The sequence below is a fragment of the Pelecanus crispus genome, chromosome 3 (genome assembly GCF_030463565.1).
Source record: "Pelecanus crispus isolate bPelCri1 chromosome 3, bPelCri1.pri, whole genome shotgun sequence".
NCBI lineage: Eukaryota > Metazoa > Chordata > Aves > Pelecaniformes > Pelecanidae > Pelecanus > Pelecanus crispus.
Genome location: NC_134645.1, coordinates 17152303 through 17211378, shown reverse-complemented (window position 1 = coordinate 17211378; position 59076 = coordinate 17152303). Strand labels below are relative to the sequence as shown.

General features: G+C 44.7%; 2 protein-coding genes across 2 annotated transcripts; one reads left to right on the top strand and one right to left on the bottom strand.

Moving 5' to 3' along the window:
- Positions 1-3882: 3882 nt before the first annotated feature.
- AGT (angiotensinogen) lies at positions 3883-12793 on the bottom strand. Its single transcript, XM_009492088.2, has 5 exons — positions 12707-12793; positions 9607-10426; positions 5453-5717; positions 4836-4980; positions 3883-4074 (listed from the first exon to the last, which is right to left on the bottom strand). Exons 1-5 carry the CDS (start codon positions 12716-12718, stop codon positions 3883-3885), a joined length of 1434 nt encoding a protein of 477 aa, XP_009490363.2. The 5' UTR covers positions 12719-12793.
- Positions 12794-26052: 13259 nt separating this feature from the next.
- Positions 26053-54693, top strand: CAPN9 (calpain 9). Its single transcript, XM_075706629.1, is given in 22 exon segments — positions 26053-26098; positions 26928-27153; positions 32221-32290; positions 32754-32870; positions 33487-33622; positions 34221-34378; positions 35673-35706; positions 35969-36029; positions 36279-36364; positions 37171-37248; positions 42825-42985; positions 43675-43832; positions 44353-44561; positions 45201-45237; positions 46751-46831; positions 47337-47391; positions 47969-48033; positions 50408-50476; positions 51880-51958; positions 52632-52745; positions 53781-53839; positions 54667-54693. Coding segments are annotated over 21 exon segments (2067 nt in total). The 5' UTR covers positions 26053-26098; positions 26928-26940.
- Positions 54694-59076: the final 4383 nt, after the last annotated feature.

Here is a 59076-nt window from a genome sequence, read left to right as displayed (position 1 = left end):
AGTGACGTGGAGATCCTTAGCCAGCCAAGGGCTTAGGTACACACTACTGAATGAACGTAACTCTTACTACTTGTGAACAAGAAGTTTGTTGTCTGCATTATATTTTTCCAGGCTTCTAATTGATGAACACAGAAAGCTTGGTCTCCCTGCACTTCTTCATTTGCTTTTAATAAGACTCAGGAGTAGAGACGTCTTGCTACCACTAGCTACTGTTGTTTTCAACGATGTTTTCTTATTAAAAAATTAATGTGCAAGTTGTATTCTGAGACTGTAATTGTAGTATTGCAAATGCATTGTGTAACTTCTTATTTTGGAAGGTGTGTAGCTCTATAAATTTAAATTTCTATAACAGCTGTCACAAGAGTAGCAGATTCTGAGATCTGTGCATACTAGTGATTGAAGATAGAACAGCTTTGTTTGTATCCTCCAAAATGAGGGAAAAGGATGCAATCTGTGTACCAAACCAAAAAGGCATGAAAAGGTTACTTGCCCTCTTGTTGCACCTGATTTGCTACATCTTCCTGCAAGAACAACACCTCCTACTTGTCATCATCAGCTTGCTGAGTATACAGGCTGAATTCTGTTCTATTCCATTGAAGACCAGCTTTAATTTCAGGGCAGGAAATAACATTGTATAGCAAATCAAAATTATTGAATGGTCCTATGATTGCTGTAAATGTCTACATCACTGGTTTTATGTCAGTTTCCCATCTTTTATGTTTGTTCACTTGAATAGCATTTAATTTTCTTTCAGTGGAAGATGATGTTAGTTTAAAAATTTCTGTGATACCCCTGTTGAAAGAAGGAAGACGTGTGAATTGGCTTTGTCTTCGGTAAAATGAATTTTAGCATTTTCAAATACTGTGGATCAGTCAGGAGGAGCCGATCTACCATGTAAGTGTGTTCTGATAGAGATGTCTTCCAATCCTCTTTCTTACATTCCTCAGATTTTTTTTTTTTTTAAGTGCAGTTCACTTCATGACAGTAATGCAGATTTTGTGCCTTTTTGTTCTTCCCTTCTAGGACTTCTAGAAAACTTGCTATGCCTTTCTAAATCTGGAAAGAATTTAGCTGGAAGAGGTTTTGTATAATAGCATTGAGGAGGGAAAGAGTGGTGGCATGTTTTCTTCTAAAATGGTAATTGGATTCTCAAGTTTGTGGGTTATACCAGAAGTGGACCAGAGTGTTTTAAGCTCATCACCTAAAGATAACTAGCAATATGTATATTTGGCTGGACCACTCAATATTGGGGAATATTTACTCTCTTTCCATCAGCAGTTGTATTTTCATGCTTGAACTGAAGGGATGAGGAAGCAAACTGCCTAGATTTTTTTTTAACTTACGGGCGTAATTGTCAGCTATGCTCAGGGATCAACTATGCTGTTTTGATGAAACTTAAAAAGCCTGTCCTTGTCTTTATTTTCTTTCTCCAAATCTCCCATCTGTTAGAGCATGATTTTAGGTGCTTCATTCACTAGACTGTTGAGCTGTTATTTATAGACTGCAGCTGAGAGCGCAGTGTGTGAATGATGCTTAGGATGCTTGGAATGCGCATCATTGTGTGCCTGGCAGAAGAATTTGGTGGAACTGGAGGAGACCACTGGAGAAGAGTGAAAAATATAAAATGCCATAAAAATTTTAGATGTAAAATTGGTGTTAGAAACAAGTCTCAGGAGAGTATATATTGTTGGGGAAGTGGAGATACTTAGTTGGGGTTTTTTTGGGTGGTATTTTTTTGGTTGGTTGCTTGGGCTTTTTTACCATTTGCGTATCTAGGAGAATGGGTACGTGTGCAGATCTTTTTGGTACTGTAGCGCTTGCTTCAGCACCTCTCTCTTCCCAGTCCTTGCTCTGGCCAGTATACTTTTAGTTCCCTGTTTCAGCCCTTTCTTCCTTGTTTTCTTCTCCAGGGTGTCAGTGGAGAGGTGCTCTCCACCACAGAGTTTCTTTTCAGAAAAGTGTCCTCCAACAGCACACAGCCCACACCTATGAATAATGGCATTTTGTCTCAGAACTGACTGGCAGAGTGGCCAGGGGCTCCCTTTCATTATCCACCATCTTCATCGTAGAAATGGAACATTTTGTGGTGTGAAATTTTATTTGTGGCTGATACTACTTTCTGACATTACTGAGTAAATGGGGTAGCTTTTAAAGTAGTATGAACACTTGGAAGCTGCCTCTTTCATGCTTACAGCTGTATCGTTGGCTGTATTGCATGATAATTTGCAACATACTGTCTTGAAAAACATTGACTTGGAGCAAATTTCAGAAGCCAGAACAAGGGATGCAGTTATGGACATAAACCCAACTGAAATGTGGCAAAGAAACTTGGAAGTGGTTTTATTTGCATCTTTCTGTCTCTGCATGTTTATAGTTAATTGCTTCTGTATTTAATATAAGTACAGTACTTAGATGTTACAGCATCTGGAATATATACAGTATAATCGGATAAATACATGGATGCTATATTATAGCACTTGAAATCCTAGTACTCTTGAGAGTGAGTTATGTTATTTCTCAGTCTTTTGCATTAAGCTAGATGGATCTGTCATGTATCTACATCACCAATAGCAAGCCACTGGCGTTAGTGGGTTTGGATTAGATAGACATTTGGGGCGACTGTGGATGGCAATGAGCTACTGTGCTCTGTAGGATACATGTGGCATCATGTACCAAAGGCGTTTGCAGTTATTTTCTAAATGCCATCAGTGCTAAAGACAAATCTAGAGATGAGAGGTGGAAATCCTTGTCCCACTGAGAGCTTTCCTTAGTACCAAGATTTCACTCCCAATTCCTCACTTCCTAATTCAAGAGTCATCTCATAATCTGTTGTTCCAGTTGAATGTTCCAAACCTTTATGACTCTGTTAAGAGCTGGACTGGACCACTGAAACCTGTGTAGCAGCACATCCACCATTTATACTAGTATAGATTATTGCCATTAATGCTATTTTTTAGGAACATATAGTTTGGACATGGTAAAGTTGACAGATCTGGGCTCTAACCAGTAATGTTCTTTTTTCACTGTAAGGCTGTAATAAATGCCTCTCAGGTTAGAAAGTAATCCAAGGAATGGAATTGTATTGGAATAGTAGGCCTTATTTTTTTTTTCTAAAAAAATTGGAGATAATTCTGTCAGGCTATGAGAATTTATGCATCACAGTTCATTAACGCTACCAAACCCTATTTTTAGCTTTTCCGTAGAGTTAAGAAATGAACATTTCTGTCTGGGCTGCAGAAAGAAGAAAGTTCCTCTAAATGTGTTTTTGCTTCCAAGGCAAAAAAATCTTGTCTCAGTGGGACAAGCAAAGCCTGCCCATGCTGTTGGCAGCATTTTAAAGGAAATTGTTGCTGATGAAGCTAGAATCTCTGTGGATAACTGTAAAACTTCCACTGTAATGCAAAAGGGGGTCTTTCTTGCAAAACTGACCAAACTAAAAATTAAAAAGTGACCTCCTAAGGAATGAAGAGGTCCTTTTCTATACCATTCTATTGTAAATGCTGCTTGTTCTTATAAAACTTTTTTTTTTTTTTTTTAAGTCAATGCCCTGCTGGCTACTACTTTGTCCCCACTGCATCGAAAAAGGGAGCTGAGGGCAGAAGGGAGACAAAGTGGGAATAAGGAAAGAAGAGAAGCTGGAGGAAGAGTTTGAGTCACCTCACGTGAAAGAGATGAACAAGGATGAAATGTTGCAATGTTTTAGCTTTTAAAAAAGCTATATTTCAAACACTACCTGCTTTATCTCTTATCTCTATCCCAGCCAAAACCAGGACACAAAGCTAAGTAGAGCACTCAACAAGATCATAAAAATAGCTGATGAATAAGAAAAGGTGATGGGAAATGTGCATCATGTCCTTCCCTCGCCATCCCCCGTGCTTGCATTTAAAGCCCATGCAGTGGGTTTGTTACTCTGCCAAGGAAAAGCATTGCCCTTGACTTCTCTTCAAAAACAGCTAAAAGGAATGGCTTGTTCAGTGTTACTTCCAGGAACACCAAATCTTCCTTCTGTGCTGCAGGGTCTTCTGGCTGATCTGTTTCATTACTGGTCAATTTGAAAAAGGCTTTATTTATTACCTGTAAAGCAAAACATATGAGTAAATCCAGAGTCATCAGAACATGATAGTGAGGAGACAAATTGGGGTTGAAGTGATTTCTAGCACATGAAGTAATCAGTAACTTAGATAAGCTGTAAGCAGCACAGGATACATGCCATGGATGTTTGAAGACCTTGGAGTACTTGTTCCATAACATGCGAAAAAGCTCTACAACTGCTTGTACACTTGGGCTGTATGAAATCCTGGTACCCTTGAAGCCCCTGACAGAACTTCCAAGGTAGGACACCTTCTAAAAATAAAATTAAATAAAAGTAAAGGCCGAAATCAGGACAAGGCACTTGTGTTATACCTCTGGAACATAATTTGCCTTCTTTTTATGAAAGACAGCCCTCTCCTTCAAGCTCTGCCTTTTTCCCCTTGGGACTTGAATCCTGGCGCCTGTCTTCAGGAGAGATCGTGTGCTGCACGTACCTCTGGGTTTGTGATTTCTGGGAGTAGTCCCAAGGTGATGGAGGATTATTCCTGAACAGCCCAGTAGCTGCAGCCTCTACTACTTGCTCCAGCTGCGGTGCCTGGAGGTGTTTGAGCTGGAGGTGGTAACAACTGCAGTCTAATTTGTACTGGGAGTACCTCGCACGCTCAGACCTTGAACTTATTTCTCTGTTGCATGTTATGTTTGCTGCAGTAACAACATCTGAATAGCTTTATTCATTTATACAGTTAAAGAGGCTGAAACTGAGCAGGAGGCTATTTTTTAAATGCCAGGGATGTGTACTGTACCTTTCCAACTGTTAGATTGGCGTTGCTTATTTTACTGAGATCTGCCCCCTTCCCCAGCAGTGCAGGCAGTTCCATATCCACAAGAAGCTCCCGTAGATCACAGCTGCCTTCTATTGTTAACTCTGGCAGTGTTAATTTAATTTCTCTGCAGAAAAGAGAGACACAAGTGAGTGCGTGCTCTCCACTATGAAGGCATGGCGTTTGGGCAGTCCTGGGGAACTGGCATGTGAAAACAGCCACCAGTAGCGCTCAGTATGTGTGGACAGACAGCTACCACGGGCTGATGGGCATTATGTTACTGTTTCCAAGTGGGAAGTCACCCTAAATCTGCCCCAGGTACGCTATTAAACCCCAGATCATCCCACTTGATGGGTCCTGTGTTGTCAGCTATGGAAAGGCACTTGCTTGTTTCCTTGAAATACCCCCCAATAAACAGCTGATCCTACTGAAGTCAAACTCCTGTGGAGTGAGGCCCCTGGGTTTGCAGCTGTTTCTCCTTGCGCTCGGTGTTAAACCCTCCCTGGCAGGACCTGCCCCTGCTCAGCAAGCAGGCACGTCTCCGCGGTGCACCCGGTCCCGTTCATCCCTATGGGAGGGCGTGCGTCCCCAAGCCTTACCTTGGGGACAGCTGCTGAAGCCAGGCCGAGGACTGCAAGGGCAGCTTGGACTCCACATGCTCCAGGTCGCTGCCATTGATCGGCTGCAGCAGCACCAGCAGCGCAGTCTTGCTGATGGGGACTTCCACCATAGAAAAAGTCCCGCTGGCATCAGTTTCGTATTTGAATGTCCCAGTGACTGACAACATAGGGACCAAGACCTTCGTGTTTGAATCCACCCAGAACTCCTGAGGCTCTCTGAGCCGGGAGGCTTGCTTCATGTTGACTGAAAAACAGATTGAGAAAGAAGAAATTGATTCTTCTCTTTCTTCATTCCTCCCCTCTGCCCCTTAGCTGGTATATATGTTTGTTTAAAAACAACACACCGTGCATTAGACAAGGACTGTGTGTATAAAATAATTAGCTACTGTAAACATATGTATCCTGCCTTTAATGTGCCTTCTGGTAGCATCAGGCAGAGGCTGGTGCAGGCTCACAGCACAGGGACCGCGACCATCAGGACTGCGGCCAAAGCTGCTGTATTTCTACTGGCTTCGTGGCCTTTCCTGGGCACAGTATTTCTCCTTGCTTTGTTGCCTGTTTCCTCACAGGCTGCCAGGTGGCTCCCGGTTGGCTCGTAAGCCTGTGTGGAGGGTCTGCTTGGATTTCCTCTCCATCCCTTGAGAGGCGGTGACGGCACATTTGGGAGCAGATCCATCAGAGACAGCCCTTGCTGCAGGAGCACTCGCGGGCAGCTGGGTGGGCTCACAAGAGGGAAGGCAGTGCAAGCTCGGGCTAAGGTCTCAGCGATCTTATGAACCAAAGCAATGGGGAAGGTAATAAGCATAAGACCAAAGTGTTGATCGAGCCAAGTAGGTTAAAAAGGACATACCTGAACGCTTGCTAAACCTTAATATAAATTTCTTACCCAGTTCACAAGTTTGGGAAGCCTTGCTCTCACCTCCCGCTGCTTCTGTGCAGCTTTGCATTTCAACATGTTATCTGCTCGCTGCCATAGATCAGTGCTGCTGCCCAGTTAGGCAGATAATCCTGTTGGCATTAAAGAAACTACTGCCATCAGCGAGAAGGGCAAAGATCAGAAATCTCGAAATTGCTGTTTGGTGGAATTAGGAAAACGATGTATATGTTGTGGTAAAGAAAGGACCTCCTTGCATTATAGTAATTAATATTGGTATAAAATAGGAGCTGGTCTAGCTGTACTGTTAACTAGTCTATTTTCCAGTACATCCAGATGAATGCTGGACCCTGACATATTTAATGTGTAGTAAGTGGGTTAGCAGAAGAACACTTGCCTCCTAAATGACCTTGCATAAAAAGAGCATTTATGCACTTTCACCTACTGTAACTTCAACAAAAAGCAGCAGCAGGTAGGATATGTGAAAGGTGTAAGCAGAACAAAGAATAAGGAAGTAGAGTTGTTCACCTTTTTTCTTATTTCATTAGAACAAGGGATGCAAGCAGAAGGGAGCCACTTTCACAGGATCTGTATAACCTGCAGAATTTATTCTCACAGGATAGCAAAAGTCAAGACTGTAACAGAGTGAAGGGGAAAAAAAAGAACTCAGGATTCAGATATCTAAATATATCAAGGTGGGCTAGTAATTGGTTTTAAATAGTCTTGGGAAAGATACTGCAAAATTTCAAAGCTCTGCTATTGACTTTGGGACTGAGTCTGTTAATATTGTGCCAGTCATGAACAATGACAAATCAGCACCCCTGTGTTTGGAATGGCTTCCCGTGGGCTACTGCTGGGTGAGGGTCTGGACATCTGTGCCCTCAAACACTAGATGTGCATTCCCCTGAAAGTGCTCTAAAAGATGTTAGCAATCCTAGTATGACTGTTTGTTTCTTACAAGCATTTTTCTAGGATACGGGAGAGAGGTATTTACTAAAGAAACCCTGCTTTTTGCCTCAGACACCTGGAATGTAAAATGAGGAAAACTAAAGAAGATGAACATCCCTTCTGTAGAAGGTGATAGCTGACACATTGGAAGAAATGTTTTTTTACAGTGAGATTCCGCGTATCAGGACACAGAAGCTGTGGGACTGGGCAACCTTTTGGCAACCACATCAGAGCAGGGAAGAAACCTGTGTCTACAATATAGGGAAGGTAACTGAAGTTAAAGAAGCTGTCAGCCACAGAGCAAAGATGTAGCCTGGGAGACTAAAACAGTACTCTGCAGTACTGACTTGGAGGTACAGGAAAGAAACAGTGGACCTCTCTGCTTCAAGTGATGATCTCCATGTTCTGTAATACAGGCTTTATGCCAGCCTGACAAGCATAATGAGAGGACAACTTTCTCTGGAAAGCTATGACTTTTACTCAAAAAAAAAAAAAAACCCAAACAAAAAACCAACCAAACAAAAAAAAAAACCCAAACAGCAAAAAGCATCCTACCAAATTTCTAGTTAAGACTGAATTGTTGAGGGTAGTCTGTTCAAAAGAGAGTTTAAATGGGAGAAAGTAAGGGCGCTTAAGATTGCGCAGTCCCATGGTGCTATTTTCATTCACTGGTTTATAATTATTTTGCAACTTAAAAAAAAAAAGTAGTCTATCAGTAAAATTTGCACCTGATGTTCTGCATTGGATTCTAAATGGCAGTCCCTTGCTCAGCAGCAAGTCTACAAATATGAAAACAACTGTGTGCAAGCAAACAACAGATGAGACCATTGGACCATTTAGCTGTTGTTTTGCATGGATTTCTGTAGTTTTATCAATCCTGTGGCTGTTGATAGCATCTCAGGAGCACATATAATGTGTTTCAGACAAAGAAAATGTACTTTTTCCTTTCTGCAGCTATAGGGACAGACATGGAACACAACAGCATTGGCTGTCATGGTTGCCCCTCCACAACCAAATGGCAAAGCAAATGCTGAAGTCATCTCCTGTGTTTATTAGAAAAGAGTTGCTTATCTAATTCATTTGTTCTTGAGCCAATTTTCTCCATCCCACATATGGAGACTACAACATCTCAAGTGCACCCTTCTGAGAGAGAGGTGGTAGTAGAGCTGACCCAGCAACTCAGAACCTTGAGCATGTGTTCCTAAGCTAATAAAATTACAAATTTCCAATACAGAAGAAAAGGAAAAAATTGTTCTGCTAAAGGAAAACTCTGCTTTTGTGACCATGCCCAAGTCTGTAACATAAGAATTATTTTTGCAGTATCACCTCTATGCTAAACCTTACACTGAAGAGAAAGCTGATGCTCACAGCTCCTTGAGGAGTTGGGATCAGTTAATGACAGCACCCATGAAAGGCAAAGAAAACCTGATATCCAGTTTACAGGTGGGAAGATGAAGGCACAAAAGCATTTCATGGGCACCAGCACTCTACCTTTAGCAGCAGAGGCCCACTTAGAAACACTGCAAGTTTTCTGAAATACAGTCACCAGTAGGCAAGCTGTCCTAAAGTGGGCAACCTCTGGTATTGCATTCAGTTGCAAGGATGTTGAAAAGCAGCTACATTCAGAAGAGGAGGCTCAGCTGTGGTAGCAGGGGATTTCTGGGACAGCAGCATGGAACAACCCGAGGTAATTAAGGGGTTGCCTTAATTCTTCCAGTTTTGTATATGGTCCACACTTCCATAACTGGTAGCTTGTTTGGTTGCTTCCTGAGCCAGAAGTTGCCTCCAGACTTCTGTGTTTAATAGCCACTAGAGGAGTTATGTCCATTATATTTTTTAAGCCTTTCCTGAATCTGTACCTCTGGCCTGTTACCCCCAGCTTGCCTGCGGAAATACAGGTTCTAGGGAAAGGTACTTCTTTGGCTTGCTTTAAACCTACTTCCTGATTGTTTTTGCTGGAGGCCCTGCATGACTTTTAGTTCCTTTGCAGTCAGAAATGCTGCGCAATGCTCTCTGATTCACCTTCCCACACCTTTCCTAATCCTTAGCTTCCTAGACAAGGAAAATTTCTTGGAGGTCATCTCCCTCCACCTCCTCCCCATTGCCCTTGCTGGCTCATGGCAGAGGCAGACAGGACCCCCAGCACAGCGGTGGGGAGCAGGGCACTGTACATGGAGCAGCGGTCCAGCCTTTCATCTGAGCCCTTCCCTCTCGCTGCTGGCCAGGCATGACCTTGCTTCCTTCCCGAGGGCAGGACTGCTGCCCATCCTCCACCCAACCTGCCCCCAAAACGAGCAGTGCTGCTTCATACCTGCCAAGTGGACATCCACCGCAAACAGCAGGTCGGCAGATGGATCGATGTCTGTCAGTAAGCACTTGCTTTGGCCCTTGCTTTTGGCCTCCACAAAGGCATTTATTTGCTTTGCTGCCTCACTTGGATTTGTAAAGTCAACAGCTCGGGCGTAGAGAGCATCAGCAGAGGGGAGCAAGTCCTGCATGAACAGCTGGGATAGAGGTACACTGGGGGCAGAAAATAGGCAGAGCGTCTTGGAAAAGAGCAGCTCCTCATCCCTGCTCTTGATGAGGCTTTCGATCGTCCTCAGGCTGGAAAGGACTTTGCGTCCGTCCACCCTGGAGGTGCAGTCAGGGTCTCCGGAGGGGGGAACAAATCCCAGCAAACCCTGCAAATCAGCTGCCGTCTGGTTTGAGGCACCCAGGTAGAAAGATACCAAGGAGCAGTAAAGACTGGTTGGGGACAGGAGCACGTTTTGGCCCTGCCGCGCTTCCCGCAGCTTGCTGTAAAACCGTGCGCCCAGGATGTACACAAAATCCTTCAGGTAGCTCAGTTTCTGCCTCCCCTGGCCACTCAGGTTTGGGGCTTCCAGCTTCTCCTTGTTGTTCAGGTCATCTTCATAAGCAGGTATGGTTTGAGACTCAATCGAGATGGGGACAAAAGTTTTCTTTCCCTCCTGGACCAGGCTTTCCAGTTCCTCACAGGTACTCTTGTTGAAAGAAAACAAATTGAAAGGGTGGACATAGACCCGGTCACAAGTCACTGCAGTGAGGCATGCTAACAAACAGAGAAGATCTGCTGCCAGGTTCATGTCAAAAAATTGCGTCCACGGTGTCTGCTGAAAGAAGAAGTGGGGAGGAAAGAAGCCTGATCAGCCTGTTGTAGATCTAGTTTCTCTTACTCACAGGGTGAGGTGCTAGTGCTGTGTTGGAGTTACAAAGGCAGGAATTTCAGTATTTAGTGCTGGCTGGTCTGACTCTGCCCCCTGAAAAGCCCAGGGTGAGATGGCCACCCGTTTCAATGGCGGCAGGTGGGGAAATTCTAAGCAGAGATTTGACTCCCCTACCCGCTGCAGTACCCTAACTATTTAGCACAGGAGGCAATATGGTTTGTGCATGCCAACCAGTTAGGCTTGCAAACTAGAGTGTGCTAGTTCTGGCAAAATATTATAATAATGCAAGTATATTGCTCCAGGGACCTGGTCAGAGCTATCTCTGTGAACTGCTGCACTAAATCTTGCTGACATACAGACAGGCTAAGCGATTTGCCTGCTGTTATGCAGGAAGTGGGCTTGGCAGCCAGGTCTCTTAAGGTCCAACCACTGAAGGATCCTGCTTTGTATGTCTAGTCAGCATAATACTTGGCACTAGCAGAGCATTTTGTGTTTTCATAGCCCAGTGCAAACATTAATTCTAGCTTCTAGGCTAACACACTGAAGGCTTCCTTATACAAATGTGCTAACACCGAAACCATTTTCATAGCACCTTCTTCATCTGAATACAGAGTTAGAAGTGGTAAGCTGAGTTTTACTCTACTGTACAGGCAGTATTCTCCTGTGGTAAAAGACCACCTGCTGCTCTTGTGTTCCCTGACAAGAAATAGAGAATTTTACTGGGTGTGGATGTCACTGGTGTTTTGGCACAAAGGATCTGGTGCATATTAGGAATGAGAAAGTCATAGGCACACACACACATGTGTGTGCAAACACACTGGCAAATTTTGCGTTTTTATAATTCTCACTTTTCCTATATCCATTTTTTTTAATGACTAATAGTTCTGCTGTACCTTTCCTGGCTTTCTAGTATATGACTTTGAGTTTGTGTATTTGAAATCCAAATGCACTGGAAATTATGCCTCTGTAATACTTATTGTTGGCCAAAACCCTGTTATTCAGAGGTATATTTTTATTCTACTAGTCGTTTCTTGTTTATTGTAGCTCTGTTCACCCTCTTTTGCCCTTTCCAAGCTCTGCAGAGCTCATTGGATGGGCAAAACGCCAACAGCCTTGCCAGTAACCAAGCTCTGCTCTCCGCCTTCTTTCTCCCAGACTTTTTGAGTCGTGCCAGCCTGTCAGGTACTCTAATTCTGGTAGCCTGAGCCTTTTGAGAGGATGCAGTGCAATGTCTGTCTCATCAACACTTTAATTTACATAGGGTGGAAGTGTCTGGGTTTAAATCCAGCTATTCAAGACCTGTCACCTTCCCAGCCTGATTTACAATGTATAACCATATTCACTTCACTGAGGGATCCCCAAGTGTTTCATGCCTAATAATACTCTGGTTTGGAGTATCACCACTCTCTTGCAAATATGAAAACTGAGATGCACAGATGCTGGGTAATTAGGCATGCCTTGCTAAGTACATATGCCTGCTAACGTGCACATCTACATTCCCAGGCTGTAGGCTCCTATCTAACAGCTTGGTTTCCAAATGGAGTTTCTGCTATTGTGACAGTTCCTTGGGATGTCTGAGCAACTTCCTAGTTGGGTGCCTGCGGGTCAGTCCTTAAACTATTTGCTCCCCAGAGGCATGCAGGGGAGGACCTCCAGCCTTGTGCCTTCATCCAAGGATTGCTCTTCCCCATTAACTCCCACCCCATCCTCTAAATTAGCGTATAGGCAGCTGCAGTCGGAGCTGCTGTCCACTCTGCTTCCTGATGTGTCTCCCCCTCCCCAGCCCCCGCTAGTAGCAGGCAACATGCAGGGCTTCCTCATTCCTTATGACCAGTTAAAAAATTGTCTTGGGAGGTGTCTTCCCAACTTCATCTTCACAATTAGTCCAGCCACTGTGCATTTCTAGTATACGCTCTGCATTTTCCAGATTGGGACAGCTCAGGAAAACAAACCAAAACTGGGACAGCTCAGGAAAACAAACCAAAAAGCCATGAATTAGAAGCACTGCCCATCCCACCCTGTTCTCTCCATTATACAATCCTTTTGAAGCATTTCTTAACCCTTCCTGTAGCAGCAGTGAGGATGACTCTATGCCATCTGGCCAGGCTGTGCCATTGGGCACTGCTGGTGCCTGGTGGTTACTTCTCTATGGCTGCCATAGCCACAATGTCAACTCTTTTCTCATGACCAGGAACAAGAGGAGCAGTTCTCACTGTCACCACTTACACTAAGCCCCATCTGTGGAAAGCCAGCATGGCTTATTTCCCTAAAGGAGTCAGCCCGGAGCCTTTCAGGAAAGCACAAAAACTTGAGTTGAAAAAAATTGGCATTCAAAGTAAATCCAGCAAGTGCGCTTACTCGCCTGTGTCCTGGTGTGTGCCGCCTCTCCAACACCGTCCCACCTCGGGCAGGCTCCTCGTGACACCTCTTCCCCCTGGAGCAGTGTGGCGTGATTGCTGGTGGACTTATGCCCTTTCCACAGGAGGGCCCTTTCTACATGCCTGCAGTGGCATTGCGCAAAGCTACTTTACATCACAGGCTGGGGGGCCAAAAAAAGTTAGCTCAGGTCAGAGAGGACCCAATGAAACCTGAGCATGGCTTAACACCAGCTGCATAGAAAGTTCCAAGGACGGATACACAACCTTTAACCGGGCCCAGCACATCTGTGTAGCATGCAGTTACACATTTACTGACAGACACAGGCATTTTTCTACGCAGAAGAACTGATTATAGGAGCTGAAAATAACTCAGCTCATTTTGTGCCAGACTCAAAGAAATGCAGATTTCTTTGTACCTGTATTTGTTGTACAGTCGGACCAGATTTTTTTTCTTCTCAGATAAGTTGCTTTTTATCTCTACCTTGCAGCATGGGTACCCATCAGTGAGTGGGACATGTACGCTACTGCAGAGTAAAATGATTGAAACTCTCAATTTTTACCCTTTTTTTCCCTCTTGACCTATCTAGAAGATCAAAAGTTTGTTCTTTTTCCTCTTCAAAACAAAATATGTTGAAAAGGAGAGGATGAAAGCTAGATAGATTAGGTTGCCAGAGCCAGATCACTGAGATGGCATCCCTCCCAGTCTCAGCTTCCCAAGTCCTATATGGCAAAAGGGGGATGGTTTGGAGATCTTTCTGCTGCTTTTGAAATGGTCTTCCAGTTTGGTATGCCCCTTCCTCCTCTTTAAGCAAAATACACAGTGAATCAAACTGGGGATGATGCAGTTGGGTTAGACTGGGTCTCATTCAGTGTCCCTGTTATGGTTAGTAATTAAAATCCCATGGCTGTAATGGGAGTAGGGCTGATTTAACATCCATGCCCTGATTTTAGAGGGCCAGTCAGCTGTGGTTTATCCTGCGGTGCCCAGTTATGTGTTGGCTTCAAGAAGAGAGCAGAGAAAGAGGGATGTTTTCAGTGCACCTGGGCAGCCGAAGCTGGTGGAGTTGAAGGTGGAGACAGCGACAGCTGAGCCCTGCTGGCCTGAGCGCTGTGTGCCAGGTGACTAACACCGAAGGGATGGGAAATTTCTGTCTCTGCAGCCCTGCTTTTCATTTAAATAATCTGATTACCGTAGCTCTAATGAGGTCTGAAAGAGGTTCTGAGCACAGGCCCGTATGACATACTATTGTGCACACAATGCTTAAGCAAACAGCTTGAAATATTTAAGGTGTTTTGTCCTCTTGCTGCCTCAGCATCTCGGTCAAGGAAGCAGCTGGCAACAGAACAGTCCTTGAGTGTTTGTACCATCTCCAGATGGCTATAAAATGCACGCAGCCCAGCCATGGATCCAGACAACAGGAGAAGTAGTTCCCCCATTAAAAATGCATTTTGTTCAGCTAAATGCTAAGGGAACGACCTCGGTCTCAGGTTGCAACCCCCCTTCTGTCCCATCTCCCCGGAGAATCCTTCCTGCAGGCAGGCTGGGGGAGAAAGCTGTTCCCTTAGAGGCTGGTGGAGGTGTGGGTGGGAGGTGTGACAGCACAGCCCAAAACTGCGCCTCCTGCACCTCCACACGCATGGGCCCACGTGAGTCACTAGGGACCAGCGGTGTGCACGAGTGGCCAGACCAGGGCATGCCTGTGAGCTATAGCTGGTCTGCTATGTCCTCCTAGGCGAGGCTTGAACACAGGGTAAAAACAAACCCAGGCTGATTCTCTCAGTAATGAGGTCACAGACACCAAGGCTGTTTCAATGAAAGGCACCTTCTGCTCTGTTAAACACTGAAAAGTATCTGTATTAACAAGAATTATTGACTTTGGCTAATAAGCTATGAGTGATGCTAATAACATACACAACAGCTGCCAGACTTATTTGTTTACTGTGGACAATAAACACTGGAAGGGGAAATCGCATAACCCGCAGCCAGTGTATTTTTTTCCTTAAATCATTATGCCTCTATGCATGATTCAGAAATGCTGCTCTAGCACCCAGAGGGCCTTGTTGTTTGGGTGTCTCTTGCTTCCAGCTCCCCCACGGTCCATGACCAAGCCATGCTGCAGCTCCTGGTGGTCTCCTTTTGCTATGGGCACCAGCCCCAAGGCAGGCATCCCTGGCTACAGGCGATGCTGCCCCGCAGAAGAGGGGGAGCAGGAGGCAGCTGAACAGTGACTCCCATGTGGTGCTCTGGTGGCTCTGTCACATAAAGGAAGTTCAGGTTTTAGCTGAAAGTTCTCAGGGTTTTTGGCCAAGTCGACCTTTGGGGCTCTTTTGGTGTCTGTGCACTCAGTTCTATTGTTTTCTGTCAACAAAAAATTGTCAGTATCTTTGGGGATCTCAGGAGTCTTACCCCCCCCCCAACTCAATCAATAAAGTAATTGAAATAAAGTCCCAGCTTTATCCCGAAAAAAAGTTTCATCAGAAAATGTTCAACAACCCACTTTCACCACAGTGCTCCTCCTGCTTCAGACCACTGGGAATTTGGCTGGCCTCAGTAATGAGGGAGAACCTTTGATTTCAGCTTATGTTCATGCCCTACTACAAAGCTCAGACACAACCCCTCCCTAATTTGCTGGTCACTTATGCTCACTCAATTAATGTTCCCCTATTAAGATGCATCACACACTAGCGCATTTCTTAGATCTTTGTCTTTTATCTTCTCACAGTTGCTACTAAAGGAGAAGCTTTCAGACTATGAAGAACATACACTGCTATACCTGGAACGTATTTTATCCTAGTAGGATTTAATTACAGTTAGTCTTTCATTTTACTTCTGAGCCACTTTTAAGGGGGAGTGCACAAGCATTATTCTAATTACTATATGTGGACCCTTTTGTCGGGCTTTTTTTGTTGGGTTGCCATGGTTTTAGGAATGAGCATCTGTTTAAAGATAAAGCTTCGGCTTCAGAAAGAAGAGAGTCTCTATCCTGCCCTTCGGCTCCAATGTCTGACGATTTGGCTCCCCAAAGAGAGCTGTGCGAGAAAACCTGCACTGGGCCAAACTTGGGCAAAAAGCTTTCTGGCAACTAGGAACCGAAGAAGGTCAAAGCAAGGCTGTTCCTAAAGGCATCCCCTGTGCAAAGCAAGCCCAGGGCCCACGCACATTTCCTAATGAATCCTGCCCTGCAACAGCCGCAGTAAAGGTACAAAGAAACACAGACCTCCCAAACCTGGGTCTTCAGCGAAGAGGTATGCGCTCTCCTTTTGCCCCACTCTTCCCGATTTCTGGGAGGGGACTCGGCTCCCCCTTTTATACCCCCTTTTGCATAAGCAGGGCCCTCCCCTCCTCCTCCCCCCCACTGCCCTCATTTCTCTTCAAAACCTGCCTCTGTTTTTCCTGCTTGTTATTCATGGTCACTGCTGAGAGGGAGCAATGAGGGGTGGAAAAACACTGGTGCTGCAGTTACGGGTTCCCTTGCAGCCGCACTCCTCATCTCCTTTGCTCTATTGAGATCTCTGTTGAGAAGTGCTAACAGGGAAGCGTTCCCCTGCCCAATGAAAATTTCTCGGTGGTGGTGCTGATAGCGCTACTTTGTGTAAATACCACCAAATAGGCTTCAGAAATTTAAACGCTGGCAGAGGAACACTAACCCTACAGCCGGCAGTGAATAATTCAGTCTTGAATGGGAAAATTATTTTGTCCAAGCTAGAATTTCGATTGATCAGCCAGGCGGCTATTCTATTGCCGAAGATCATCGTGTCTGCACTATGTTGAAAAGTGTTTTCATTGATCTGGATTGTTCTGGGAAAAGCTGTATAAAATTCAGCACTTTGTGCGCCAACAATAGTAAATATTTTATTCTGTTTTGTTCAGTTTGTTTTCCAGCTTTCCCAAATTTTGCTCTGAGATCTGAACTCAAAGGGGTCAGATGTACTCCTCTGATGATGTTCTTGTCTCCTGCGAGGATATGGTGGGAGACATGGAGGAGGGATAATAAATTACTCTGCTCACAGCCTCAGACCACAGACCTTCATATGGGCTCTTTCTAGGTTGAGTTGGCATGTCTGACCTACATAGATTATGAATTAATATATGGCCAAGTCAGACATGATAGCAGGTACATGGTCATATATCATTCATTACTAAATTTGAGGGTTTCTTTTTTTAAGACTAAAAGTACCTTGAGTGAGAAGTAGGCCACAAAGAGTTCCTTTATACAACCTGTGGGTTGATGATGGTAATCGTAAACCCCTACACCACATCAACACTCGTAACGTTCCCTCTCTCTTCTGCTTTGGTAAGGGAAGACAGCATGGAGTCTGGAGGAGGCACCCAACAGAGAGGGCAAACTGGCACAGGGAAAAGGACAGGAAGGAAAGGAAAAAGAGGATGCCCATGTGGGAAGATCCGACAAAAGGAAGACAGGGAATACCACTTCATCGGCTGGTGCAGTGGTTGCCCCAGGTGTGGCAGGCAGTCATAGAATCACAGAATCATAGAATCATAGAATTGTTTAGGTTGGAAAAGACCTGTAAGATCATCGAGTTGTGACAGTGGAAGGACCACCGTTTGTGAGACATCCAGGAAAAACGTTGTAGAGCAGCCAAGTGCCTACGGAGACCAAGACGCTTCAGTTGGGAAGAGAAACCCAACAGTATGGGGAGTATAAACATAAAATGATGAACAGAAAGTCCTGAGTCACTGTTTTCTAATCATGCCAGAATCAGCTGGTTCCCAGTAAAATTGTCAGGCAGCAAATGTAAATGAAAGGAAGGGCCCTTTCACATATATAAACTGTAGGAGGCACTGCCGTAGCGTGCTGCGGAGACTGAAAGTCTTAGCTGGTACAAAAAGAGATTAAATGAACTCACAGAGGGCACAGCCATTGGAGGCTGCAGAACATGATGGCCCAGGTGTGACTGCTAACTCAGGAAATCCCAAGACAGCCTGCTGTCATGAATTTTAGCTTGATCCATATAACAGCTCTCGTGCTCCTCTCGACAGGCTTGTCTTTAGCTTGTGTTGGAAATAGAGATCTCTGAGCTGAGGCCAGCTTATGCTGGTTCATTTTGCAGCACAGATTGGAAATACTCTTTTGGTAGAGCTATGCCACTGAAACATCACACCCAGCAAACCCGACCCCCAGCCCCAGCATTGCTGGGCTGTGCTCCTCTGCACAGTGTGTTTAGGAACCCGCTGCTATCTCTTCAAAATCAACATAAGCCCTGGAAAATATGAAAAATTTTCAAAAATTTTGGGTAGGCTCTTAATGTTAGTTAGCCGCTTTTCAGGTTTTTTCTCTCTTAACCAGGGTACGTGTACTAACCAGTGCACTGAGGTCTGAAATGTGCCTCTGTCTCCTGCTGGACCTTTGGGCTCTGTTCTCACTTCAGCTGCACACAAAGTACTTGGTGATTTTTCCAGAGTAAATAAGTAGGGAAGAAGGGGCACAGTTCTGGCGACGGGTGAGGCGAGTTTCTATACATTAGTAAACCAATTTTCCCTGCATTCTGTGAGAACCGGGGCAAGTTGCCATTGGCCTGATTTTATTTGTTTATTTTTGCTATCTCTGGTGGGGAAAGGCTGTGCAAAGTAAAATTTTTTTTTTTTTAGCTGTTTTAATAAAGCTTTGATAAGGAATAGGTTTGCATGTGATTTTTCCCATGTTTTCTCTGTACACCTGACCTCTGCCCTTGTTGGCTGGATCCACTTTTCTGTGGAAGCAGCTGGTGAGCACTGGAGGATGTACTCAGCTTGCCCAATTTTTTGTGTAAAGAGGATTGCAAAAATGCTTTTCAATAATAGCATTCAAAGTACATATGATGAAAGAGATTATTCCACTTCTGCTGCGGGTTCTCACAGCAAGGAGCAATGGAAAAATTGGTGACATGGCTGCTACAAACCCCAAGGACCATGTGTGCACCCCTGTGCTGGGGTGGAGGGACATGGTGTGCCAGCCTGGACAATGCCAAAATGCACATGGTGAGTGGGTGGCTGGAGAGCTGACTCAGGTAGCTGTGGCCTCCCTGAAAGGGCACATGTGGCATGGCACTCCCCCCTCATAGGAGGAGAGGTGCCCTGGCTGTGCCGGCTGCCCCGGCAGCCACCACCCTGGCAGTGCCACAAACCCCTCCTGATGGAGGAGGGGGCATCACCATCTCTGCATCTTTTTCTGCTGCTCAAGGAATGGTCCCCTTGTACAACTGTATGCACACTGTGTGTGGGGGTGAAGGGAACCTCCTGCCCTGAAGATATCAAAATACTTTGCAGTGTAACAGTTATATTGGCAATCTATAATTGATTTTGGGTCCTTTCCTGAGGCAGGTGCTGTGCCTGTAAGGAGCAAGAGACAATCCCAGACCAACACAGCCAGGAGAGAGCCAGCCTGTCTGAAGAGGGAAAATAGACACGAAGAGGTGACCTCGTTCACCTTCAGTCACGCAGCAGGTTGGTAACATCTCAAGGACATGCATCAAGGTTTCTTGACGCCCTGCCCAGTGTGTTACCTGTTTGATTACACTGTACCTGCATCCCTCAGGTGAGAGCTGCAAGGCAGAGGAGCAGGGACAGCAGTGCCTGCACAGTAAGATGCCTGCCTCAAAGAGCTGGAGCCAGCTTTGTTATCACAGTTGATAGCTTTTTATAATACTCTTCTGCCTAATGCCTTTGTATCAGGGAGGGATTTTGCACTGTCCCAAATTTCCCAGCTGGGTTAGCCAGTGAAGTCTTCAAGCTGTTTCCCAAGATGAGTGAGGGCAGCAGCCAGGTGACCACTGTCTGGGAGATGCCACGATGTTCAGCTCCAAAAGGCTCCACACCAAATGTCCTGCTCCTCTTAGTACTGCAAAGTTGCTGCATAAAGCTCAGTGAATATTTACTCCCTGGGGATCTTCTAAGTGAGACCTTGGGAGGCTAATCCTTGCTGGCACTACTGGGATTTTGAAACTCTCATTTCACTTTTTGGTCCTGAGCCAAATTGTCCCCAGGGCACTTTGCACAACAGTTGTTTTCTTCCAGCCTGGAAACGGCTGCTATTCAGTGAATAGAAAGACCTTTGGAAGCTAGGATACCCCTATTCCCTATTGCAAACTCAGGTTCCCCTTCATCTTCTCTCCAGTCTCCCTCAAGTCATCTCCACCCCTCCTCCCGCTCCTCTGCCCACAACTTCTTGCCCTGGGTGGGCAAATAGTTGCAAGCAGCAGGACTCCGCTGTTTTGGCTGCTATTCCATGTTCCTCTGAGACTATCCATGGTGATCTCCTGCCTCACTCGAGGAGTGGTTTTAATCATATGTGGTTTATGTAGTTCATTAGTGAGAAACAGACTGGCTCCTTCCCCACTGTGGGGGTTACAGGACTCTTCCATTATCTGGAGTCATAGCCACTGAAAGGCAGCTCCCACACAGCCAGCCAGCTACAGGGGCAAAACTGCAACTCTCTTGGACCAGCAGCAGCAATAATCTATGGTATAAAAAAGGACAGATGCCTTTCACTACCTGAGATAAGGGTGTGGCTTTCAGATTCACTTTAATTCGAGGGGTGCACAACTGATGACAGCCAAATTGTTGGACTATCTCCCGCTTTCAAATCCTGGTAGAAAGATGGAAAGGTAGAAAGCAGAGAGACAGACTGAGCCAGGCAGCATTATGTTAAGGCTGTCCAGGTTGCTAGAGCCTCACAGAGGCTTTCTCCTCGGGGCTGTGGTGCAGACCCATCACCTCCTTCAGGACCAGCTCTAGCCACTCCATGAAAAAGTGGGAGCTGACTTCCCACGCCAGTGCCCATGTGGAACTGTTCGCAGGTCTAAAGGTTGCACTAATCCAGGCGGTTGCAGAACTGCAGGGATTGCTGTGGGTCCCTCTCTCCTTAGCCGAAGCTGCCTCCGTGCGGAGTGCCTCTACATCGCTGCTCCCAGCTCGGCAGGGGCTGCGCGGAGCACCCGCCGTCACGGCTGTAGTACCAGTAACATTTGGAAGTGTTATTACCTTACTGCACTTTGTTAAACCAATAATTCTGAAAACAAGAGGAGGAAAAAGTTAAATTTATACCCAGTGGTGGTTTTTTACAGGGAAAAAAAAAAAGAAAGAGCTTGTAATTGAAGTTTCTGGGGTTTCAGTAAGTGGCAAAAATCAGTCTTTTTGCAGATCAGAATTTCCTGCTCTTTTGTTTTTACTGGATTATTTTTGAGCAAAGGCTTAAATGTTTGCTGCAGTTTTGGGTTCATTTTATTTTTACTTTGCTTTATTTTTCCACCTTTTCAATATTAGTTGTAAAAACATGAAATAACATTTTAGCTTACTGCTTAAGGGATAAAGCTGAGGAACAGTAAATTCAGCCCAGGATATTCCTAGTGAGAAAAGAATTAAGATTGCCTCTTGGTCAGGATGCTGAAACACACACTGATGAAACCCTCTGAAAACCATAAGCTCCCCAAAAAAGATCAGTGGGTGCTCTTACAGCTATTCTCCCAGGAAAAATTGAGCTCCTGTAGGGATTGACTCTGACTCAGGGGGTTGAAGACATGCTACAACTTAGCTACTCTCCCACACTGTCACTTGGTCTTTCGCGGTCGGAAGAAAAAAAAATCTTTAAAGCCCTCTTTTGTTTGTAAAATGGCCCCTCCTCCAAAGTAAAGAATTAATGCAGCAGTGTATGCTTAGCTCTGACAAAAGCCTGGAACAACAGCATGGAAAGCCATGCCTGTTTGTCTTAGTAAAGTGCTTAGATTGCTGTCCAATGACAATATTTCCGCCACCAGCACAGATAGTGTTGTCATTACTTACCAAAGCAAACAAGAAGAAGCGTTGCATATTTCTTTCTGGGTGTACAAAAGGAGGATTAGCCCATCAGGTGATGCCGGGCAGAAAGGGGACAGGCAGAGCAGAGCTGCCTCCCGGCCCTGGCATGCCATAAGCGTTGGGGTAACCTGGGCAAGGTGGGCTATGGTGGGGGAGCTGCCCGGGAGGTCACCCTGACTCAGGGTGACAGCTCAGCACCCACCTCCCCTCGGCCCTGCAGTATGTCTGGCCCACGTCAGCATTTCGTAGCCAGGCATGGCAGTGATGGCAAAGCTGCAGGTGGTGTGAGCACACATCAGTCCTAAGACCACATTTGGGATTTACACCTCTTTAGGAGAAGGACCTTTTGCTATTACACAGCACAGTGAAAGCAGCCAGGGTGTGTCCTCTGGCTTCTCACCACTATGCAAAATGATAATGAACATTCACTGTAATTTTAGGATCCTCCTTTGAATGAGATTTTGAAATCCTGCAATTCCTCCAAGATATTTTTTTTCTTCTTTAATGAGCTCAGGGCAGGATTTTCAAAGGGCGCTTCTTAAAATCCCTCTCCTTGATTTTCAGTACCCTTTTTCTCATTGCTCTCCAGCATTTTTCACTAGGCTGTCCACGACATTTTGTGGGGCAGTCCTGTCCTCAGGCCTGGCTTGCAGTCCCTGCACAACACCTGAAGGCCTGCATGACTTTTCTCCCCTCCTCCCCCTCTGCCTCACTTCTGCCTCTGGAAATGAGGGAGAGAAGGATGCTCCAGCCCCTCTGCAGCGAACCCTGGAAACACCAGAGAAAGCATGTATTACCTTATTGCTGGAAGCTGAGGGAAAAGTCCTTAAAAAAACAGCCCCAAGCTGGGCTCAATTTTCTCTGGTCTCAGCTGTTGTTAGAGCAATATAACACTTCCCCAGTTAGCAAAGACGCGTGCGGGAGCATGTGCAAACCCTGTGAGGCTGCAAGCCACCAGACAAAAGCCCATGCTCTGCACTGAGACAAAGTAATGGAAAGTGTAAGAAACAGTGTGGTTTCATGTGACTGTGGCTGTGGCAGTTGGATTCAAATCAATGCAAGGTTCAGAGGGCGCCAAGCTGTATGAAATGAGACTAATCTCAGAGACAGAACAAAGATGTTTTATATAACTTCATACAAATTCAGAGGGGAAAGGAAGGACAGAGAGCTGCTGAGCTTCACAGATAGTACCTCAGACCACATAATAACATCTACCCTTAAATCTTTGCAAATGTAAAGGAGCTATAAAGGGACCAAGACAAAACCAGTCATGTCTCTCAAACCCCTGGAGAAAGAGAACAAAATGAAATCATCTAGCCTAAAACAGTCCCTTAGAGAAGGTCAGATGACACTGAAGAGGCTTAGCCAGCAGGCAACAAGCACTGGAGAACGTGGGATCAGTCAGGTCAAAGGCTATGGATAAATCCTCCAACGTTAAACTGATGACAGGGCATAAGGTTTAATGACAACAGGGTTATGAAAGACTTAATCAGGTTGCTGTGCTTTGAATAACCAACTTTAAATCCTGGATGACCAGGGTCCACCTGATGTTAATGGGGAAGGAATTACATAAGTGTGACTCAAAAGCACATGCCAGATGCTGAACAGCGGGGACTGAAAGTCAGAGCTGTAGCATGATGCTAAGCAAAGAGGCCAAGGAGGAGTGGAAATCATAGTTTCCTACATCAGGCCTTTTGGGTTCCCTTTATGTCACCTTCTACTCCATGAATTACAGCTGGAGAGAGAGAGAGAATAAGAGTATCTCTTAGATAAAAAGCAGTTAAAACCACAGAAAACCAAATCAGACTTTCTGCCACCTTGATGAAAACAAGAACATCCAAGGAAGCCTGTCCCAATAGCATTGATGATAGAAAAAGAAATGACAGAAATTACTCTGCTCCTGTTCCTATCAGCAGTAAGTGTGCCTGAGCCTCTGCTCTTGGCAGAGGATGCTTGCCCTCTGCCAGAGCCACTGCTTCTTCAGTGCAACGCCCACCAGGCCCCCTCTGCGGATGTCGTGGGATGAGCAGCGTGGCTAGGCAGGAGGGTGATGCCTGCAGGCAGCTGCAATTGCGCTGGTGTTCACACTCTGTGTGCTTTGGAGCCATGGCTGGAGGTAACAGATAAAGCTCCTGGTGCTTCAGGAACCAGCATTTAATGATGGTGCCTGGAAGAAAACAGTGTTCAGCTCTAACATACTTTGCCAGCCTGTGCATCACTTGTGCTGCTACACCGTCACCTTGAAATCTTGCCTGGTTGTGCAGCTCATAGAGAGATATCTGCAGACTGCAGGAGCCTAATGGTTTCCAGAGGTGGCCTGTTGGGAATTAATCGCATTCAACCTGACATCTCTCTCTCAACCAGCAGCACCTTCGCAAAACAAGGACAGACCTACACTATCACCCCTGCTAGGAGGGGGATGGTGGACTGGAAACCTACTGTCCCTGAGACACTGTAATCGTGAAGGAAGGACTTTATTGCTGAGGACTGTTTTGTATTGCTTTAATGTCACAATATGTCTGTTGCAACAGCATGCCAAATGAAAATGTACACGGCCTGGTGTGGCAGCCTCTTATCGTCTGTGTTCACCTACCATTCAGGGAATGTTAAAATCTGCCCTGCTTTTACTCAGTGGACCAGCCTGTCTAAGGAGCAAAGCCATTCAAGGTCAGTGGTTCAAATCCTGCCTGCTGCTCTCCTGAGCTAGTCGCAACATGTTGTTGGTGTCTGTCCATAATGGAGTATTACAATACCTGTGTCTCGTTCTCCTCCCACCTGTAACAGTCCCTGAGTATCCAAGTGGCAGCAACAACAAGAGTCGTCTTAGGGCAGAAATGTACTTCTCACTGCTTTCAAAAGAGGATTTCATGGTAAAAGAGCGAAAGTGCTTGAAGTCCCTTTCCTTGTAAAACACTTGAGTGGGGTAGGTACATAAGTGATACATACCTCTGTATGTTTCTGCCCTTCCAGACCAGAGAGCCTCATGGATGAGCCCATTATTCTTAACATGTGACTGGCAAAGCATTGTGTTTTAATGAGAACTGAGACATTTTATTAGCATTTTCTGCTCATTCCTCTTTTTTCTACCTGCCCTCCCCAGGCACCATCTGTCCTGGGCACTTTCAGTGCCTTGACACCAAGGCTGAGATCTCAGAGACATGAAGTTTCCCTGCAGTGTCATGACATGAAGCAGCAGGGTGAGGAGAGGGAAAGGCTGTCCTTGCCCTCTGGGAGAAAGGCTGCAGCATGAAAACATCCCCTATTATACACCAGAGTGTTCACATAGGATAGAAACTGCATGAATTTCCCTGTAGCAGGACGAGCACCCACAGAGATCAGCCCACACATTTTTGTATGCAACTCAACTCTGAAAAGCAGAAATTCCCTGAAGTGATATGGTTACTCTCCTTGGGCTGTAGCAGGTGTGGAGGCTGCACGTCTAGGACGCGGAACATCTCCTTCCCCCATCAGCACATTAGTCTGGTGTGTGAGAACATGCCTTAGCCCACACAGAGGTGTTGTGGATAAAGTAAGTTCCTGGTTTTCCCACTCGCTGAATGTGGGATGTTGGATACATTGCGTCCCTGGGCTTGTGTTGGCACTTAAATGCCTTCTGCCTGCCTTAGCCCCTTGGCTGGGATCCTGCTCACGACGCATTTAATAGCTGGGCACCTACCCTAAGTTAGTCCATGAGGATCTGTCTACAGGCAAATGAAAGACACAGTTGTCTCCTTCAGGATCTTGTGGATGAGTACACAGTGAATCACTTTCTGGAGGAGCAGAGCTTCTGCACTGACTGTAGAAAAATCTGAGGTGAGTAGCTTGGATGCAATTCTGCAGACCTAAAGTTCAGTGAAATGACAGCCACGTTTGGAGCACCAAGCCTGCCTCTCCTCACACATTTGGACAGCATCCATACATTTGGACAATGGGAACTCAGTCTCAGCAGGGAGCCTGCAGACATCAACAATGGATACAATTATAGGGAATAAACATGGGAATATATGCTCTGAAAAAGAAAGCTTTCCTCACAGCACTGCTGTGAAAAATAGCAGAACAGAAAGGAACTAATTCTGTTTCACCTAATTGCTTTCCATAAATCATCTCTTGGCAGCAAGCTCAACTGGTCCACCAAAGGGCCAATTAAAGCAAAGGGAGGCTGAGCGCTGTTTGTACTCAGGGCTGCGTTTTGTATTACAGGAACTGTAATTTGTTTCAAGAGGGTGGTATCTCTTCCCTTTCCAAGCAGAAAGGAATATCCATGCCCATCTGGCTCTGAGCCTTGCTGTTACTCCTTCAGAGCATCCATGGCACATTGGCTGGCATCCTATCCAGCACAGCATTTTACTGTCCAACGCGAGGTACGATGCTGCAGGTAAAAGCTGGGTAGTGGAAGAAGCGCAGTGACAGACGAACAAGGTCATGAAACCTGGAAATCAGTGGCAAGTATGTATGTATTTGTTTTTAAAATTCCATGTTATGATGCACACAGAACTCCTTCAATCCATTGCTTGTTAAAATCCCTCCTCAGGGTAACATTTTCTGATGCTTTCCCTGGGTTTGCCCTGCTGCTCAGTACCCGTCCTGCTCTGAGCCCTCCCCAGTAGCTACCACCACCCCTCCTGTGCACACCCAGCCCTTGCCCTGTAGCCAGATCCCATTGGCAGAGTGGCCCAGCCCCTGGCCACCTCTTGGCCCTGCTCTCCCTCCTGCACGTCATTCGATGAGGGCAACACCTGCCTGCTGGGACGGCCCCACCGCCAGCCGTGCCGGGCAGCTCACCACCTGTGAGAAGCGGTGGTTACACCCTGCTGTGAACCTCTAGTTTCCCTCCCAGGGCTTGCCACCGCATGATGGAGGGCTCTGGCTGGGTGCTGTGTACCTCAAAGTCATCCCAGGCCCAGCAGCAACCTCCTGCCCGGCTTGTGCCTGCCAAGGAATGGCACAAGGCCCTGCTCACATCCTTCCCCGTCAGGTGGTCCCGCTCCTGGCTGAGTGGCTGACGTGGCCGGAGCTGGCCACTTGCCTCCCCTGTTTGTTTTCGGGGCGTTCATCTCTGCTGCTGTTCAGAGGGTCAGTCTCGCACTGCGGCTCAAGGAGGCACAACGGAGGGGGACACCTCCGGCTTCCCCACAGCACGCTCCTTTCCTACCCCTTTTCCTTTGCAAGGCACAAGAGGTATTTTTGCTCCCTCTTCTTTTTCCTCCTGTTCCTCCCTCTCCTTCTGCCCCTACTGCCTGCTACGCCTTGGCTCCCCAGGATCCCTCTTTGGCAGGCAGGAGGGAGCCATGCCCTACCTGCACAAGGACTCAAAGCCCAGGCTGCCCACGCTGCCCGGGACCACATGTGCCGTCCACAGCTTGGGGAAAACCTACAAGGAGCTGAAGCAGGACTGCCTGCACAGGGGGGTCCTCTTTGAGGACCCCAACTTCCCCACCTGCAACTCCTCTCTCTTCTTCAGTAAAAAGCCACCCAGTCCCTTGATCTGGAAGAGGCCCACAGTGAATATGCCATTGTGCAGAGGAGGGTGGACCTTTCTCTCCTTTCATCCTGCCAAAAGTCAGATGTTGCTGTACTTTGGGATCGCGTCAAAGGCATGGCATGTTCAGGGAGGCGTGGAGGTGAAGTGTGGGGGGAAACCCTTCCCACCTCAGGGGCAGCGGCGTGGGGTCGGGATGTCGCCCACAAAGAACTCAAAGAGCCCAGAGAGGGCTGGAAGGCTTCACCCCATTTTTTAGATGTAGCTCATCATATGGCCACACTTTATGTATATATATTTAGGTGCCTGCATAAACAACATCAGCCTTCGCTCTGACATTATTGCCAAACAAAAGCAATGTTAAGATGGAAATAAGAGGACATGCAAGAAATGAAGGGTAAAATACATTATGATGGTGTTATGACTATGTAAAAATCAAGTGTCATTAATGTAGGAAATTCATAATTAAGGTTAAACTTAAAAAATTCAAACTTTTAAACTTTTAGAGACTCTTATACTTCCTTCCTCACTTCCATCATGAATCACTGCGAGATTACCGATACATGCCATGGTTACTGAGCCATTCAGCAGTAGCCAAGGGCTTGATGAGTATCTCTTAAGGCATCTTGCGTAACAATCATTAATAACACAGCAAGAGCCTGAAGTCTCACTAATCACATGCTCTCAGATCACAAACCCAACATCACTCCAGCTTCCTTCTCCCCACTTTGTAACTAATAGACACAGAAAACTTATGGCTGCATTTCATTTCTTTGCTAATGACTGACATTTATTCTCTTTTTCTTCAAAGTCTGAAAGCTTCTCCTTTAGTAGAAAACTTTCCTTTGGCGATAGTGATACCAAAAGAGAAAAAGAATAAAATAGGCTTACAGATGGGTTTAAATTTTGGCTTAATTTAATCCACAATGATAGGTGTTCAAATGCCTCAGCATCAGCTAATGTAGTGCAGAGCAGAATTAAAGCTATTACTCCTGGACAAGTTTCAGCTATGAAAAAATAGGAAATCCCTACACATGGTAAGTGCAGCCCCTGCAGGCACTGCTGCCTGCCTTGCCTACCTGTGCCCCAAAACCAGGTGGGCTGTAGAGCTGTCCCCAGGCACAGGATGAGGCTGTGGGACTAGGATGCTTTTAGTGCACTGGGGTGCTGTGGGGCATAAAAAATGCAAGAGCCTGAGACACTAAATCAGAAGGAACATATTTTCCTTTGTCTAACCATTAGGAACTAGTTTGTCTTTTTTTCTATTTGGGGCTTCACAATAGTTAAACTTTGCTGTAAAATGTGACCAGGAGCACCTGAGAGCTTGTGTGTCCTTGTGCATGGTACCCAGGGACAGCAGACAGCGATCTGTCTGTTGTAGTTGTCGCAGTCTTCTTCAGGATCTTTGTACACTGAACTGGAAACATTTCCAGGATGGGTAAGTTACATGAAATGGGCTCTGCCTTTTCACTCCAATTCCCACCATGCAAAAAGGTGAACTTTTGTGAGCTGCACAGCAAGAAGTAAAGCTCAAGGGAGGCTGAGAGGATGTGTAAGGACAGGGTTTTAGTTATGCTCTTCTCTGGCTCCTCAGCGTTTAAACTAAAGCAGTTTCATCTCTGTTATCCATCAGGAACTGCAGCAAAATAGAGGCACTGTAACACCATTTCAAGTTAACACTTTTTATTTTGCAAGTGGGATATAGGCCTGGAGCATGTGCCAAGTTAGGTGCCACGGCTTAGCTGGTGAAGCTGTGGTGCTGGAGAGGGTGAACACAAAAGCACGGCCTCTGTATAGGGTATCTGCTCAAGCTGTTTTTCATGGTGACTGTTTTTTACTGCCTCTCCTACCAGTACTTTACAGAAGCTTGGATGGAGTGTAGCACAATACATGTGGGTAATTGCAGGGCCAAATAGTGTTAGTCTTCAGATTTACACCCTGTTAGAGTTTCATCTTTAGTAATGAGAGAAGGCTTTTTCCTTATTTTGACATGCTGTCCTGGTTTCGGCTGGGATAGAGTTAATTTTCTTCCTAGCAGCAGGCATAGTGCTGTGTTTTGGATTTAGTAGGAGAAGAATGTTGATAACATGCTGATGTTTTTAGTTGTTGCTGAGTACTGCTTATGCTAGTCAAGGACTTTTTCAGCTTCCCATGCTCTGCCAGGCGCACAAGAAACTGGGAGGGGTCACAGCCAGAATAGTTGATCCAAACTGACCAAAGGGCTATTCCATACCATATGACGTCATGCTCAGTACATAAACTGGGGGGGGTTGGCCGGGGAGCAGCGATCGCTGCTCGGGAACTGTCTGGGTATCGGTCGTCGGGTGGTGAGCAATTGCATTGTGCATCACTTGCTTTGTATATTATTATTACTATTATTATTATATTGTTATTATTATTATTTTACTTTATTTCAATTATTAAACTGTTCTTATCTCAACCCAGGAGTGTTTCTCACTCTTACTCCTCCGATTCTCTCCCCCACCCCATCAGGGTAGGGGGAGTGACCCAGCGGCTGCATGGTGCTGAGTTGCTGGCTGGGACTAAACCACGACACATGCATATACCTGCATGTATACACATTTGTACGCAGCATGAACAAGACCCTCAGCTAGCCCTGATCTGTAAATCTCCCACTCAAATCAGTGAGCTACATGGATCTGCACCAGATTAATATCTCACTTTCTACAGAAATCTTAAGTGCTCTAAGAGTCAGAAAGATATTTAGCAATTTTGTTTAGTACTCCCTTTTCATTACAAATTAAACATTTGAAACTGTACCTTATCAAAATTCTAGAATAATCTGAAGAACAGAAGAGCCTTTTCTCATTGTATTTCCTCCTCTCCTCTCCTCTCCTCTCCTCTCCTCTCCTCTCCTCTCCTCTCCTCTCCTCTCCTCTCCTCTCCTCTCCTCTCCTCTCCTCTCCTTTCCTTTTTCATTCTCAATTTATATCTACATTCAGCCGCTGGGATAAATTCAACAGCTCAGTGTCTGGGAAAGTTATATATATAAGTTGAAGAATGAAAAAAAGAAAAAACCCAAAAAAGGAAAGATAAATATGTTTTACCAATGCCAAATGAGTCTATGGTCTACAGGAGAAAGTAAGAAGGAAATTCTCCTAATATGAACAACCACTGGCAACTGATATGACAGGTACTGTATGCTGGAACCAGGCAGAGAAATGTAATGGCAGAAATAAGGTCACCTAAACAGCCTCACCCTCAGCCTTTCTTAGGTCTCCATGTACCCCATCTACCAATGTGACACAGAGGCGCAGGGGATGCAGTTTGTTTTCTTTTGAGTCTGAAGAAACACAGCTTTGATGTAGCATCAGGAGAGTCACGGGTCGCCTTGTTTCATCTCTCTGAGGATTGCACGTCCCTACTTCTAGGCAATATCTTCTATTATTTTTGTTTGCTTTAGACACAGGAGATTGAAAATATTTTTCCATATGTCAGTTGTAGAGCTGTGTAATAAGCAATGATCCATGAATCTCATGTTCAGACCCATGTCAGTGGAAAGGTTTTTTCTCTCATCCCTTGTTAACACATGGAGTTTTTTGGTAACTGCTAAGTACAGTTCTTGCCATGAGAATTATGTTCCCCAGGAGCAATGATGCTAAAACAAGGCATGTTATTAAAGATGAGCTACTTTGTCAGCCGTTGTTATATTTATGTCTAATAGCAATGAGCTGTGTTTCTTATTGTTCACATCCAGCCCTAACAAGACAAGCAGGGGGGCCAGGTAAGGAGGAGCTGCTGTTTGATTTCCCTTTGTTCTACGCATTGTGGACAGGATGTGCTGTGGTGCCTCCTCCCCGGGGCACCTGTGGCTGAGGCGCAACCTGGCCACCACCTCCTCTCCCCCAGCAAAGGCAAACAAAAAATATGCAAACCAGCTTCCACCTGAATATTGCCTCTGCAGGGTGAGCTTTGCAGGAGCAGTGCTGGTTCATTGGGGAGAGAGTCCTGGCTCCAGCAGTGGCCAGCAGTAGATGCGTCAGCAGTAAGTGCAGGAAGCTGAACAAAACTATCAATATCCTCCCCTGATGGCCTCACAAAATGCAATGATATGAACCAAAAGCAATTCATTTTCCTTCTAGGCAAATGCCGGGGTTAAATGACTGAATGAGTTCTTCTACTTTTCCCCCCTCTTTAAGGTGTTTTTTTTTTTTTTTTGCAAGCTTCTGCCTCTTAGGCAGAAGAGTCTGCTTCATGCCATAGGGTCTGCAATAATATATCAGGGCAGACTGATTAACTACAGGCATGTTCCTCTAGTAATATATTAGATACCCTCCTCTTCCCTTTTCTACTCAGTTCAATCAATTAAATTCAATTTACAGTTCATGGGAAAGGGGATAAGAGAAGGGAATTCCTGCCCAATTTATTGGTTTACCACTGTAATTTTTCTATCCAGCTGTGGTGCTAGTAATTGAACTAAAACAGTCAAATGAATGCTTGAGAATTACTTTAATGCACCATGAGCACCAGTCCCTCTGACCTCTGAGCACATAAGAGTGGGTAGTGTTAGCTCCTCCTAAAAATTAACTCTGTAAAACAAACAAGGCTGGAGTCTACCTTTGTTGTTTGCTTATCTGAGGAGGAAATGGTCTCATGGTTGTCAGACACTGTATGTTCCAGGTATTATGTGCAGGTAAATAAAAGGCTTAATAGTGCATTTAAAGGTAAATTGCCAATTTCAGTTTTTCCAGCCATTGGGGGAAGACAAACAAAACCAACCAACCAACCAACCAACCAACCAAACCCCATTAGCCAGGGTTGTAGCCTAACTTCGAGATTCTGGACAAGGTTGTGCTATGATATTTTAACAATTGCCTACAGATGATTAAAGAATGCCACACTTTCATTAGCAGCCAACTAATTACAAAAAAATGAGGGATTCTTTAATTGCCCTACACTGTAATTAATTAGCAAGGATTCCCCACCTAGTTTTTTGTGGTGGCTACACTGCTGCAGGATAATATAGCTCATGTGGTGCACACCATGCTGCACATCTGGGCTCAGAGTGATGGTGATATTTTCCTGGCATGTTCTAAGTCATTTCTGTGTCTCTCTCCCCCTCTTGCAGGACATTGCCAAAGACCCCAAGTTTATCCTTGGAGGAGTCACAAGAACTGACATTTGCCAAGGGGATCTTGGTGAGTGATTCCCCCTGAGTGGACATGTTCATGCCTACACCCTGTGAGGAGCAGCAGGAATATCCTCACACAGGAGGGGATGTTGTCCCTCCTGAACTGGTGTGAGCAGTGAAGCTGGAGGTACCACCCATGCTCACCTTGCCTGCAGCCACCTTTTTGGTAGCACCTTCCCATCCATGCCAGGGACCATCCTGGTGCAGTGGGATTGAAGATCAGGAAAGGATCTCCACATGAGGGTATTGTGAGCCCAAGGGAGTCTTTTGTCTACCAGCACCTCCAAACTGCAGCACAGTCTGCCCTGGCCAGGCAGGGACACACTTCCTGGGGACGCACGGGCTGTCTTTTGGATTTCAAGAGGGGTGGCAGCTAACTGCCATAACACCTCCTCTGGCCCCTATGCCACCTTCTTCTCCTCTTGAAGGGAAGAAAATAAGGGTTTTTTTCCCCCCTTCTCAATTCACAGGTGACTGCTGCCTTTTATCAGCCATAGCTTCTCTCACACTGAATGAAAAAACATGAGCAAGAGTGGTGCCACTGGATCAAAATTTGGGGCCAGATTATGCTGGAATATTTCACTTCCAGCACTTTCACTTTCACTAACATAAACATCTGGCATAGCATGAACAAATTTCTGTCATTACATGTCATGGTCTATTTTGCAGTGGGGTTGCTGGTTATTGCAGAGGAGACTTGGAAAAAACAGGGGTTGCTGAGCTTACACTGTTGTTCGTGTTTTGAGAAACAACCTAGAGAGCTATGTCAGCCTCCCACAGACACACACATAGCCACTTCTGCTCTGTGAAGAGATATATGGCTTTAGAAATCATTTCACATTTTTCCTGGGCACAGAAACCCCACTTAGGGTACTTAAAGGAATTGGACTGGGGTCTGTAATACGTGTTTGTCTTAAATGTGTCTTGAATCATGTGGTGACCACTTGTGTAGCTACATGAGTGATGTTATCCAGACAAGGAGCTACAGTGCAACTATACACTTTTAGTCTTAGTCTTTTCTTAAGATCGGTTACCCTTCCTTCAAAGCAGCCTACCATGGTATAGTGGGAAGAGATGATTTACATATGACTTCTAATCAAGCCTATGATTGTCACTAACTTAAAATTAGAAGTGCTGGGATGCGAGTCCTACACTCAGGAAATTACATGCTGTCAGCAAACTCATGCCCCATCCTTTTTAAATAGTTTTGGCAACATAATGAGTGGCTGCATGTCATGATTGATGACCAATTACCCACCTTAAAAGGCCAGTTGGTTTTCCTGCACTCAGCTCAACACAAAGAATTTTGGAGTGCCTTACTAGAGAAAGCCTATCCCAAGTAAGTCACACTGTGCATACATAATTTGCTTTTTGTACATACATTATTTACAATTTGTACACACATTCACAACTCAAGTGAACAGCTTCTATCCAGTATTTTTTTGTTGTTGTTGGTGGGGTTTTTTGCATTTGCTGCTGCCCTGATCTAAAGACGTTAGCTGATCCAGCTTCCAGCACATCATTAGATACAACCCTAGCTGATAGCAATAGAGTTGGATCAAAGCCTGAATCCTGCCATTTGTGTCTCTGCTGAGAACTCAGTTGATGGTTCTGGCTAACTCTGTATTTTTAAATCATTTGGCAGGTAGCAAGCCACTGACACGCAGTGATATTCAGTCCTTGCCAACCTCACAACTGGCACTAAAGAAAGAAAAGCCCCAGGCTTTAAGGATATGGAGAAATGAATGAATTAAAAATGCAATTAACAAGGAAAGCAGAATGATCCCAATACTCCTCCCATATATCCTGGGTACATTCTGGGGTACTTCTTTTGCTTCAGTGCTGTTGCTGCAATTTTATACCCATGTGAGAAAGCTCTCAAACATGAGTATCTTCAAAGTTTTGAAAACGTGTCACGGCCAGCATGTGTTTTCCAGGCTGAATGGTAACTATGAGGCTCTGAAAGGAGGCAGTGCAATAGAAGCCATGGAGGATTTCACGGGGGGTGTAGGAGAAACATATGATGTTAAAAAAGCTCCTGACAATTTCTATGAAATCCTAGGGAAAGCTCTGAAAAGATGCTCTATGGTGGGCTGCTCTAGTCACATAAGTAAGAAATGGGGTCTGAATTTCTCAGTGTAGTTTTGTGGTTTCTGTGTTTAAAAACCCTACTTTTTAAAGACTGGTTAAATTAATGACAAGTAGATGGATATGCACTTAACTCTGCAAATAATAGCTATGAACTGTAGTATTAATGTAGTCTTTAGTACAGTTGTTTAAAAGAAAAGAAAAAGATTCATCACTTTTCAGCAGGTGATGGCCACTGTATTTAAGGCAATAATGACATGAGTATAAGCACTCAGTGAGAGTGAACTTTATGTCCTGACTTATTTGGTCACTTAATGTTAAAATTGGCCATAGCTTTTTGAGGACTTACTGGTTCCAGAGACCATAAAATAGGGTTTTTTTCAGCCCTGAATTCTGTAAAAACACCTGTGGGGACTTGGGGGACTCAAGACAATTTTCAGGATCAGTGTGTTTGTTTGTAAACAGGGGCTGGGGCTTAGGGTATGTCAGGTTTATCCCTCCAGAGACTAAAACCTCCAGCTTTCCCAGAGAAAAGGTTGGTGGTGGGTAGCACCTGCATAGGTTACTTACACTGCTCTGCGAGTGTGTCTGACCCAGGGTAAAAGAGCCATCCATGTGTCCTCGGCTTTCTGGTGAAAAATGCCTGAGCAGCTCAACAGCAAGAGTGAAAGTCCCGCTGCTGTCCCTTGCTGACTGTGCCCGGTGGGAAAGGCAGTTCTGAAACAAAAGTGTGCCAGGTTTCTCCACCAGAATGAGCAGCTGGAGAAAAAGGTTTCAGAGCAAATGAAAGATCCCACCAATCACAAAATGTTTCGTTTCCCTTTCAGGCACTTGTAACAAAGGCAAAGGAGGTGCCCAGGCTGGGGGAGAAGGGGAGAGGCTTTCATTTGCCCTCTGCCCAAGAGCCTCATCATTAAATATCTGGCTGGGCTGAGGGAGACCTGTTGTCTCAGACCCATTGCCTGCCTGACTGAAAGCCGGACCTTTCCACGAGCTCTCTCTTTTACTCAAGACTGTGCCCTCAGCTTTGGGATTCAGTGTTTTCTGATTTGAGTTTCCCTTTCTCTCCTGATGAAGCTTTGCTGATTGTAAAGACTAATTAAATATTTATTGAACTAGAGAGAGATCGTGATACTCAGCTGGCTGATGGGACGCTTCACTACCATCCCCGCTCCATCAACGTATTTTTACAAGAAACGAGACCATATCAACACCTGATCTCAGTCTGAGAGCACCTTTTCCCATACAGTGACACAATCTACATTTGAATGGGAGTTAAGATTGAGATCCTGGAAACCTAGGTGATGTTGATACAAAATCACAGAGGCAGAGAAGGTATTTCAGCCTGGAACCACCTTATTTTCCCTCTGAGTGAACAAAGCTAAAAAAAAAATCCTTTCCTTCCCTGAAAGGGCACCATTGACCATCACTGTCTGCATCAAGCAGACAGACAAGTTCCCTGTTCATAGTACTGGTTCGCTACTGAACTCCCCACCTGATGCTTGGAAGGGATCAGGTGGCACCACTTGCGATCTCACTCTGAAGAGAGATTCACATTTTTTTCCCATATTTCAGGAGAGCAGTGGTGCCATGTCAGAATCCAGATTCACTTTGGCCTTATAGGGGGCCATGCTTACTCAGTGACCGGCATTGATGAGGTATGTTCAGCAGCACGGGGCAAGGAGAGACCTGGGGAAAAGATAAGGGAGTGTCCCCCAACCTCAGGTGACAGGAGTAGTTATCCTGGGGGAGTTATCCAAATTCCCATCTTTCCTTCCCACATCTCCTGTAGCAGTCTGCACCTTTTGATCAGCTGTTACACCAGCTTGCCCAGCCTCTGCACACTGGAGAAGTCCTGCTCCCTAGCTACTGACACTTGGTATTTTCTCTATTTCCTTCTTCTCCAGGTGAGATATCAGGGCCAGCAAGTGCAGCTCATAAGGATAAGGAACCCCTGGGGTTGGGTTGAGTGGAATGGTCCTTGGAGTGACAAGTGCGTGTGCTATCCCATACATGCTGGCCTCACAAAGGCCAAATGCCAGCTGCTGCTCCACAGCTAGCTTTCTGCAGCCCCAGCTATTCCACAGAAAATTAATTCAAGGATTTGCACATGCATAACAGTGTTACTGCCATACTAACATGTCACCCGCAGTATTTTCAAAGATGCTCAATTATAGGGACATTGTCAAGGTTGTTTAGCCCCCAAAATCTAGCATTAGCAAAAATCATGCATTAATATAAATAGGTTAAGTTAATTTTAAGACACTGTCCCGACTGGAAGAATTATATATACATTTGGAGTGATTTTGTTGTTTATTTTTTGCAAGCCTGTTGCTGTAGTACTTGTAACACAACATCCATACTTTGTCCTACTGCAGATAAGATGGAAACTGGTATTGCCTTACCCCTTCTAAATAGCTTATGAGTCTCTAGCTGCATTTACTGTTCTGGGTTTCTAAACATGTCAGGAATAGGCAGGAACCTTACCTTCATTATAGCCAACCCCAACACCAGACAGCTGTCCCAACTCTGAGTGCAGGCAATAACTCATGCAGGACCATCCTGGAGCAGCTTTGGGATCTTTGGTCTGGTCCTACTTCCAGCTACATTAGTTGGGTCTCTGTGACCGTGAGTGACAGCAGGATTCGGGAAACCTCTTAGATACATCCATGTATGTGAGCCGCTCAAATAAAACACATCTGGAAGAACAGGCTGCTGCTGTGTCCAGCCAGTCATTCAGAGCCAGGGAGAATTAATTGCCACATACCTGTAGTAAAGCTTGGTTTTGTTTTCTTGCAGATCTCTGGAGTGGCATTCAGTCAGCCCATCGGAGCAGAAACACCTATCTCAGGTAGCACTGGATGATGGAGAGTTCTGGTAAGCCACAGGTTTTTAAAGTGTGTGGTTCTAGTCAGAAATCAAGGTGCAAGTGGCCAAAATGAGCAATAAGGAAGAAGTCTCTGTGTGAGAAAATGCTCAGTTTCTGCCTAGGAGAGGGCAGGAAGAATGCTGACTTGGTTTTCTGTGTGTTTCATGTGTGCCCGTGTCTATTTTAATAGCAAAAAGCGTTTTAAAAGTCAGCTTAGTTAATGGCATTAGCATATTTCAAATACTGTGTGTCTCCCATAAATCCCTTTAAATCCTTCCCATGAACAAAGGCAGGATCTATAGAAGGGAGCATTGTATTGCACTGTATTACCTATGAAATGCCTTCAGGGCTGATGCTAGGCATACACTGGAAGGGAAGGGAGTCCTGAGAAGCAATACGACTTCTTACAGAAAGTAAAAGAACAGCAAAATATGTGTGAAATGATGGAAAATTTTAAGAAAAGATGAAACAAAATGGAAAAAAAAAAAGTGGTGGAAATTGCTTTAGAAGTGTGAAGTGTTCTTCATGCCAAATTCACAACCTCAGACAGAGCAGATGGCTGACTCGCACATGGTCTCCCCCTACTCAACCATGCTGTGCACTACTGACAATGTGTCTGGTCACATTTTCTAGAGCCAGCTGCTCATCTCTTTTACACAGAGGTAAATCTAGAGAGGTATGCAGTGGGGCTATTCCAGATTTTTCCTGCAAGTTAAACCAAAGTTCAACTTTAGACCTGAAAAGTAATTTGAGATAGACAATGCAGCACACTGAGTCACATAAAATGATGTATCCCAAACTTTGATAGCTCTGGAAGGAAGTAGGTCCAGTGGGTGATCCACTATTTAAGTATTTTGACATAGGATATTTTGAGTTACTTTGCTATTGACATTACAAATGCAGTAGGGCACTTCCAGTTTTTCCAAAAAGCTTTTGTGGGGTTTTTTTTGTCTGTTTTTGACCCAGCTACAGCTGAAACTTATGGGGTGAATGAAAAGGAGGCAAAGACTTTACCTGGAACCCAAGTAACTCCAGCAAGTCTCTTAATACAGGGCATGACTTAAAGCCTGGCTGTGTAATGGAGGTACAAGCATGCAAGCAGGCATCAAATGAGCAATGAAATTAATGAAAAAGTCATCTGTCCAACAGAGTTAAGCTGTTAGTTAAGTAAATCCTTGGAAGTCCAATAAAAACTAGTGAGGTTGAGCACACCCAGACAAATGTTGGCCTTCCTCATTGTCCTGGTTTTGGCTGGGATAGAGTTAATTTTCTTCCTAGTAGCAGGCACAGTGCTGTGTTTTGGATTTAGTAGGAGAAGAATGCTGATAACACACTGATGTTTTAATTATTGCTAAGTACTGCTCATGCTAGTCAAGGACTTTTCAGCTTCCCATGCTCTGCCAAGAAGTGCACAAGAAACTGGGAGGGGGCACAGCCAGAATAGTTGATGCAAACTGACCAAAGGGCTATTCCATACCATATGACGTCATGCTCAGTACATAAACTGGGGGGGGTTGGCCGGGGAGCAGCGATCGCTGCTCGGGAACTGTCTGGGTATTGGTTGGCGGGTGGTGAGCAATTGCATTGTGCATCACTTGCTTTGTATATTATTATTATTATTATTATCATTACTATTTTACTTTATTTCAATTATTAAACTGTTCTTATCTCAACCCAGGAGTGTTTCTCACTCTTACTCCTCCAATTCTCTCCCCCACCCCATCAGGGTAGGGGGAGTGACCCAGCGGCTGCATGGTGCTGAGTTGCTGGCTGGGGCTAAGCCATGACACTCATCTAGCATCTCAGCCATTCAGAGCAGAAACAGAAGCCATTGGGACTGAAATTTCTGCTGAAGGGGTTAAGTGGACAAAAGTCATATGCAGAAGATAAGAAATGCTTCCAAAACCAGTCAGGTAAGTTTGATACCAGCTAAACCCTTCACCCAGACCATCAGACTTATTTTTCCTAATGCCTTTTGACTTCTGTGTATTTCTCTAGGGAGCGTTTGCCTCTTTGCCCCCTCTAAGCCACTCCGTGATGGTTTCCCCATCAAGCTTCACATACAGACATTGCCTGAGCAATAATGTGATGTATCCCTAAAGGCATTAGTCAGATGAGGAAAGAGATGAACACAGCTGCTTCTCTCCAGCTTTCCGTTTGCTCCTACTGCGGTTCTTGATGATGAAGTTTAGCTGAGGAGATGGCGAATGAGCTATATTCCTGCTTCCACAGCTGAGGACCTTCAGCCAGTCTATTCACCACTCCTGGTGGTGACTTGGCTTGCCTCCCTGGAAAGCTGGGGTAATCTTTTTGAGGTGCTTTGAAACTTGCTGCTAGAAATCATAAGCAGCAAAGTAATTAGGTCCTCAAGAGTTCAAAACATGTTCTCCATGACATGCATTATCTTTGGGCTTAGCAAATAACGTAAGGTGCAAGAGGGCTCTTCTTGTTGACTGCAATCAGTTTCTACTGAAGTAGACTTAATAGTAAGTTTTACAGTCAGCAAGCTCTTTGTACATCATTTCTTAATGTGTCTGGAAGCTGAAGGGGAGCCCAGGAAACCTACTGTGCACTCATGAACAACTTCTGTGACTGTGCTGCAGGTTTTGGACCCAGCTTATTCCATGTTTTCACTGAAAACAAAGCAGTGGCCCTTTCTCCTACACAGGCTCATTTCTGTTAAACGAAAGAGAAGAAGAGGAAGAAGAAATATACCTGTTTATTCTCATGTATTCTGTTAGATTTCATCCCAGGTGGAATAGGAAGGCTAGGAGGAAGGGTAGTGCAGCGAGGGAAACTGGATCAAAAACTATGGAACATTTAAAGCAAGATAAGTGTCATATCATCAGAGTGTCTTCAGTCAATGCAAAAAGGCAGCACGGCTGTAGAGGACTACATGGGATAAGGCAGCCAAGGTGGGAAATGTGGTCTGATAGCACCTTTTGTCCCTTTTGTTCTTTGGATTTGTGAGGACTGAAGAAAATCTTCATGGTAACATGCTGAGGGCCTGCTAACCTCATTAACTACCCCAAAGATATTTTGGCTATGTATTAGCTGTTCAGATCTGTCTTGTCCAGATGCCTCTACTAGATGTGAAGAAGGCATCCTGCTGTTGGCTGGAAAATCAGCTTCTCACTCACCCTAGCCCCTTCCCTCCTAAAATCAGAGGGTCAGAGTCTTCTCCTCCCTTTACTGGTACGAATCCAGGACAGCTCTAGGGAAGACAGAACAGGTGTTTTACCTCCTAGGAGCCAAATATGATCTATAAAGTGCTACTTCTTCATCTGCTTTGTAGCACATTTCCAAAGAACCCCAAATTACAGTGTGGCCAGGAAAGTGAGCCATAGAGACAGATTTTGCTATGCTGCCTCTTCCTTAGTGTACTGAGCATCAAAGTGACAATTAGCAGTGCCTAGGGCTAGTGATACATGGGAATAGCAGACAAGAAAGAGGACAGAGCTCAGGAAAGCAAACCCTGCTGTTTCTTCCCACACTAAAAACAAGTTGTAAAATGGCCCATATCAAGCGTAAAGTAATGTCACCACAGACATCTATTTCTTATGCAGCAGAAAAATGGAGCTAGCTGTGTTTGGTGAGCTACACTGAGGGCTAGCTGGGTCCTATCTGCCACTGCTGCAGATAAACATGTGGTCTTGGAGAGCTTTTGCTCTCCTGCTACTCCATTTTGTTGTTAGGCATCAGCCACGGGAGGAATAGGATAGTTATAGAAGTTCATGTTAGGGAGGAGATAAATTACTGTACATTATTTCTGTGGTCTATGGAGAGAGAGTGGCTCTTATAGATAGCGATTCAGAGCAGCAGACACATTTGGATGCTAAATTGCCCTCAGGAAGACCTAATACCTCTCCCCTTTTACAGAGAGAAGTTCAGCCTACCAAGGCTGCCCTCAGTCTTAGAGTATATGGGCCTCCTGTCCTTGCAGTGCCCACCATGCAAGCTGCTGTCTCTTAGACAGCTTCCCTGCTCTGTTCCTGTTGCCCAGGGCTGCACACCATACCCAGTGGTGCCGGCTCTGGCTGTCCCTTCTCCTGGCTGTTTGCTCAGTCCTGAACACCAAGCTCCTCAGCCAGCAGGACTCTTGGTATCTTTTTGCCCTTTTACTTGCTAGATAAAATTGCATGGTTTATCTGCTTCTCAGCATGCTGAGCAGGCTAGTTTCAACCAGCCCAGACTAGCAGCTCAAAAACATCTATATTGTGGCATTTGCTTCCTCCTTCCCGCGGCCACGTATATGTGTCCACCTTGGGTATAAAATATATGTAGTGCAATCTACATGACACAGTAGCAGGCAGCAATGTCTATACCACCTTCAAGGGCAGGTTGGAGGCACTGCTCAAGTCCAAACACACTTTTTGTCTCTCATGTTTGGTGCATATTTCTGCTAGGACAAGATCCCAGACACACATAAAGGAGGGGAGGGTGAGCAACCTGAGCCTAGGCACCTTAGCAGAGGCCCAAATGTGACTTTAACTGCAGTGCGGACAGGCTAATCATACCATGGCTTGGCTAGTCCATCACCATGTGTCCCTTTTAGTGCTGTCATGTGGCTGGCATTGAACACACAGCTGATTTGCAGGTAGGCTTAGCTCCTGCACAGATGCCTACCATTGTTTGGTTGGCTCTTTGGCAATATAGGTGCAGCCATTAAGGCCAGGATGGCGTTGGTGAAATAACTCCACCTTATGTTCTGTGCCAGTGTCACTTCTTTTCAACTTATACTCAGCTGTAACTGAATAAAATCAAGGGAGTAATAGCGTGAAAAGAAAGGTGTAAGAAATGTCAGGATCAGACCCAGACAATAAGGTTGCTTGTGTTTTACACCACAGTGAGTGAGAGCTAGCCTGTCCCCTGGTGCACATCAGCATATCTCCACGGTCACTGAAACTATTCAGATCCGCATGGGCTGGCCCTGGGACTCTGGGGAGTAAGTAGTTCTGCTGGGCATCCTTCACTGAAGTGAATGACTGCCTGTTCTTTCCCATGTTGTCCTGGTTTCGGCTGGGATAGAGTTAATTTTCTTCCTAGTAGCAGGCACAGTGCTGTGTTTTGGATTTAGTAGGAGAAGAATGTTGATAACACGCTGATGTTTTAATTATTGCTAAGTACTGCTTATGCTAGTCAAGGACTTTTCAGCTTCCCATGCTCTGCCACGTGCACAAGAAGCTGGGAGGGGGCACAGCCAGAATAGTTGATGCAAACTGACGAAAAGGCTATTCCATACCATATGACGTCATGCTCAGTACATAAACTGGGGGGGGTTGGCCGGGGAGCAGCGATCGCTGCTCGGGAACTGTCTGGGTATCGGTCGTCGGGTGGTGAGCAATTGCATTGTGCATCACTTGCTTTGTATATTATTATTACTATTATTATTATATTGTTATTATTATTATTTTACCTTATTTCAATTATTAAACTGTTCTTATCTCAACCCAGGAGTGGTTTTTTTCACTCTTACTCCTCCGATTCTCTCCCCCACCCCATCAGGGTAGGGGGAGTGAGCGAGCGGCTGCGTGGTGCTTAGTTGCTGGCTGGGGCTAAACCACGACACATGTCTTTCACTCAGGATGAAATTTGAAGACTTCAAAGTGCATTTTGATAAAGTCCAGATCTGCAACCTGGCTCCAGATGCCCTGGAAGATTGCACTGCCTGCAAGTGGGAGGTGACCATCCACCAGGGGAGCTGGATCCGGGGATCCACTGCAGGAGGATGTAAAAAATTTTGAGGTGAATAGATACTGCTTTGCAAATGAGAATCAGGCACTGAAATCTTTACCCACCCTCAGCCACCTCTCCTGTTACCCCATAGCCAGAATTGTGGGTGCAGGCCAGGCCAGCTGAGGCTCAGCTAGCAGGAATCAGCCGAAGGGACAAATGTTTATATGGTCCCACTTGAGACTTTGTGGTAAAAAAGCTGCTTTCTTTGCTCTCAAGTTCGTTGGATCTCATTTGACTCTCATTTACATTTGCATGAGTAGGACTAGCTCCAAATAAGTCACTGAAACTGCAGCAGTAAGTGTAAAATGAGACAAAAATCCAGCTCAGCCAGCATGTTTATGTGGCTCTGAAGTAGCATCATAGATCTGAACTGTGTTACTCCAGACTGGCACCAGCACTATGGGATCACTGTAGCTATGTACTTTCAACAAAATCCCATCTGACAACTTTATTTAAACCATGGTAACTTAATAAAATATCAGACCTAAAATCTTCTCTACATTCAGTTCCATGAAGGACTTTGGGATTTGGCTTATTTTCTGCAGAGCTTAGTGGAAAGAAGCATAACAGCTAATGGAAAAACTAAATTTGAGCAAAACCTCAGCTTAATTGTCCTTTTTGTCTTCTTTTTTTTTTTCAGTAGTAGTAGTAGTATTATCCTGAGGCAAGAAACTCTCTGTTGTTCTTTATATTGGCAGAGACTTTCTGGACAAATCCACAAATCAAGCTGCATTTGATAGAGAAAGATGATGGACAAGATGACTGCACATTCATAGTAGCTCTGATGCAAAAGGATCGCCGTAAATTCAAGAACCTTGGCGCTGAAATGCTAACCATTGGCTACTCTTTTTATGAGGTACTCTATTGCTTTTACAGCGCAGTAGCCGCAATATCAGTATTAGCATCTTTCTCTGGGTTTGTGCCCCTGCCAGTCATCATGTATTTTTAGGGCCCTTGCTCTTAAAATAATGTCAGTTACATCAAGCCCCATGGAGAATTTTGATGCGGTCGGGATGGAGTCCTCTTAGAGGAGGATTTAGGAGTCCCTGTGGGGCCATGGGTTCCCAGGATAGACTCCTCAGCTCCATGATTCTGTCATCCCCTGCCTGATTCCCGGAGAGGGAACGTTGCTTCTTACAAGCCTCTTTGGGTGCATCACACACAGGGGTGCCTGTCCCTGAGTGAGGTTGGGGTTGGCAAATCTTGCCATAAGGTGAGAGCTAGGTTGAGCACCTGGGTGAAGGGATGAGAGTCAGTGTCACAGCTGGGGGAGAGGCTTGTGCCAGGCAGAGTCTGGCTCTGTGATTGGGAAAGGGGCAAGTATGGCCCCCAACATACCCCGGCCAGTGCAGCGCTGCTTTTGTTTCCCCTCCTAGAGCCCCAGCAGAGATGGACACTTGGGCAAAGACTTCTTCAAGCACCACTACTCCAAGGCCAAGAGCAAAGCCTACATTAAATCAGGGGAAGTATCTAACCAATTCAAGCTGCTGCCGGCCGATTACATTTTTGTTCCAGACACCTCTGAGCCTCACCAGGAGTCAGATTTCTGCCTGAGAATTTTCTCTGAGAAGGCGGCCATCAATGAGTAAGTCAGCAGCGAGCCCCAGGCCCTCTGGTGCTCGCCTGCATGTGGGGCTGGTGGCTGCTGGGGAGAGTCTGGCTGTCAGGCACCCAGCCCTACAGCAGATCCCTGGCATTGAAAGCTCCTAATGTTTTTTTGCATTGGTCCATTTTTGCTAAACCTGACTTTTTTGGGAGAGGTATTTAGGAGGTGGGGAAATAGGGTTTGCCATGGTGAATCTGATGGAAGCTTGACAAGAAAGAGTTGCTAGCTGCCTGATACTGTTCAGGAATCTGTGAATGCAGCAGCATTTGTCTCCTGTTTGTGTCCTCCCAAAGTTTGTCCAAATGACAATTTTATATTAAAAAAGGGTATTGAGGAAAAAGTGTGTGCACAATGATTAAAGAATGAGATTAATTCTTTAGCAGACAGCATGCACAGCTGTGCCCTCCCTGAGTCCTGCTTAAAGTCTGTTTTAAGGGCTTATAGCAAAATTTAAACTGTGCAAAAATCTGATTGTCTGATGAATTTTGTCTAAACTTAGAGCTGTTCAGTAAAAAATGCAGTTTTATTATGCACCTCTGGAAAATGTAATAAGCAAGCTTCCACCCCAAGCAGATGTTGAATATCTTCAGATACTTAATAAGGTTTTGTTTTCTCCAGGGTTCTAGATGAAAACGTTGCCATTGATCTCCCTGAGGTAAGTCTAACAGAGTTAAAATAGCAAAAGAATAGCTCAGCAGAAGCCGGCACACACTGCTTTCACTGTCTTTGGCTAAAACACATTAATTTCACAGGAATGTTACACAATTGCCAGCTTTGTGTATGTGACTGAAACAGTCAGTCCTGCTGAATATGGTAAAGAGCTGCAACAATCAAAATCATAATTGTTATGCTTCTGCATCCGCTTCAAGGCAGTCTGCGTCAGCCAGCACCAGAGGCGGGTAACAGCCACCACGGGTGTGCTAAAAGTACACCCGTTAGCACCGGGGAGGCACATGGCTGTCCACATCTATTAAAATTGTATTTATTATGAAAAAATAAGTGGCAAGGGAATGTCCACAGACCTACCTTCATTTTGCATACAAATATCTTTATTTTACTTATAAATTTCTGCAGGGCTTGGGAGGGAATGCTTGATACACACATGTGCCTACTGAAATTATTAAATTCTTTTTGTTTCTGAATGGCCTGGTCTGCCTGCTGAGCAGTAATTGCAGCTAAGTCTGAGTCAGCTCCTGTTTAAGTGTATCCCTGCAAATAAGCTGTTATTGTGGCATGCCTTCCCATGGAAACAAGCTAAGCCAAAAATCTCATGTGTCCCTCTTTAGCAAAGCTCTCCTCCAGGGACCAGCCAACAAGTGCGTCTCCATTTCTGGGATCTCAGGGCCATGTTCAGTAGCAAAGTAAACCTGTTCATCCTATCATTAAAGGGCTGCAGCCAAACTTGAGCAGAAGGAAGTGAGGAACAAATGTATGGTCAAAAAAGTGTAAGTGGCCAAGCAGTGACACCAGGGCCTCTGTTAACAGTACACTAAATAGCACCCTTGTATCTTCTTTGGGTAGAGAAAACAAATCCCAATTCTTTGCTTCCTGTGCTGTGCTGTTGCCTTCTTTTTCCCCATTTTTTTGGCCCAATAACTCCCCTCTGTTCACATGGTCACAGCAGCTATAGCAGTGGCTCTACACTATTTCACCTATTTGCTCATCAGCGTAGACTGGACTCTACACGCCTGTGACTGCACTGAAGCACTCAGCTGGCACCCAGCTGAAAGTGCTTCCAGGCTCAGAATGGCACTGGGTAACGTGCCAAAGAACAGCCACCTCTGGCTGGTGCTCTCAAGAAGGGCGAGAGGTCTCTGGATGATGCCACTGGAAAGAGTTCAGTAGAGCTGTGGTTGTTCAAGGACTGGGGCAGCAGAGTGGTGCAGGGGTGGGATGAGAGGAGAGGTGTTTTCCAGGATGGGTGCTCTTGGTTTTGAGATAGCCAAGGCAATGGCACACTACGCAATCACCCAGGCGAAGGAAATGAAGGGGTGAGACTTCCCTCGGGCAGCTAGATAGTTGGGAGGCCTCAAATCTAGTAGTGTCCAGGAGCATGTGTACCCTTATTTTAAGATGTACTATGGTCCCCTGATACACAGGGGGACTATGTGCAGGAGAAATGTCATGTTTTAGAATTCTTATAATGACTTATGTGGTTCATGTTGCAGCCTCTATACCCAACCCCAAGCCCACAAGAAACTGAAGAAGAAAAGCAGTTGCAGGCACTGTTTGAGCAGATTTCAGGAAAGGTGAGTGCAAAAGCCTTGTGGGTCCTAGCAAGATGTAGACAGCAGGGAGACACTTCTGCTCCCACCCAGGGCCAGGTGAAACAAAGATGACTTATACTGGGAGTGTGCTTAGGTGTAGTGTGTTATTTGGGCACCAGATGTCACCACACCTTACGTCTAGATGGAGAAGGGTGCAGTCCCTGGTGAACAAGCAGGAGGACCAAAGCTAGAACTCAAGCTCTGAGAGAGCCTACCTGGTTCAGTGTCCAGCTGCAGTTTATTTTTCTTTGAATTAATGGCTTCTGCTTGAGATCTTCTTCAGACAGCCTTATGCACAGCAGCACTCCTGTATTTTGCCAGCCCTTTAGTTTTTAGCCTTTTCTGGCTTTTGTATGGTTCTCTTTTCCTGAGTTGCAATAAAGTACAGATGGGTGATGTTTATGTTTTCTGAGGTTTTTGGTATGTCTGATTACAGAAACATTCGAATAACAGATGCTGCACTTTTTTTTCTTTTTTTTTACTTTAGGACATGTAGATAGCTGCAGAACTCAAATATGTTCTGAATGCTGTATTAGAAAAAAGTGAGCACTGATAACCTCTAAGTTAAGGGCTGTAAAGAACTATATGAAAGCTGCCATTAAATTCACTTACAGATAGAAAAATGAAGGCTGTTATGACTCCTGCCTGGTGTCCTCCAGCCAGCCGGGGCAAAGCCAGGAAAACATCTGGTCCATGATCTAACCAAGAGCTTGCCCTGCCTCCAACATGATCCATGTCACCTCAGTGAGGCCAGCTCTCCATTGCACTACTGCTCTGCTGTGAAGAGACAGGCACTGGCTGGGACTTGTAAGACCTGGACATAGTTCGTGACCCTGCTACAGACCTTTTGTACAACACGAAACCTGTTGCTCTCTGAACCTGATCTCCTGATTTACGAAACAAGGACAGTATTTTCTGTCACACCTTCAGTAAATGCCTCTTCTGTCTGGACTGTGACTTCTCTATAGTGAGGGCTGTCTTCATCTTCCACTTCACAGGTCCTTCCACAATGAGGACTAAGATCCAGCTATCTCTGCTTATGAAATCCTATTTCCTACTTTCAGTTTATAAAAGGCAGATTTGCCCAATGACTTCTTTCTTATTATTTTCCTTCTTCAGCAAAGAACATCAAATTCAAGAACTTAAGTCTCACGTCATGCCAAAATATAATTTCTCTTATGGATGTATCTTTTGGAATAAGTGCTTGTGAGGCTAAATGAATACTGAATATAATTGTCCATAGCATTACCTGTCATGGATATCAGAGATGGATGTGGTAATGTCATGGCAGAGCACTACCCAAAGAAGAACAGTACATGAAAGCTGTATCCTGATTTTTATTTTAGAAATTTAGGGTTAGGAGCTTCAAGACTGACCATTTTCTACTGCAGATTTAGAGGCAGATACTTTAATGCTGAGCACTTCTAAAAGTAAATTTCAAATTACTTCTGTATAGAACAGTGCATTTTGCAAGCTGTGGTTTATTTGAAAAAGGCCTAGAAGAGATAATTCACAAAAAGTTTGTGGTTAAATTCACCAGAGTTGTGCGTGCAAGTTATGGGTCAGAAATTAAGGATCAGCCAAGTGTTGAAAATTACTGATATCAAAACTGTGGGGTTTTTGACAACCAGACTGAAAGCTGGAAAATCTGGTCTTTCAGCTAGATCCTGGAACTCCAGGAAGATGACATGTGGGCGAGAGTTGCCTGCCCAAATTTAGGCATTTGTGGTATAGGTGTCTACATCTAGGCTAGCTTTCTAGACTTCCTTTGTAGATAGAGAAAAGGATGGTGTAATTATGTTTTTTTCTGGATGCACCTAACTGTGAGGGATGCTAAATGACTGCTTACACATTAGATGAGATGAATGACAGCCTTGGTACTTCCCTGCCAGATTCGTCCTTTGCAATGTTCTGGTGCCTGCTGAGTTTGCTTAACATGGCTTCTCCTTAAGTAGAGCTGATTTCTGCAGTATGCTTTCCTGATAGACAATTTTGTTACACGTGAGACAAAACAGATACAGTCCTAACAAGGCAAGTATCTAACATTTGGTTTAAGTCTTGCTTGTTCAGCTGAGAAGTTCTTATCTTTTGCTTTTGTTGCTCCAGTCCATGACAGAGGTACCATCCTCTCAAACATTTCTAACAGAAAACCAAAACAGACAAAACTTTCTCCTGTTACAGCTATGTCCACAATGTTAAAATTCAATGCAGAGCAGTCACCATGCCTATGTAATGAGAAACAGGGGACCAGTCCTAAATTTTCTCCCTAAAAAACCAAGCTTCAGTAGGGAGCTGGTCCATGGTCACATCTCATCCTTACATGGTATTGGGACAGAGCCAGGGTCTGCACTTGACCCTGGAGCATGGCAGCAGTCCTAGGTTTACTATTTAGGATATAACTAAATAGTTTCCATCATTTGCAATGCTTCCAAGCAAATCCCTGCATAGTTTTCAATAAATGGGGAGACATCTCTTCCTCTGCTTTGGAAGCACAAGGAACGCAGACACAACTATCCCACTCTGGATATGGCATTTGGAGCACAATGGAAGAGCAAAATGACATGAATGCAAACCTGAGTCAACGCTGGCAGTGTCCCCTTTGCGTCATATGCCACCAAATTCCCTGGCTACAGTCACCATGCGGTGGCACAGAGCGGGAGCAAAGTTCTACATGACCCCAGGAAGAAGAACCTGGCTGGGTAAAAAGACGGACTTCTTGCAGGAGTGGTAACGTCCTTGGGATCTGTGGGTACCCTCAATAATGTCACCAGTGTCGGTGCTTAAATAACAGCAGGCATTAGCTAGACCCCACCAGGCACATTTTGACCTTTGTGAATGCTCGCTGAGCTAGTGTCATCTGAGCAAGGGCTTTGTCCTGACACGTAAGACGGAAAGGGGAAGGGGAATGGGCCCATTCTTTACTTAGCATTTCAGAGCAAGTGTCCCATCCTGCAAGTGAGCTGTGCTTGGGCAATGTCAATAACTCAGTAAAATAAGTATTAAGACCCTCACACTTCAGGCAGAGGGAAGGCCAGGCACTCTCACTGCCTCTCAGAACTGCTATGCAGACATTTTTTTCAGACCTTAAGGACCAGATTTTGCCACCGTCACTTCACAACTCCCATTAATTTTTGGTTAAGCCATTGCAACAGAGCCTGGTCTCTAGATAAAAATACCAAAAAGCACATTGGTTGACTAACTCCTTTGAGTACAGTAGCAATTTTTTTTAATCAAGTAATTTAATTCTCTGAATCATTTATATCCCATTTACATCCAAAGCTGTTATTGCCTTAGAACAATCTGTCTTTCTTTCTCCTGTGGAGCCTGCATTGCTCAGCTGTGTTTTTATGTCACATAATGTCCCCCAAGTATCAGAGCCACAGCCATGACTGTAACTGCTTGAGCTGCACCTCATGAGAAACCCCAATACCGGTTTCAGCAGTGCCATAGGCTTTCCAGGCAACTTAACATTTTCTGCTTAAAGGAATAGCATGGATAAATTCAGACTGAATTTGGACCTTCATGTAACAAATCCTTTTCCTTAATTCAGATTAGCAGACCAGTGGCAACGGAAAACTGGAATTTAGTGAGTTCAAAGTTTTCTGGGAAAAAATGAAGAAATGGCTAGTAGGTGACATTATTCATTGTATTTGTTTCTCCATTTCATTAGCTATTTCCTGCATAGTTTATTATGTATGCACAGACAAAAATGGAGACAGGAGTGTTTACAAGCCACGAATTTTAACTCAAAACAAATGTTTTAAAAGTATGGGGGCTTGTTTTGGATAGTTAAAGACATTCTTAGCTTTCCATGATGCTAAACCATAATGGTTTCCTGGAAATAACAGAGATTTTTGTAAGCAAATCAACTATGTTTGGGATAAAGAATGCAACAGGCACTAATAAGCAAGCCAATCAAAATTAAACTTGAGGCGTTTCCATTACTGCTGTTGTACAGAAGAAGAAAGTGATGATTCATGACTAGTAGGAAACAATCATTTCCTAAGTCACTGCATTTCCATTATTGATCTCTGGAGTCAACTGTACTGAAGTCTAGGAAAGTGTTGATTCTAATTTTAAACATATTTCCCTGCCACTGTATATGGCAGTAAGAATAAGCAGGCTTGCAGAATCAGGCCACAGACAGAATATTCAAATAAAGACATCATAATCGTTTCCTCATGGTCATTAATAGTTTCTTCTGAATTCATGCTTCACCCAAGCATTCAAAATATGCAGTTCTCTGCTTCTTGTCTAGCCCATCAGAAATGGCAAATGCTTTTTCTGGCTACTAATGCCACATCTCTTTTAACAAAGGACGCATTGTTTTTTAACAAGGGGGCTTGAGAAATCCCTGTATCCTGTAGGAAGATTTGCACATATACTTGCTGGAAAATTTTAAGCTGAATGTGACGACAGCTCTAAATAAGTTGTATTCCAAGGGAGAGTCATGTTTGCCATCTCATTAAAAGGATGGAATTTAACTCCAGCTTAATAATTATTTAATATTTAGGTCAAAATTCAAACCATCTGTACCACTTCTCTTGGTTGTACCATGAATGTGGCTGTTTAGATCTTTTATACCTAAAAGCAAATGAGTAAGTGACAATCTTAACTTCATGTTAAACAATTTGTCTCTAGCGTTCAGAATTATAGAGAAAAACATAGAACGAGGTTAAGAGAATGTGTCAGTTAAGAGTTAAAAGACAAAGAACAATATGTCCTTCCCAGATAATATAACTTTTTTAAAAATCACTCAATTTTTTATGAAGAGCAACTCTATTTTTGAATGCTTGGGTTTGGCAGTCCTTGTTTAAGTTTCACAACAACCTATTCATATGACAAAGAGAACTGGGACCCAGATTTGCTCCTCAGTTACAAAATCAGACTGGATCTGGACCAAAATCTTGTCAGTTTTCTTAAACGCTTATGCTACACAGTTAGACATAATCACCTTGCCTTTCTATGCCATATCTGTGCCCCCTTTCATATGCAAATACTGAACTTTCCATGTGCTACTTTCATAACAGAATATCTTTCTTCAATTTGACTTTGATAAATCTGGCTCCATGTCCTCCTATGAGCTTTGCACTGCTCTTAAAGCTGCAGGTAAGACTGGACTGCATTTTATCTGGGAAACCTGTCGGGCAGATCAGCTGTGGGTGAAGAGGGTTGCAACCAATTATGCAGGCTGGGTGCCCCTGAACAGAGAGGACATCTAAACCCCAGAGAGGACCTGGGTACCTAGAGAGGACACTGAGTTGGACTAATTTTGCGCCAGGTATCCCCAACCCTGCCAGGCAGTCAGTTGGAGCAATCTTTACATTTTTATTGAGCTCTGTTAAACTCAACAGGGCTGCACATGTGGAGGGTTAAACCCTGAAACAATGCACTTTAGAGTCCATCTCCACTCAAGGGTTGGAGGAACAGTAAGCTGTTTGTCATGAAGAGCAGTCAGTGCATTTGTATTTCATCACAAATTACTTTTATTAAGCACCTAGTTTTGCAGAAATCCCTACAAATTTCAAGGAGACAGAATGGTCCCTCATACATTAAAAAGTGCATGGGCTAGAAACTGCAGTGACTGGAAAATTTCTTGTTCAGAGTTTGTTATTCATTGCAAGCTTAAAGAACTTTGTGGTCAGATCGCTTTCTGGATGGATGTGTGCCACAGAGTATCCTCCCATTAACTGGTTTTCAAGATTAGTTAGTGGAGATCTGCAGATTCCTCTCTGGACTACAAGTTTGCTCACTTTTCCTTTGTCCATGTGTCTTTGGGAAGGATACCAATTCAACAACTGCCTGCTGCAACTGCTTGTCCTCCGAAACTCTGACAAACAGCTCCAGATTGAATTTGATGATTTTCTGAACTGCTTAATTTGCTTAGAGAATGCAAGTTCCTAAGTATCTTCTTCCTTTTGAATTTCTTCCCCTTTGAAAAAGAATTGTTCCACTTAGGGCTGTCGTTGAGTGTATTGCACAATATCTGAGATCAAGTGTGTACATGGCTAACAAAAAGGAGTTGCGTTTAGCATTTGCTTTTGGGATGGCTTTTCTCCTGTAAAGTGAAAAATGTTCCGCTGCTAATGGAAAATTTCCCCATGTGAATAGAGCCTGCTTCATAAACTCTGCAGCAGCACAGAAGGCATGTGAAGAATGCTGGCAAAGTCCATGTTATAGCCTTCCTTGTGGCTCACCCACAAGCTTAATTTGGGATCACAAAAGTTCAAGGTTCAAATAATGCTTGTGCTTCATGCAAAGAGATATTTGGCATGCGCTCAGGCAGGTATCTCCTGTACCTTTTCCATAACTTGTCCACTTTTGGCTGAAGCTATGGTTCCCTGTACATAGAGGCACTCTAGGTCTCAGTTCATTTGTGTGCAGGGTCACTCTCGTTCCAGAGCAGCAGTAGTAGAAATAGGTAAAATGGCTGGATAAATGCTGAAGTGATCATTAGTGTGGCTCCAAATTCAAACCAAATGCAACTCACTCTATGAGAAGCAAAATGAACTTTCTTACTGATTTTTTTTGTTTTGTTCTTCTCTTTACTTTCTGGTTCAATCTGTGGCAATAGAAGTATTAAACTACTGAGATAGAAAAGTTAAATAAGATAAATAAAGAAATGCAAATTGCTTGGTTTTATTTCAGAGTATCATCCAAATCTGACTCTTTAACACATCCAGGACACCCTCTTCCAGCCAAGTCCTGAAGTGAGACTTGCACAAAGGCCTTAAGTCAGCAAGACATTTCCTCTTGCAAGGACTTCATTTTGTCAGAGCAGCTACCACCACCAAGCAATCCTTAGCAATCCGCGTTTGCACCAGGCCCTCCCTCTCCTTGGCACCGCCACCCATTGTTGTGGGATGGGGAGCTCATGTATGAATATGAATGAGGTGTATTTATAGCACCAGTGTCCTGTTTTTCATTTCAGGAGTATTCCAAGCACCGAGTGTGAAAAACAAGGAGTTCATTAACCTGAATATAGGCGAGGTATGAGTACAGCTTCATAAACAATGACAAAATGATGGGGCTTCTCTAGAGCTTTGTCCTCTTATACGAACTGGAGTATTTCTGCATGACATTTCAGGTGATGTCTATGTCCGTGAGAGTGCAAGTGGCATCTGCCACAGGTTTCAGCATGGCTGGGATGTTACAGTGCACGCACTGATTACATCTCCTCCGTGCTATTTCTTTCGTTCCTTGCCCTGTGGCATATTGACAGCTTCGCATCCCCATTTCTAGATTCTCTGCTTTTTCCTTCCTCGTGTGCCAGCTCTTGATAGGGGAAAGGGGAAGCAACAGATGGGGATGGGGGTCTTTCACTCTCCCTGAATCCCCCAGGAATTCAGATCAGTCTCAGCCTCTCCTGTGCACATCCATCATCTGCTTCTCATACTGCTCAGCACAGGCTACTTATTTTTTTGTGTTCTCTTTGTCTCCCTGTTGCATGTGAGTTGTCTCTCATTTTACACTAACACAAAGCTTCCTGGGCCAAGGCACAGTGAATTCCCTGGCACAACAAATATGGGAGCCTGTGTAGACTTCTGGGATGCAAACAAAATCATTGCCGTTATCAGCATCTAGTGCTTGGAGAGCTCTGCCTCCTTCCCTCCAAACACAGAAGTAAATGCTGGCTAAGGTTTCTCCTTAGTGACAGGACATAAAAGCCTAGTGAGCAAAGGTCCTCTTCCCTGCGTGGGGTAAATTCAGAGCAAGGCACTGCTTTTGAACATATCTCTTTCATTTGGGGAAAGGGATGGGGAGGGAGAAGGGCCTGAAATAATTTATTGTAAAGTTGATCTTTCTTCCAATATTAGTTTATCAACATGGCAATGAACATCTGAAGAAGTCTGACTTGGATGCTGGGAGTTTCTTGCGACATTGCTGCCAAGAATTCTGCCCCAACAGCTGAGGTCCCCTTCGCATGCAAACTTTACCAGGAGATTTCATGTGGAGGAACATGCATGCTGCCTACCCTTTCTGGTCTCCAGCCCTGCTGATGAGTTCAACAATCAGATCACAATTTGTTTTTATTTTTGCTAAAGCCTGATACTACATTTGTTACTGTGAGAGTGATTTGGATGGGGCACACATGCCTCTCAAGCAGTCTGAAACTGATGTCCCTCAGTGACCACAGGTTTTTATGAAGTAGGATTGTGTTTAGTTTCAGTACAGCACATGCTACAGTGATTTAAAGTCATTATTGCTGCTTGGCTACAGATTAGTGTAAGGTGCTTTTGAAAATATAAAGTTGCATAAAACTTCATTCAGTGTGAAATTTATTTCCAGGCATGCTGTGTGGCTACATAACAAGTCCCCTGTCGTAGCCACATGAATTGCAGTCTGGTGGACTAGAAACAAAGGAAAACTAAGGAATGTATGGATGAAAATTCATCCTTGAATATTTATGACAGAGGTCTCCGGTCCAGGCTTCCTTAGAAGGACGCTTAAGCTAAGGTTTGACATTCATCACAGATTTAATTTAGGGAAAAACTGTTGCATCTCACCTTCCCTTAGTCCTTCCTCTGCTACCAACAAAGTTCCTCTGCTACACACTTTGCTCTGTGGCCAGAGAGTGTCCCACAAGCCAATCTCTGCAGAGTTGCAGACAGCTTGCCCTCATCTGCAGAGAAACACGTGGCCCCCAAGACGGTGAGCTCTTGTGTGGGGCCATTTTCCTCCAGGCAATCCAAGATTGTGTCCCACACCAACCATGCTCCAGAAGAGCAACTATAATAATTTTAGATGAATTAAATGTACCCATTGGTACAGCCCTGCTCTCTGCAACTATTGCTATTTTGCATCTGTGACTTACATAGTATTATTCATGTGACGTGGGTAGCCAGTGCTGACTTAAAAAATAACAGTAATAGCAGCCAGGGACTTAAGAGGTCTTCATGGGATTTGTTTCCATGATTATCTTCATAACTTATGACTATTTTATAATGCATCAACTGTCTGGATTTGTTTTCTAAAACCTTTTTTGCAGTGAAACAGATGGCCTTAGAATGGCCTTGCATTCCCTACTGTCCAGGATGACTGAGACAGCCAGGATTTTGTTTTCTCTAGATTTAGACCTAATGAGCATTTCTGGAAGGCAAATCAAGCTGCAGTAAGGGTGAAGTTCAAGCAATGAAAAGATATAGGGATCATGATGTTTAAAATACCCACTTTCTTTTTCTCTAACAGTTATAATCTTGTAACTATGCAGAAAATGCTCTGGAGCTAACTGGAAGTGGAGCAAAAGCTAATGGTTGCAGTATTTGATTAACTGAGGTGCTCAGCCCCATGAGGTGTATTGATTTGCAGATGTCCTGATTGTATGCCCTTTTGACAGCACTGGAGGCAGCTAAATTTATGAAAGTTTGGATTAAAAATCTAACCCATCCTATAAACATTCGGCCGCATACTTGAAACAAAAAATCACAGATCCTTAATTGGTTCGTTGTGCAAGCTTAGATGTGGATCCAAATTTGTTGTAATACAGCATCTTTCACAAGCTATACAGAAGAAAAGAGATGTCTCAATTCCTGACATAACCAGTGTAGCTTTCTGTTCCTCTACACAGAGGTGGGAATGTCTTGGCGGATCAGGATCTGTATAAGAAACTGATAAATGTTGAGGTGGGAGCAATGGGGCACAGGTAAAAAACTCCTCTGTATTTAAAAGAAAATTTATGCATTTAAGAAAAAAACATCCTGAGGTGTTTTCTGCCCACTCAGAGCAGTTGCCTGCTGACCGTTTCACAAGGAATGTGGGAGCTAACATCTGAGTCCCTTATGAATCAAGCCTCTTTCCTGGCCAGCCAGCTCACTGCAGAGCCAACTCCCTGTCCTACCTTGGAGTTTACACAACAACCATAGCCACAGCAGAGGTGCATGTAAGCACAAGAAAACCTGTACATATGACCGGGCTGGCCCACGGCCACCCAGAGTCTGTTGTAGCACAGTCCCTATCTCACCACTTCGGCTATAAGGATATTATGGGTGCCTGTGCTGAAAGCCTTGCTAAAATCGAGGTGAAGAACAGCAACTGCTCCCACTTGTCCTATGTGCTGGACCATTTTCTTTCTGCATTGAAGTAAGGCCCGCCTTAAAAAGGGGAAAGTAACCTTAGAAGTAAGTGCTTGTGAAGATGGAGGATTATGTAATCCCTGGTAAGGGGTTTTTTTTGGTCTGCTATTATACTGCTTGTGTGAGTGACTGAGTGGGCAAGTGAGAGACATTTGACTTCACAGCCCCATGCGAATATTATAGTCCTTCTCAGCACTGCACCTGCCTAGTGTTTGAGGAGGAGCGCAACTCAGTGCCCAGAAACAGACTTGCTGGTCTCCTTTTCTTTTAACTAAGGATCTTGAATTTAATGCTAGACCTTGCTGCCTTCTCTGACATGAGATATAGGTACGTTTGGCTCTGTAGCATTACTGGAGCTGTGGCAAATCACTTACGATGCTCTGAAAGCTGTGTGAGTGGTGCATTCCCTAATTTGGTACACACAGACCTTGTTAGCAAGAACTGACTCATGCTGGGAGCCCTGCCTGTCTGCTAATAGCAACATTAATGGGGAACATGAGAGACATTTTTCATAATTATACTACTGGAAAAAACTAAAAATCACTTAGCTACAGGGTTGCAATCTGAGCATGCTCTCCCACTCCCTCACAGAACCAAAAAATCTCTCTCCAAAACCTGCTGCTAAAGCCTCAGGCCAGATGTTAGTGGGAGCTGGCTGCTGCCCTGGTGCTCGTTGTCTCTCCTCTGCTCCCCTCTGCCCTCTCGGTGGCCTCAGCTCCCCAAGATGTTGGGCAGTGCTCAGAGACACGGCACGTTTCTGAGTTTAAAGGAACCACATCAAGTCAAGGCATAAGCCTTTTGAGAGGGGATTCATTTGGAATTTGTCCCAAGCTCAGCCACCTCCACCACCCTAGCCACCCTGATGGTAGATTTGGCAATGGTGTTTTCCTGTCTTGAAGAAGGTTTCCTGCCCAACCTGTTGCTGAGGCCAGAAGGGATATAGTTAGTGAAAACTACCATGAAAAGCTGCCATAAAAATGTAAAGAACCTGAAAAATAGTGAAATTTCATTCTGCCATTTCTCCGTGCAGAGACAGAGATTGTCAATAAACATTCTGGGCACAAGTGTGGGCAGAAGTATCCCATGCTTCTTCAAAAAGCTCCCAGGGAGCGGCTCAGCAATGCTGAGTCTTTGGCAGCAATACTTGCCTCAGAAAATAGTATTTTTTCACGGGCCAATTTTAATCCTCACTAGGTTTTTTTGGGGGCCCGCAAACTCATGTGTCAGCACAGGGGGGTGCAAGAGGCATTGTAGGGGTGGAGAGCAGGGGGAAGAAAAAAGTGAAGTCTAGCCATTCCGCTGCTGGCAAAGCCTCCATATTGTGGCGTCAGGCAGGAGAGATACTAGAAATGATGTGATGGTTCACCCCATTTATAACAGTTGTGGTTGCTTCCAGTCATGAAAATTAAATATTTGTGAATAGATACAAAGTTATCTAAATAATTTTAATTTCATCTGCATCATCTCCCCACTTCTCCCCCACCTCTCCCCTGAAATATTTGAGTCTTTGTGCTTTTAGCCTCGTGGCAGCATATGTTTTGGAAGTACATCAGAGTGCTGAGGGCAGTTTGTAATGTTCCCAGTAAGGCTGGAACTTCAACATTTTTAAAATTAATTACAAATACTTGCTGATTGAGGTAAACACACAAGCAGTCAGCAATTGCCAACAACTATCTTTTGCACGTCAGCCACTTCTAAGGGCAAGTGTGTTACAAACTGCTTGCCTAAAAACTCTAATTAATTTTCATCCCTTGCCCTTTGCATGGCCCTTCAAGGGAAGTTAGCTCTGCTGAGAAGGGTTTGGCCTCCTGGGTAGCCTGGATACCTCTTTGGGTGTTATCCACAGTGGCAGAGTCGTCAAACAGGGCAAGGACAGCAGCAGGCACTAGTCATATGCCTGTTCTTCTGGCCCAAAGAAATTATAGCCATAACTCTTCACCACCATTTTTTCTTTGTTTTTATTTAAAATGCCCTGAACTAAAGTAAGACAGTGTATTCATCCCCATGTCCCCCAATTACACAGTCAGGAATGGTGAATATTTTCATTTTCAGCTACTTCATGAGAATACTCCCAGTGTACTTTTTTTCCTGGTCTTTCAGAGAGGAAAAAGCGTTTATCCACTCAGATCCAACAAGGCATCATGATCAAGAGTG

Bases quoted from the DNA above. Each gene is read 5' to 3' on its own strand.
- AGT (XM_009492088.2), bottom strand. The intron at 4,981-5,452 runs GTAAGGCTTGGG...TCTTTTCTGCAG, and splicing joins CTTCAGCAGCTGTCCCCAAG to AGAAATTAAATTAACACTGC. The intron at 4,075-4,835 runs GTACAGTACACA...TTTGCTTTACAG, and splicing joins CCAATCTAACAGTTGGAAAG to GTAATAAATAAAGCCTTTTT.